This window comes from Gymnoscopelus microlampas, assembly GCF_963454915.1.
Source record: "Gymnoscopelus microlampas genome assembly, chromosome: 24".
Taxonomy (NCBI): Eukaryota; Metazoa; Chordata; class Actinopteri; order Myctophiformes; family Myctophidae; genus Gymnoscopelus; species Gymnoscopelus microlampas.
The window spans coordinates 32,095,449-32,167,537 of NC_139961.1; the positions used below are offsets into that span (position 1 = coordinate 32,095,449).

Genomic DNA, 72,089 nt, shown 5'->3' on the forward strand with positions numbered 1-72,089 from the left:
CTCCTGTATCATGCTCTGTGTCTGTGTATAAAAATGCACATCCCCAGTTGACCTCGATTTTGGATCAAGTTGGCAGGACAAAAATATTTAAGTGTCTATGAAAGAGGGTTCATTATTGGGGCAGAATGGAAGGAGCTTCAGACAAAGACTGGTCAACTAACTTGTGTTTCAATAGAAACAGTGACTTAAGTCAAGTGACATCTGTATTTCGATTTATCGGAAAGACATCAGTAAGTACAGATGGAAAATGTGGTCGAAAGCGAACATTTAATGATCGCGATGCTCGTGCATTAGTGCGATATGCAAGGACAACCATATGAGCAGTCCTCAGGTGACTGGGAATGTCAATGCAGGAGCAAGAACAATCTGTTAACTGCATAGAAGCGAAGTAACAGTAGGGCTGCAGTGCACAAACTCACCATTACAAAGACAAATGGACATTTGAGAGTTCAGTGGTACAAAAACCATTAGGCACTGGTCTACAGAGATGTGCAAACAAGTGATATGGTCAGATGAGTCATCCTTCACCATAATCTCAACAAGTGGGGGAGTGCAGGGCATACACAAAGAGAACAGTACAGGCCTGAATGCTTGACCCCTAAAGTGAGGGTGTCCGGGGGGGCTCTGTTATGCTGTGGGGAGAATTCTCCCGGCATAGATTGGGTCCACTTGCCCCGGCCGTTAGAGGGCCAAATCAATGAGTATAATAAAATATGCGATGGCCTCAAACCAGTTCGAGACCTATGGGAGATTTTGGACCAACACGTTACACAGCGCCCTCCACCACCACCATCATCAAAACACAAAATGAGGGAATATCTTTTGGTAGAATGGTGTCTGGATCCGTCCACTAGGGATCCAGACTTACACGACTTACACAACATAATTAAATCCTTTATCTCAACGTAATTAAATACTGTGTATGATATATGCAAATTACAGTAATTGTTAAGTCAAATACACAGGATAGGTACGATTTCATTCTCACATGTACACACGCACACTGACTCTCACACCTGCTCTTTATCACACAAAACTTCCCTCTAAAATGTTCCACTAAAATACACCCTATGGCGTAGCTACACCAGCAGCTTAGACATTTAACAGAAGTTGAAGTTAGCATTGGGGAGGGGCCCAGTTCCACTTGCCCATTAGATTTGCCAATATTGCTGTGGGTGTCGTTATACCACCACTTGTTTTTTTGTTCACCAAAGTCATGCACTTACTGTATAGAAGGGTTGGGACCATAGCGTAGTGCATGCACTTGGTTAGTGCTGGGTCCCAAGGAGGGGCCATAACCATTGGTAAACATAACTCCTTCTGGATATAACCCCTGAAAAATGGGGGTATCGCCCATGTGCAGTGTAGCTAGAGCTGCTACGGTGGATGGTGATTTCACACGCGTGATTACGTATGTAACAATTTGTCTTTCTGACCTCCATGCTGGGTGCAACCCCGTCCCAGAACGCTACCCTATGCATGACATACGCCTGCTTTTTCGGGAGTCCCATGCCTAAACTTAACCTACTAGATTAATTAAACACCACCAAACACTTTTGGTTGTCACTGTAATTATATACCAGCAGTCTCTGGTTACAAAAGTTGTATAATATTGCAATAATAATGGTTCTCACAAATTCCCAAGGCACACCTGGACCATACCACTGCAGTGACTGCACCACAATACCCAGTGGAGTTTCTAACTTTACATCTTACGATGTTGACAAAGCCAATGGGCAAGCGGATCTGGGCTTAGTAAATTGGATGCCACCAAAAATTATTCCTGCACCCCCAGCCAGGTTCTATTTGCATGACGCCACCGCTCAGGAGATAGGGATGCTGGGACACCACAAGGCTGAGTCTCTGGTTTTGTGAAAGGTCTGACATGAGGGTACTTTGATTTGCTTTCGGAAAAAAACAAAAACAAGAGACAAGCCAAGCGGAGCACGTTTTAAACACAAAGTGTTGCTCTTAAAATAACTGCAGCTACAAGATATGGGGATACACATTCCTTCAAAGGAAAAAAAATAGATTTATTTGCATTTAGAAAACAAATTTGGTTAAGAGCTTAGACAAGGAACATTTATAAATTCATGTAATACATACAGTAATAGCATATTTTCAGTACTCAACTTGAACAAAAAGGGACTTTGCTATCATGCATGTAAGAATTCTTCTGTCCACTGCAAAATCAAACAGGTGTTAAGATTCATAAAATAGGAGTAGTTATCTTTCGCATGAACACGACATATCGGAATAAATACATTTATTGTTGAGTGATCCAACTGCTCATTCAAAATATTCAGTTAAATTTGCCTGTCAACCAATGATAAACATGCCTTTAAGGTACTTTGACTGTATTGGTATCATTGCATCGTCAAAAACAGATCACATGTTGGTAAAAAGTACCAAACCATAACACAGCATTAAGAGTAGTGCGAGTGTTAAACTTCATCAATGACAGTATCTCAAGAAATGGAGAAAATAAGTGGGGGAAACAGACAAAACAGGTCCAGCCAGTTTGCTCTCTTACAATGATCTCATAAATGGTGCACTAAAATGCTTCCACCTTCTAATAGAGGGATTCAGGGCTCGCCAGTGGATCTTGGTGGAGCATCAATGCTTTGTTGACGAGAACAGACATGTACGTATACATTCTAATTACGAGATGTGTATTTTGGTTTGCTGTACAACCTTGCCAGCAGACACTTTAGGTCACCATAATGAGGAGGCACACCTCAGTATTGTTTCGTTTTGGGGGTGTGAAAGTGTAGATGAAATAAGTGGGTAATTATGTGGCAAAAAAATAAATAAATACTGAAAATGGTTGATGCATGATTGTTAAAAACAGGGAATCCAGAAGGAAAAAAATCCTAATTCTCTTCTTCTCAAAACAAGCCTTACAACCTCTGATATCAAACACCTCAATGGTTACATAAGTTAAGAGTAGTAGCTTTCCCATAGTATGGTATCGCAAACAAGTAGGGAAAAATAGCCCTCCCTCCCCAGATTGATGAGCACAATCCACATTAACTGCATATTTCATCAGACAATCTTAAGGCTGTGTAAATAATGTACCTTTATCTGTACAAGAATTATGTCCCATTCGACACTGGAGTTTACAAAAGTGACCCTTAAGTACAAAAGCTTGTACTACCGGAGGCCTACCAGACAAAGTGAACGAGATTTGAGAATACCTGTCATGATGTTCTCTCTCTCCCATCGCACGTTGCCTTTGTTTGCACGTCAGTTGAGGTCATGCTTCATTTCAGGCATCTCAAAACTCTCACCTACATGCGTGCACACATGAGCAAGCACGCGCACACACACACACCCACACAGTCAAACAGACACACACACACACACACACACACACACACATACCAAGAGGGAGATAGTCCTGCATCCACAATAATTTTGTGACTATAGGCGATGAGACTAGGATTTAAACGCAGGGTTTCTCCACAGTGGCTTGTGATACACCCAGCCGTCAGCCTGGAAAATGACAAAAGAAAAGAACACAACAACATGAAAGCGTAATGTATTTTGACCAGGGCAATGAAGTAAGTGGTTAAAAAGAGATGTATCAGCAATATTACGCTTGCCTTTAGAGGGTTAAAGGTCATTACACACCGGCGATTATGCGAATGTACGCAAAATTCGGATGCGGTCCGAATAAATAAAAGACGCTTTTTCGCTCTGCGAAATTGATGTGGAAGCTTCCATTGACTTTATAAGGTTTTTAAAAAAAACATTATTTGCATGAAAAAAAATCGCCCCCGGTGTGTAAGGACCTTTAGACAGGTTTTTATATTTTGCATGGGTTTGGAATGAAGATGCGACTATTATCCCACTTGCTTGTCTACACAATTTAATATAATTACGTTCCAAGATCTGTGGTGTTATTATATATCGTATTCTTCATGCAAAAATAAACATGTACAATTTACAATGGCAGTGATACATTTTTCATTAGTCTTTGAGAGAGCATTTCATGATGTTGATGCATTGGCCAATCTCCCTTTAAAAAAAAAAGAGGTAGAAGAGATTCGTATTGCAATGGGACTTCCTTGAAAAATAAAGGTTAAATAAATAAATAGAAAATTATGTAGCTTGCCACACAGACTGAATAGGGAAGGAGCACAATTTCTGTCACATACCTCACTCTCAAAGTATTTGGTTCTCCATGGTGTGTTCGTCTCCGTGCGGTGTCTCACGTCTGCTCTTTGTCTCTCCTCAAGCATCCTCTTGTGCTCAGTGGCTTTGTCAATATCCTTCTGGCGTAATGACTCGGTCACATACTGCCACAGACGCCTGGAACACAGCACACCCAGCAAGTTATTAAAAGAGAAGTGTTCAATATCTCAGATCAGGAATGTTCAACAATATCTTTGATTAGGAATGTTCTATACTGCTCAAAATAATTAAGGTGACACTTTCCAGTTAATATTAAATTGACTTAATTGATTAGTATTTCACATTTATGACTTGTTCAAAAGTTTGTTAACAATATTCAGGAGCTTCCATGCAGTTATAGCACTAATAGTAGTCACACCGCCAATCCGCCCGATTTGTCTGAGTCATAGTGTCGGGGGCCTTGTTTCATTGTCCCTTTTGTGCCCATATATGGAGATATCTGTATCCGCCTGTCTACCAATTGCAATACAGTTCCTTGTTGCTGCTTACTTAACAGGTGTAATAATAACAATTAGTTCTAGATCTTCTTGGAAGCAGACACCATTTAAAAATGTGACTCATTGTTTCTCTCCATCAATAACTCCACAGTGTGTTGTCACATGTGTTAGCTGTACTGTGAGTTTGAAGGGACAGGGACCAGAAGGACAGAGCAAGAGGGGACAGTCCGCTTCTTAGTCGATCCTGGATACATTTTCTCGGATAGAAAAGAGAAACTTGTTCAAATGGATCTTCAAATATAAGTACAGTAAGTAGGTAAGTAGGTCAGAGAGGCTTATTGTCGGTATCAGCCAAGAAAGCAGGAGTCTATCCCCGATACAAAGCGCTAGATAAACCCCTGGGAGATGGAATGCTGAGGTGGAGCACCACACCTACCATCAGCTCCCAGTACTTACCACACAACTTGCCACACACCCAAGCAGTGCTCATGCGCTGAGTTGGCGGTGCCCGGGATCGAGCCCATCACCTTGTGGTCCAAAGGTGACTGAGCTACCCGGACACGAGGACACATACCTCAGCAGCTATTCATATAACAGAATGGCCAACTCTCAATAAAGCCTGTTTGTTAAACACTGTTAGAATGAATTGACGTTCAAATAAGTCAAATCACAAGTTGGTATAAGCTCTTACCGACCAGGAGGAAGAAAAAGGGAGTGTGTGGGTGTGTGACGCACTTATAAAGTGTCGCCACACCCACAGGTGTGATTAATTTGGTATAATCAGGGGTGCACATAACTGGTGCGCAGGTGCGCATGCGCACCCAAAATAAAAAATGCGCACCACATCAGGCGACGCGAGGCGCTTTTGCGCACCAACAGCTGGGACAGGAATTTTCAAGCTTTTATTTTTTAGCAAAACTAAAAAATAAAAGCCTGGAGATCGAGGCTAGGAATTTACTTCCTGAAGCCACACTCACACAATCACTCTAAAGCACCCGTCGGCCCCATGTACAGCCATTAGGCACAGGGGTAGAGATATGACTCGCGTCGCCTCGCATTGCCTCGGTGCGTGCACGCAGCCAGCAGCGGCTGTTAGAGGCACTCGTCACCGATGATGAACGCGCCGTAATGGTGCAAAATATGCCGTGAACGTCCCAATATGGCGGATAAAATCAGCGCAGCAGCACAGGGCACCAACCTTGGGGGCTTTATGTAACAGCGTGAGAAAAAAAACGGCGAGAATCGGCGGAATTTAGAAGCAGAGCGTCCTTTTTTTCTCGCCCCCCCCCCCCCCCCCCCGTTGACAAAACTGTCCGGTGGGCACCGTGCTGAACCCCCCCCCCCGTTGACAAAACTGTCCGGGCTGCACCCCCCCCCCCCCCCCCGTTGACAAAACGGGGGGGGCGCCATGCGCACCAAGTCACATGTCCAGGTGCTCTTCTGCGTACCAGACCTAAAAAGTTATGTGCACCCCTGGGTATAATGCTCCTGATCTGAGGGTTGTTGTCACATGGTTACAGGTTCACTTGAAATTAAATAAAACTGCAGTGACAAAGCCGTGTTAATTTTGACAGCAAATTTTGATTTTGAGTTTCAGTCATTTATAGTCTTTTGAAAAAAGGATATATTTAGTTTTAGTCATCTGAAAAGTTTTAGTCGAGTAAATATCATACGATTTTAGTCGACTAAATATACAGTTGATTTTGTCGACAAAAATGTATTTTGGCGGGCTTGGCGTAACGGTGCGTTTTAACAGCGGGCGATACCGTCCAAAAAGATAAAGAAAGTCTATGAGACCCGGCGATTGGGCAAAGTGGGCGCCCAGTATCGCCCGCTGTTAAAACGCACCGTAAGACCTGATTTTACACTTGGTTGTAGGCTGAAAATAGCCAATCTACTGTACGGTACATCTGCTATTTTCAGAGCGCAACACCCGAGCGCAACCAAACATAAAATTACTTGTCTTAGTTAGTCAGTGAAAAAAGGTCGACAAACATCTTTCGTCATAGTTTTAGTCGACGAAATTAACACCGCTAACCAGTAGGAGTCGCAACTGCAGCGACAAGGACACGTTCCTCCTGCAGGCTTTCCACTCATACTTGATAAATCCTGATTGAATTCATTTCCTTACCTGGATTCAGTGGGTGCTTGCTTATCGTTGGGTCGAACACGTTTCTTGGTAACTGGCAGCTTTGTGACGTCGATCACCCGCGTCTCTCCACTGGTGTAGGCGAACTCAAGAACACCGTTCCACTCACCCTGCACACGACACACCACCACGTTGGTGGGGTTGTGCTTCACCTCGGCCGTCACCCTACATTTAGGCAGGAAAACGTATGTTTGAGAGCACCATTGGCTGGTATTTTGCAGTGAACATGAACATTTTATTTACTGAAAAGCAGATGTGAGCCATCCGGCTTTTAAAAGTAAAGTGAGCAAGGGATCATTTACTTAAATAGGAGCCACACAGTGGAACAACCTCGAAATTAGTGTGAAAACTGACAACCGATCTGAGGTCTTTTAAGCAGCAGACAAAAGCATGTCCATTAGAAAAGGTTCCCCTATAGAGGGTCATTAGTCTAGGGAAAGACAAGGGAGCACTTGTTTGTATGTATGTACTGCATATGTTAGAGATGCGCGGATGGCCTTTCACGTCACCCGAATCCGCATGTACAAATTAATTATCCGCCCGTTATCCAACCGCAATAATTATATTATCCAATTTAAATATCCGCACCAACCGTTTTTCCCATATGTCAAAATATTATTATTTTCTGGTATAGAGCGTCGCAGTTCCGCCACTTCCTGGTGCCGGAAGTAAATACTCGATGCATTTTTCCCATTGACTTTTCCAAAAATATTTATATCAATCAATTTAAGCCTAGAATCAAGCCATCCAGGATCCTGGTGAATCATGACCATAAAACCTTTTTTTCTGTGATTTTTTAAAATATTATATTTAATGATATGATATACTATATTTAATAAATACCCTTTGTTTTGCCGTTTTCAAAAAAGTTTTTCCACAGAATCAAACGTTTTATGGTCATGATTCACCAGGATCCTGGATAGCTTGATTCTAGGCTTAAATTAATTTATATAAATATCTTTGTAAAAGTCAATGGGAAAAATGGATTGAGTATTTACTTCCTGCACCAGGAAGTGGGCGGGAACTGCGACGCTCTATTCCCCGTTAGTTTTAGTATTAGTTGTGCGATGCGATCACAAAATGCATAGATTTAGCCTATGGAATGTCGGTGCGTCTTTTTTTCTTTTTTTTAAACTGGTGCTGCGCTGAACATACAGAGCGCACTGCTCTGCTGCGATGAACAGAGCGGCATCCAACATACAGGCATCCAACACACATGCGGCATCCAACATACAGAGCGCACTGCTCTGCTGCCAGCACAGCAGAGGTTTAAAAAAAAGAAAAAAGACGCACCAAGCCACCGACATTCCATAGGCTAAATCAATGCATTTTGTGATCGCATCGCACAGATGCTGCTCTACACACTCACACAGACACAAGCACGCAGAGATTTAGCTATTTTATGGATATTAGATGTCATTAATTTATTTAACGCAATATTTCACCCGCGGTTTATCCGATATTAATTAATAATTATATTGGATTGACCCGAATCCACCCAAACCGCTGTTAACTGCGGCAACCGCGGCTAAAACCGCGATCCGTGCATCTCTAGCATATGTTATTGTCATGCGTTTAGTATTGTAATGTATTGTTAACTTATTGAATGTTAAATGTGAGAGGACGTCAAAGGAAATAAGTCTCAGTACTTTCTTGTGTAATCCTCGAACTGCTGTAAGTGTAACGATGTGGTTTTGCTTTTCAAATAAATCAAATCAAATGGACCTTTGGAAAGCTGAGAAGTCATGAAGTGAGATGCAGAGGGCACGGTTAGACAACTCCTTTCCACCACACAGAGGTCAGGCATTTCAATGTGCTGGTCACCCAAGAGTCGTATTGCCCTTTCACCCTTCCATCCATTATCATTTTCCTACCAATGTTACCAATTTCATACCAATGTCACCAATTTCATACCAATGTCACCAATTTCAATGAGATTTCACTAGTACCAAGATAGCTTGGATGAGTTTGTGTTTCAGCAATCTACACCAAAGGTCAGCCACAGAAATCAAAGTCATCTTTACTGTAACGTCCATTTGTTACCTTGTTATTGCTCTACCACCTTCATTTGGGGCCCAATATGAGTTAAACGATATGCAGGGATTCAAGGGAACACATACAGTTCCTTGTGACAGGATGTGCAGGCAGGTTTTTGCGTGTAGTGTGTTCAGATGTGTTACTGAGCAGGGGCTTTCTTTTGTTTTGCAGTCTCCAACATAACAGTTGCATGTTATGTTGTTAAGAAACAGGATAAATGATAACTATTATAAAACCACGCCATCAATAATGCACAAAGTTACACAAGCAGCAGGATATAGAAGTTTTCCCTCAATTCATTACTACTCTGTGCTATTATACACCCATAAGTACACTTGATTTTTGTTTTTTCAGGGAGGAATCGGTATTAACTTTAAAAAGTTTGATTCCCCTAACCATGTTTTGTCAGGGAGGAAGGGGCATTTACGTTTCAAATGTTCCATTCCCATAACCACTCTACAGACATTAAAACATGACTGTAGCGTCACAATTCCACTATTGTGCTAAATACGCTCAATGTAATCTATGGCAAAGAAATCATTTCAGTAATCTGGCATCGGCATTAACCCATTTAGACCTGTTATACGTTGTTATACCTTTCAATCCAGGAGCCACCTCTGTGTCTCATTAGTTGTTGCTATACATATAGCAACACAATTTATTAATTTTTAAATTAAGAATTTGAACGTTTTCAGAAAACTAGGTTTTAGAATCGGCCTCAGGTCTAAATGGGTTGAAGAGTGTGATTTGCATTCATCAGGTTGAACACAGTGAGAAATGCGTGGAGGGACTGACTTGTGCAGCTTGCCACCGTAGAAGGGCTTGGTCAGAAAGTTGATGACAGCAGAGTAGCCAGTCTTAGGGCAGTTGACATTGACCTTTCCACCCAGCTCCACCCAGGGCACAGTGAGGATGGAACGGGCATAGGCACAGGGCAGCGTGAAGGTGTACTCCTCGTCATGCTCCAGCACGTTCAGGCAGCCTGGACGGACGGATAGAAACAAACATGCACAATCAATGAAAAAGCGCACAAAATGATGGTGGGTTCAACATTAAGGAACGTCCTTGGTAGGCTATTCCAGAGTCTGGGAGCCGCCCTTGATGGCAAAGGCCCCGTCTCCTTTGGTCACCTACCCAGACTGAGGAACAACCAGTAGACCCAGACCAGATGACCTCAGGGTACGCACTGGCACATAGGGTGTTAGCATATCAATAGATATAGGTGCCAGACCATAAGAGCTTTAAAAATTAGCAGTAACATCTTAAAATCTCCGCTCATCCAACACCAACCTTCTGCTCACCCCCGACACCAACTTGCGCACAATGGGCGACCGGGCTTTCAGCTACTCAGCCCCAAGTCTGTGGAACGCCCTCCCTGTACACCTGAGAGCGCCCCAGTCCACAGACAGTTTTAAAAACGGACTCAAAACGCACCTTTTTAACAAAGCGTTTTTTTAATCTTACTGTGATCGTTGTACCTTTGTCAGTGCCCTAGTTATAGTTTGTTTTAGACCCATTTTTAGTCTAGAAATGTCTCCTGTACTTGTTTTTTTGTCATTATTATCATTATGTACTTGTATTATTATAATGTAGTTGTTTTTTCATTATTATTATTATCACTTTTTTTTTATTGTTTTTTTTCCGCTATGCCTTGATTTTAATTTTGTAGCACTTTGAGATTTGGAAAAATGTAAAGTGCTTTATAAATAAAGTGCATTATTATTATTATTATTATTATTAAAATCAAACCTAAAGGAGACTGGCCAGTGTGCAGCCATAACAGGTGTTATGTGCTCGAATCTCCTAGTACCAGTGATGAGCCTGGCTGCTGCATATTGAACCAACTGCAGGTTGATACTGTATTAAGCTTTGATTGAGACCAGAGTACAGGGCCTTACAGCAATCTAAGCGACTATTAACATTTTTATGATTTTCTGTAGAAAGAAACTATTTTATCATAAAACTTACCTGGGTCTCAAAACAAAGCTCAGAGACAAATTGGACACCCAGGTTTCTAGCAACAGGAATCACATTGGTTGCCATGGAGACTGTCTAGAATAAGGGTTATTGAACTGAGGGGACCAAAAAGAAGAATCTCTGTTTTGAGACATCCAGGAGTGATTGTCAGCCAAACAAGCTTTGAGAGAATAGGCAACTGGGGTCGGAGGCTTTGAGTGAGAGATAGCTTTAGCTGTGCATGAGGCAAGAAAATTAGTAGTACAAGAAGTTTGACTTTGAGGATCGCTCACACAAGGTCCCTTCTGTAAAGACTCACTTGCAGCACTACGTGGGCTTACCTTCTCCATGCATGGTGACTCCAATGGACATTCCCATAAACTTGCTCTTGGTCCACACATGGGTGTTCACGCATATTCGCCGCTCCTGGCATTCGGCGTAGAAGCCAGACACGGGGGGGTGGTGGGACACCTGCTCGGCGACATAGCGCAAATAGCAGTCCTGGTCCTGAGCGAGCTCTTTGGCCGACCCCGGCTCTTTGGCCGGCCCCGGGTCAGGCCTCCGAGGGACCTTCCACGAGCAACGGAATGTCTCTCCGAGGATGGGGTTGTAGGGCTTCTTGGCGATGGACCCCTTGCGCCCCTCGTGGAAGGAGGTGAGGTAGTACTCGACGAAGCGCACCATGCGGTCCTCCGGGCTAGTGCCGTCGGTGATGGCCACGAAAATGTCCGGGTGGGACATAAAGTCAGCGTACATCTCCAGCAGAGAGCGCTTCTCCAGGATGAATGTAGGCAGGACCACCTGGAAGAAGAGTAGTGGTGATCAATAAATCAATCAAACTCTCTCGATCAATCACATCCAGTACAATGGAAAAATATCAACCACTTGAGCCCTATACATTTAATCGTATGACAAATAGAAAAGATAGCAGATCTACAGAGCTTGTAGATGGTATTTTGAAATAAAAAATAAATAAGAAAACGGATGCATAGTACCTGGCAGTGAATGTGTAAATGGGCATGTAATTACAGCCAACATTAGGGAAACATTTGATATATATAAAAATATATATAAAATGGTAGAGTGAAATGCAACAATGTAATTTAGGGGTGAGATTCTTTCAGTTTCCTTGTTCACTGCTCTTTGGATTTGTGTAAAGGTCAAGTATTTTCATGCATGACGTATCCTTCTATATAAACACTTACATACACACCCCAGTGCAACCAACACAATCACTTGGTTAGCCAATGGTAAATAAAGCAGCTGGCGACAGAGAAATCATGCGAAACGTAACACACTCGCACATGACCCGAGGGTCTCAATGTCCACTTTGTTTCCATCTGAAGATAAGCCATTGATTCCCAAGGCAACTTCGATAAATCAGACGGAAACCTAAGAGCAGGATATCCAAGCACGAGCACAAACTGACACTGCAGGATAGAATGTCTCCACAGAGACTTCAGTCTCGCCTCCGAGCTTGTTTGTGCCCAGGTCTGTTAAATAAAATTCATTGTGAATGGTTGTGTGAATCAGGCAGCCCTGTGCACAATTTAGATAACTAAAACTAGGTACAATTTTTTGAACATTGTAGTTAGCTGAAATTAAAATAAAAGAAACAACACTTTAGAAACCCCCCAAACTAAAACTATAATGTCTATTCGCAAAATGAACTAAAATACCAAAAATATACAGAAACTTTCTTATGTACGTCCTTTGCTATTTACTTTATTTATCTTAATATTGTTGCTATTCTTTCAAATGTCTTTGTTATTATGTTGAGAAACCAAAAACCAAAAGAATGTTCCTCTTGTGTACCCATGTATAATATGTAACAATACAAATATTGCATTTATTGTTTTTTATTTTATTCTTTGTCAATTTGTCAACACAGCAACATCTATTCAAACGTTGATTTAGAATGAGTGCAACATGAAAACAGATGTCCAGAACAAGCACTCTCTCTTGCTGGTCTGCAATACACTTGACCTGCCAAAAAGAAACTCAAAGCTCAATGTGACTCACAGGGTTGGAGAACCCAGTTAGACCTGATCAATTATATATTAATTACCCTTTCCTCACAAATCGATCACAAGTTTGAATGCTGAGGAGGTGTATGTGGGTTTGTTCAGAAATGAATCATGAAGTCATCATCTTTCACTTGAAAATTCCTCCTACTTTAACAACTTAAACCCTTTATCGTCTGTCGGGTGGAAACCTCATACGTCAAACTATTACTTTTCAAGATTCAACACAGGATCTGCAAGCGCAAAACGTGTTGCTTTGCACCAAGCTTGTGGATCTGCACTTTTGATGCTTGTGAGTGACACTGTAGTATGGTCAGTAGGGCATTGATTTACGAAAACAAAACTATGGAATATGGAGATAAGAGGTTTCTGCCCGACAGCAATGATAACATTTAGTTGACCGGAGGGAGTCCCCCAGGGCTCTAGGGTCTGCTCCTTTTTCCCACTACACCAAATCCTGCGAAGAAAATAGCCTATTTTGACATGCCCAGAATGGGCTCCATGCACAGCAGCCATATTGGCAAGAAACTGGGCCACTCACCTAAAAGGGTTCAATTCAATTACATTTATTAATTTGACAATATGCAGGCACACATGTAAATAAAAGAGGTTTTAGAATTATTTAAACTACCTTAGGAGAGAAACCAAATGCAAAAGCTGCCTTGAATAGGACCTGGACTCGGGAACCCTATATATTTCTCCACACCTCAGATGCGTGTGTGTGCTTGTGTGCGTTGTAGGGATCAGTCGGCTGTGTTTTGGATGCTTGGTAGAGTATGTGGAACTCAACCTACCCGCGTGAGGTCCATGCCCAGCTTGAGCTGGGACAACAGGTGTAGGATGACGCTACGCTCCTCCTCAACTGCCCCCAGCTCCTCCTCCTTCTCTGTGAAGGTGTCCTCCACCTCATCCTCCGGGTCGATCTCCTCCCTTTCCAGATCCTGGTAAAGTAGGGTGAAAGGAGGCGCCATGTAATCAGTGAGACAAGCTTTACTTTGCGTACTTTCATTAAGTGAATCGAAACTACAATGAATACAGTTAACATAGCAAAATTGCTGGACTGGCTGTCAATGATCAATAAATAATAATGAAGTGAATAAATAAATAAAATAAATAAAGTGAATGTTTAATAGGTCCAGCACTGGATAGACTCAAGGCAGATGCCTTAAAGGAGGAGTTCACCCCAAAAATTACTTATTTTCTATCAATTACACACCCCATGAAGCCTTGATTTCATGGATTTATTTTTGTTTTTGTGGCATTCCTAAGACAATAATTTGATGACCGTGTGTATTTCCGGTAGGAGACACAAATAATCTACTTTGTGTCTCCTGCCGGATACATTAGCCGGTAGGAGACGGGAATCAAATTATTAGCTTAGGAATGCGACAAAAACAAAAAAGAATCCATGGATTCAAGGCTTCATAGGGTGTGCAATTGATAGAAAATAAGTAATTTTTTGGGTGAACTCCTCCTTTAACTGAATGACTGCCAGAATTATTTCAGATTTTTTGCCGTTTTCTGCCAGAGATTTTTCATTGAAATTAAAAAAGTACTCAGGATGATTTTGCTGCCTACATACTTTTTTTTCATTTGTCTAGGGACTCAATATTACTTCTCCAGACCATCCGATACGTTTAAAATGTGCAAGGATGTCTTGCCTGTGTATTTTTACTTTCACTTTGTAAGCTACAAGTTCCTCTGGCAAACAGGCAAATAGGAACAGACTGGACTTCTGACGTACCAGGACTGTGCATCCCATCACATTGACTTAAAGGGATACTTTGTAGATTTTTAACATAAATCCTATTGCTCTGATGCGAGAGATCACATAATGTGGGAAAAAGTACCCGACGTCTGTGTATTTCTTCCCCAAAATGCAGTGTAAAAGTGTATGCCCATGACATCAAACACGTCGTTTCATGTCATCAAGCGCACACTTCTGCATTTCGCGGGAGAAATGCACAGGAGTACTGAAGTCAAAATCCACGGCCCCTGGGTCACGGCAGTGTTTTTTTCACATTAAAAATCCTAGACTTCTTTTATAACAAAAATAAATAAATTGTCCAGCAATTTCACACATCATTTATGGTTATGAAATCAACTGACGATGAAAAAGTACATATTTATCCAAAGAGTAAGAAAATAAACTGCCGCCAACAAATCGACCACAATTCTCAGGCTTTGAAATGACCTAACGACATCATCTACAGATAACACATGCGGTCGCCACCGGCGCACATGATCAATGTCACGTTCTGTTGCATTGGATTTTTTCTTTCTTTACCAGAGTAGCGTTGTCAGGTCTCAGTTGTTTCATCAAAAAAAACAAAATAACACACACCGATAATAAATGTCACGAAATCTAAGGAATCTCGTGAGTGTGACATGCTTCAGTGGGGACGGTGATTCACATGATTTCCTAATGTAATTTTTTAAGCCACCACAGAATTAATCAGATTTTCTCTTAACACAGATTGTATCAAATACAACTAAATATCATCATCGATTTAGAGCCAACTACCTAACAGAATTGTTGGACTTTTTTTTATTTGATCTTATATTGCATGTAAAAAAACAAATCTCAATGGGAATCATGCTCTCAAAACATAATTGTGTCACACCCAATATGAATGCACCTCAACAACCAGGAAATGTATAGTCAAGAGAATGTGGATGTTCTTGCTACTCTATGTTTGTAAAATATATATTGTCTTGGCTAAAACATTATCTAATGTCTTAGTTAGACCCACATTGTTGTGTGGCAGTCTTTAGTGTTTAGAAAAATATCTCCATTTCCATTTGATAAAGGAGAGAGATGGAGAAAGAAGTGCTCTGGTGTTAAATGAGACTGTCTGAGGGAGGGGGTTGGGGGTAGGGCTGCAAGAAAGTGGGAGGTGACAAAGTTAAAACAAGTATTTTAATGAGCTGCTGTCCACAGAAATAGACCTGTCAAACTATTAGAACCTTCGGGCACCGGCGTACTCAGGGACCACGCAAGTTGGGAACGATGCCAGGTGGGAATGCCATGCTCCCACCCGGTTATGCTTACCCGTTGAACCCATTGCAGATCTCAGTATCTGTCTGTGTCCTCCCTGACAGTATATGCCCATATATGGTTATATCGGTCGTTTCTGGCAAACCGAATCTCCACGTAAGCTTAGACATAGGCATATCGGTTGGATCAATGGTTCTGGACAACTGCCGATCCGACTGACTTCGTGCTGGGCAGTCGGGCACCGCACTCCCTCGGGTTCGCTGCGATATGCATGCCGAGTTTGAAGTTGGTCCATGAGCTTGTGATATCTGCGCACCAGAACAGCCTCATATGGGCATGTTACGTTTGTGACACCCTCCGTACACCATCCACCCAATGTCACAAGGCAATTGTAATATACGATAGTATTAAAATGTACGGTTTTGGGGGGGAGGACGCAATAATAAAGGAAGGGATGTAGTGTATAACAATACCCAATGAGCAAATAGACCTGTGGTACGCCAACGTCAAGTACACCATGCTACCTGACCTATGAACAGGACACCATCTCAACACCCTTCCCAGGAGCAGAGGGTCTTACCCCAGAGAAGCTGCAGGACTCGGGAGTGCTGAGCTCCAGGCGGCTGCCCTCCAGCGCGTCCTCTCCTGTTGCGTAGCTCGTCAGGGAACTGCTGCCGTTCTTCAGGATGTCGGGTATCTTAGGTTCCAGCCACTCGATGGTGGGACCTGTCACAGAGGATGAATGCAACGTGGCAGAGGGTTCAGAAATGCTCATGGTACAGACCCCCCACCGCCAACACCACCACCACACTGCAGCCCCTGGCACTTGCAGCTGCACACATACACACACACCACCACAACCACCATGCACACCTGCACGCAACGCACCATTCGTTGCACGCCACCCCACAACTGCTTTGGCTGCTATCTGGCTGGACAGGTGGCTATCCCCAAGACAACTGCACTAGACCATCACAGCGTAACCCGACCTTTCCCCCCACGATTAAAAGGGAGTATCACGATACCTGGCCTGTGCCGACAGGAAGCATCCTCACCCTCTGATTGGATAAGGCCCCTCCATGCCGCACGAGCATTTTTAAGCATGTTTGGGAGTGGGCAGATCTAATTCTAATTAGCCTCACACGTCACTTGACAACTTAATCTGATTGGCTGTCACCATGTGCCGTCCCGTGTCTGGCCTAATTAAATATGCATTCTGGGTAATTGGATCTTCCACGTCAAACCGCAGGGACCTCAGCTGGCCTTTTTTACCCTGTGTTGCACTATTCTCCATATCGAGAGGGGTTCGAGGTGGAACATTTCAGATGGGGGCATTTAAAATGGGTCCAGTTTGGTCACTCTCTCTCGCATTAGAAATCACACACACAAGTACCAACCAAGTCCACTGCACCCTGTCCCAGCAGCATGCAGCTGGCGGACATGTCTGCCCATCTGAGATCTAATTACCTTCGAGACGGGTGGTAAGAATAGGTGCAGGTTCTCATTCATAATGCAGAATAATTCCACCGTCCAGGCAACACAGACTGCATATGTAGATGGAGCATAGCCCAGCAGTCCTTGTACATGGTCCTTATTTACAAGGTCCCTATTTGTAGGTCATTTCTGCATAGAAAGTAGTGACAGACCAACAAGAGAGGGGACATACAGTCCTCCTTTAACCTTTATTAAAGCTGCAATCCACAACTTATTTTAGTGAATAAAACGTTATTTTGACCAATCTGTATGTTATGTTTATACAATATAACTAGCACGTCTGCAGTGGTTGGAGGAGGTCGGCCTCCCTGCTCTTCTATTGAGAAATATAGACACTGTGTTCGGGTAGGAAAACTACTGCTTGACAAGTAGTACTGCCTGAAGGTCAAAGTGCATTATCTCCCCTGGCCTCAGGGCTAGAAAATGTGTCTCCCACACGGGAGACCTGGGTCTGAATCCTGGGAAGGACATAAATCTTACGGATGGTAGCTTTGATTCAGATCAAGTTTAACACCTGTTAAAGCATGTGAAAATACACCCATAAGTTTGACATAACACATTTGTATGGTTATATTATAGACATGCATTACTTTACACCACTGTACAAAGAAAAGCATTGGCATGAAACACTTTCCTCACCTGCCATGGTGCCTCTTTGCCTGGCAACCTGCTGTAGGTGAAGGATGTGGAGACAGTCGTTCAGACAGTTCATAGTGGCCATGGATGTAGCCTTCAGCATCAGCAGGTCCTGGTCTAGTGGAGAGAAGCCAGGAGCCGGCGGCAGGCTCTCAATACCCTGAATCAGGTCTCTGTGTTGGCCCTGCGCCTGGCTCATCATCTGGAGGGCAAACACGCAGAGGTCCCTGTTCACTCACAAATACTGTATAAGCACCAAAACACGTTACACTTTGTTGTTGTTTTTTTTGTGTATGGATTCGGAATTGGCACCTTTTGTTTTTTCCGTTCCAACTGCAATGACAATAAAAGGAACTGAATTGAAAAGGACAGAAGGTGCTTTATTTTTCTGACTAGAAATCTAACGTTTAGACAAGGATTTTAGGTGGTGACTTAAGGGAAACGTTGCCCATTTGAACCTACATACTATTATTCTGATGTGAGGAAATCATCTATAGATCATCTATATAGCGTCTGGGAAAAATACCATGGGTCTTCTGTGTATCCTTCCAGAAAATGCTAACGTGTACGGCAAATGCGCCATTATACGTCATTAGTAGGGTTGTCCGATATTGGCTTTTTTACCGATAACCGATATACCGATATTGTCCAACTCTTAATTACCGATACCGATATCAACCGATACCGATATATGCGGGGATTACTGTGATTAGGGTAAGCTTAAATTTCATATCACACACACCATATACAGTAAAAACTCCTGTAACTTATTTATAAAGCCAAAAAAAAAAAAAAAAAAAAAAAAAAATTCAAAAACCGATACCGATATTTTCCCGATATCGATTTTTATGCTAATATCGGCCGATAATATCGGGAGGCCGATAATATCGGACATCCCTAGTCATTAGTTGAATGGAATGTACACACGATAACGTGAAATGACACGCCTGATCAGCTACATCTCCATAGTTGGGGCCCTGGAAAACATGTGTGTTAAAAGTGTGCTACAGTTTGCGACAAGTTCCCTCAGTAGATTTCCAATGCTTTTTTTCCATAGGGTTTGTGATGTATTTTGTGTTATTACCTATGCTGCTGCATTGTCTGAAGGAAGCCAAACCAAAAAAAGTGTACATCTTGTGTACCTGTACACAAGATGTAACAATTAAGTACAACCTTGAACTTTGAATAAGGTCTGTTTTTAACATGATTCTACAACAGTTCCTTGCTTTGTTCTGTAACACACAAATACTGCAATCATCAACTTTTAAACAATGGGCTTTTCTAAACTTCTATTAACTCTTTCATTGCCATAGACGGGAATTCCCATCCGATTCTGCAAAGGCTCACACTGCCAATGACGGAAATGGACGAAAATTAAACATTTCACAAAGAACCAGAGATAACGCGATCCGAAGATTTACTGCTCCATTCACTTCCTGGTTAACTTATTACTTAAAAATCCTGTATCTCGGCTCCTGTGTACTTTTTCTTTTTTTACTATGTATTTTTGAGACATGTTATTTTCAAAGGCGTATAAAAGCGAGGGGGAGGTCGCGATGACATTTTTCTTTTTTTTCGGGGAAGCACAGTGAAACCCTCTGTGATTAGCAACCATCGGGGGATCGATCATACTGGAGATAAATATTCTGTGACTACTTGAAAAGGTTAAGAAAATCGAAAAATCGCTGCCAGTGGGTGAGTTTTTTCATGTATACACTCTGGCAGATAAAGAGATAATTGTATGCATGGTTCACTCCAAACAAGTGAGTTGATTTGTGGAGATTACCTTGTTGAATGAAACATGTGAATACCATAATAAGCCATTGTTTGCTACTGAGCTTATTGTGTTAATTTATCAAAAATCCAATGTTGGCCTTCAATAAAAATGTCATCCCTGTAGAACTTAGTAGGGTTAAAACAGGTCTTACCAATGATACTACGTAAGGTTTGGTTCCATTCGGGTCAAACGGAGTCAAGAGTGCTAGATGTTGAGTCACTGGAAAGGCTCAACCTCAATTAGTTAACCCATTAGGACATTTGTAAAATATTTAGTTCCAGGAACCCCCAGAAGCAAAGATTTGAGTTTCAAATGTCCGCCAAAAAAAAGAAAAACATTCAAATATTTGCACAACTTTTCATGATTTTTCAAAAATAGCAGATCTACAAGCTCATAGCGCAGCACTCGGTGCCGCGCTATGAGCTTGTATATCTGCTATATTTGAATAGTCAAAGAAATCTAAAAATGACACACAGATGCGTTCCCGGTCTTAAAGAGTTAACAAACAAACAAACTGTTTACAAACATTGCTGGGTGTGCACGGTTACATGTCCGCTTTCCGACATGTCGCCTTTCCGACGGTTACTAACCCTATACCTAACCGCACGCGGAAGCCACGTAGTCGGAGTGGCGGGATGTCGGAATGGAAGGCAGTTCCCGGTGTGCACACATTCACAGGGCAAACCCGCTTTGACTGACAGCTGATTAGAGTCTAATCAGCGTCTAATCAGCTGAGCGTGATTAGAGTCAGCTAGAGCTACGAGCTGCAGTGTGTGATCACGTGACCTCAAGTACAAGTTTGCCTGAACCTAGAAAGATGCGTTTCAGATATGTTGCAAAGAAGTGGTTCTCAAAGTTGGGTCCACAGACCCCCAGGTGTCCTTGAGGGGGTTCCACGGAGTGCCCAGCTAAAGTATTGATAGTTAGGAAACAAATGGACCCTTATCGCTCGACAACTCTGAGAGTGTAGTACAAATAAAACCAAATAGACCCGTATGAGGGTCCCTGGCATAATGCATACCAAACTGTGGGTCTTTGAAATTATAAAATTTGGGAACCACTGCTGTAAAGAGTGTTTTTTTCTGCCCCCTAGCTGCATCGATTAACCCGAGATGCTGCAACTTTTAAAGAAAAGACCGCAGCACCCTCTTGTGGACACTTCTTGTGCTCAGAAGGACACATTGGGAATTAACTGAAAATAAAATGAAACTCAAAACTGGGTTCGATTGAAATTAAATTACACCACACACTCATCAGAGTAGGTGGGCAAGAGGTAATAGAGAAGCACGTGTTCCTTTTAAATTGTTTTGTGCGCAAAAAATAAATCAGAATCTCTGTGTAAAAACGTACGCCCTATTTTTCACATTTAGTTGTTTTGAATAGCAAAAATAGCCAATCTACAAGCTCACAACACAACGTAACATGTTGTGAGCTTTTAGTTCCGTCATTTTTTTAAATGTTCTCCTATAATGCCATGCTCAAAGTGGTCACGGTGATTAAGGTATAAAGTGATATTCATCTGACGTAAACGTGCAGGCACTCTGTATACAGTACTGTACCTCTTTAGCTTCCTGCAGGTGGTCTGGAAGCAAGGATCTCTTGCTGGAGTACAATGACGAGCCTTTGTGAAGCTGCGACAAATTGAAGAAGGAAGCTGTGTGCTGGCTGGGCCGACGCTGGGACATCGGTGAGCTGCCACTGCCCTGGGATGTCATGGAGTAGCTGCGCGACTTGGTTGGGGGATTGCACTGCCCAGAGTAGAGAAAACTTTTAGTTATCAAAGATTTAAACTTGTCCTGCGCCCGCTCATATCTGGGCCAGATTTTGTATGTTTGTTGTTTACTGTAGAAATCCCCATACACAATAAAAAATAAATGAGGATGAACAGTTTCAATTGTCTGTCTTAAATACAATTAGTGCCATGCCACCATATCTCAAAACGATTTATTGTCCCTACAAAACTCCTTTATTCACTTAACTCATGTTAATTGGACACAGTAAAATCCTCAGTGTTAATTGATCCATTTCAATTGTTATCCATTGTGGGAGGATTTTACTGTGCACCCACACTGTGTTACAGGGACATCTTGGGTATCCCTGCATTTCCAATATGCATGATGTTGTTATCTCATCATGACAAAATAGCTTGTGACAACAAGACAGTAGCTGGATCAATAATAGTAATAACTTTCCATTGAGAACGGCGGAGGCTTTCATTAGCATCAATATTTCATTGCTCAACAGAGATGACACGAATGCTGACTCAGGTCTGCAGCAGCCCCCGCTTCCTGCGTGGAAGGAAGAGCGTAGCCTGTGATACACACGGCTCCACAGTGTTGCAAAGCAATGCCTTCCACATTTCCTTATGGTGCGACACATATATAAAACAGCGCAAGAGAGCAACTGAATCAGAAGCCATCCATTATACCCTGTGATTATGGTTAGAGAAGATGCGACAGAAAGAGACAGAGGGAGAGATAGAGCGAGGTAGAGTTTTGCATCCATGAAATGTGTACCGTTATGATCGTCTATAATGCAGCATGTTGTCTTACCTTGCCCATGGCCTCTGTGTGGTGCTGTGTGCAGATCTGTAGTCTGCTCACCCAGTGCTGCCTCTCCTTGGCATCGGTAGCTAACACACACACACACACACGCACACGCACACGCACAAAGCCCAACAAAATCTCATTAAAGTTCTGCCAAGCGAATCCTGCTCAGCATTGATTATGTGCACTATCTCCTTCCCTGGCTGGAGATAATGGAAAACATCAAGATCAATATGTCCTGATGGACAATGATGCTCAAGCGCTCGAGGTTAAGAAAAGAGCTGACCAGCAACAATAACACCACCAGCTTCATTTACGGACTGTGTGTGTGTGTGTGTGTGTGTGTGTGTGTGTGTGTGTGTGTGTGTGTGTGTGTGTGTGTGTCGTGTGTGTTGGAATACAATGGCACTCTCCGAATGACCAGCAAACACACTGAATTTCAAGAAACAGACCACCGTCATTTCTAAAACACCTTCCTGGAGGTACAAACGCATCGTCTAAATGTGCCAGACTGAAGCAAGTCAAGGATAGTTAAGGATACCCCACTACTACACTGTGCCCTACAACAAAGCATAATTATTCTCTGATCTACAAGCTCACAGCGTGTCACAGCACAACGCACTGTGAGCTTGTGATCTGCTATTTTCAGTGTGCGATAGAAAAGTATAGATCAGGCTTCATGTTTGATGCAATGTTAACAAGGAACAAGCAATGCCAGCCTGACAGCGTGTTGCGGGTTCGAAACCCGATCCCGACGACCTTTGCTGCGTGTCACTCCCCATCTCTCTCCCCATTTCCTGTCAGTCTACTGTCCTATCATTAAAGGCATAAAAGCCCCAAAAAATAATCTTCAAAAAAATAAAAATCTACAAATTCCCTCTGCCTTTCCGAGTGGACCTTAATAACTTTCTGTTTTGTATGGTATGTTCCTATTTGTCTATCTTAAGAAGGTATTTTCAAGAACCCTGAACAAGAGATTTCTCATACAGACATACTACTGGCAACCCGCCACAAAATCAGATCAGCCGAACACAAACAACATTGTCCCAAGCTGATGCAATTGTAACAATAATATCTGCACAGTCCTTCCCATCACTTTACAGGGGAATCCCAAAGCAACTCCAACAAGACAACAACTATAAGTAACTTAAGAACATGTGTAAAACACTGCTTAAGTTCAGTGTATTTCTTATATTTGCCAAACACAAGACCTAACTTGAGCAAATGAAACCATGGGTGCAGAAATTAGACATGAGGAAAGGTTATTATCAGGCGCGTGTGCAGTACTGTGCAGTACTGTGCAGTGTGCATGAATTTGAACAGCAGCAACCAACCCCTTAGCTTGTACTGCTCCCCGCTGATGGCATTGACGGTGAACGTATGCGAGTCCTCGTCACTGGGGGAGATGACGGCCCCGGCCAAGGGCAGTGTCCCACGGGGCTTCTGGGGCCGCGACTGCTCGTTGACAAAGTACTCCAACAGACCCGCCTCATTGTTCAGGACAAAGAATCTGTGCAGGAGTCAGAATGGAAGGGGAGACTGATAAACACATACTTGGACACAAAGCTTTTTCAGCCAATAGCAAGCACTATGCCATAATTTATTTTGACTGTATATAAACAGGGTACTGTATATACTTAGACAAGTCGTTTACATAGCAAACAAACAATTCACCGGCAGATTTCACTGTTCACCATTTCATAACGCTTCACAACAAAGATGCAATCCTTAACTTCTACGTCCCAGGATTCAAACCCTGATAACTAGTTAAATCAGCTGGTGTAGTGTTGGGAATAGGAACATGCATATTTCCAGTCATCAGTGGTACATATATTTAGGCACTACTTTTGTTTTGTAGGCTGTTATCTACAGTACCTAGTACACAGGTGTGGTTACTTGTTACTCACCTATACTGCCACCCTGTGACAAGGTTGGTGTATTTCATTAAGTAGCCGTCAATATTCTCCATGTGGTCACTAGAGTAAAAAGGTAGTAAAAAAAAAAGGTGGTTAAAGTAATTCTCTTGCCACCTAGATTACAGCTTGGTTTCTCTTCTACAAGATAGCTAATTGCATTTCACTAAATTAGTATACTTTAAACGGGCAACCCTAAACATCAAACCTATGAGCGTACATTTAGGTATGAAAGAGGCAAAGGTTATGTCACTGAACTCCACACAGTTAGCACTGGACAGTCCAGTGCGTTGCTCATTTCATTGGACAATTATGGCGGTGAATTATATGATCAGGGTGGAAGCCTTTCACTACTGGTACACCACGTGAGTGAAGTTAACCTGGTAATGTAGAACACTGGTTCTCAAAGTGGGGTCCGGGGACCCCTAGAGGTCCTTGGAGGGGTTCCGGGAGGTCCCTGGTAAAATGTGTTACCTTGGCTATTTAAAAAATAGCAGATGAACAAGCTCACAGCGCGTCACTTCGTGCCACGCTGCGAGCTTGTACATCTGCTATTTTTGAACAGTGTTTAAAAGATTTTACATTTTTGAACACCTGGGGGTCCCTGGTACAAAACATTTTCAGATGGGGTCAGCGGCCAAATATATATCAATTTGGGAGTCCTTTGGAGGCACAGAAAAGTTTGAGAACTACTGATGCAGAACATGGGTCTGGAAATCGCATCAAATGGGTGTCCGTGGATTCATGCTATGCATGTCAAACTGGAGGTCCTTCAAATTAAAATGCTTGCTCAGACAACGAGTCAGCGAGTCATTCAGACCTGGTGGCTCGTGCACCAGGTGAGAGTGCAGTTAACCTAGTAAATGTAGAAAACGAACAGGTCTCATCACGACAGGATTAAGAACTGGTAAATTTACACCTGAGGTTTTTAATAGATCTGGTCCATAGCGTTCCTTCTAACGCTATAGACCAGAACTAGGTTCTTATAATGGTAAACAAACATGTTAGTGACTTCAACAATATGAGCCTGCACTGTTGTCAACAACACACATAGGTGCAGTCTCTGTGTGTGTGTGTGTGTGTGTGTGTGTGTGTGTGTGTGTGTGTGTGTGTGTGTGTGTGTGTGTGTGTGTGTGTGTGTGTGCACTTCACAACAACACATCCATCCATTCAGTCTGCACTCAGTGAGTAAAACTGTCTTCCCAGGCTGAAAACAACAACATCCACCCTACCTGTACTGCCAGGCTTTCCTCCCCGCCGTCGGGGTCCTGCTCTGGGGGAGGACAGCAGCATCCGGCTTGGCGTCACCGCTGCTGCTGTCGGTATTAATGCGTAAAGAAGACGCCGTGGTGGTGGTTTGTTCCCCTTGCATAGTCATGGCATTGATTCAGTCTAGCTAACAGCTAGGATAGTGTTAGCTGGCAATAAACAAACAACCACCACCACCACCAACCACCCCTCTGACTTGAAATGACCTTTTTATTCTTCTATTTCTATTGTTTTCTATTTTCTATTCCAATAAATGAACGAGTCGGTGACAAAACATGACAGTGTGTGGTACCTCCTGTGTTAGCATGTGTGGCTAATACTAGTCTTCTAGCCTGACATGTATTTACTGCTGCTTTGCTTTGCTTTGCTTTGCCCCTTCGCTGCTAGGAGGACAAAGTCACGTGACCAGTGTTGCCAGATTCTGAGAGGGAGAAATAAGCGACCAGCCAGGTCTATGAAAACAAGCCAAAAAGAAGCGACTACGCGCTGCGGCTATTTGAAAATGGAAATGGCATATCTACAAGCTCACAACGCGTCGCATTTGTGTAAAATACGTATTAATGTGGGGGTCTTTGACATGAAAATGTTTAAGAACTGGTTTAAACAACATTAGGAAACACGCCCAACATTTACCAAAGTCACTTATAATAAGAGGACATGGCAACACTGCAGCAGGTGACACCGCTCACAAGGAGAAAAGGCTTCCGCGTTGCCGTAAAATAATGGGCGTGGTAACCGTACGACGGTGTCGCGGGTCGATAATAGCAGATCTACAAGCTTACAGCCCGTTGCGGAAGCGAGGCGCTGTGACCTTGTAGATCGGCTATGTTTGACTTCCGCGTTGTCATACAAAAAAACAAAATGGGCGTGGTTTCCACTCCAGGCCAAGTTGTTTGTAGTGTTGCCATGTCCGCTAATTATAAGCGACTTTGGGCTTATTTTTCTGTGAAGTTGCTTGTAAAAATGAGTTGCGGGTTGCAGTTTTTGGGCTTGTTTCTAAAGTGCAGTTGGTTATTTGGGCTTGTTTCACAATTTTTCAATTATTTTAACCAGTGGTTCTCAAATATTTTCATGTCAAGGGCCCCCATCTGAAAATGTTTTGTGCCAGGGAACCTCTGTACCAGATTTGTTGTTAAAATGTTTTTTAAAAAATGAAAAAATCTTGTGACAACGCGTCGCCAAGTGACACACTCGCACTGTGAGCTTGTAGATTTGCTATTCAATGTATACAGTTAGTTAGGTTTATAATGTTATATTGCTCATAATGGCCTAATCCTAAGTGCCCTAGGCCTTGCTTCTTTTGGGCTTGTTTTCCTAGACCTGGTTGCTTATTTCTCTCAAAATATGTGGCAACACTGGCTGTTTGGGGAAAGTTGACAAGGCTGTCGAGATCCGAAAGTTGAAAGCAAAACTCACTGGAAAACTATTATTATAATTATTCCCCAAGAACACCTGCATCATTTAATTGATGACCCAATCCAACTAATTTAACTAAATATAAATTATGAACACCAATAGAGAGAAATGATTACCTTTTGTTCCAGACCAGTTGTTTGTGGGAGAAAAAGGCAGCCGAACAGGCACCTCCTGGTTGATCCCTGATTGTTCTGACGAGGAGGCGATCAGCAGGGAGGAGGAGGAGGCGTGGACGGTGGTGGAAAGTACATTTACTCAAGTACTGTGTACTTGTACAATTTTGAGGTATTTTTACTTTACTGAGTATTTCCAATTTTCAGAACTTTTACTTTTACTCCACTACATCTTAGAGGCAAATGTTATACTTTTATTACTCCACTACTATTTGAAAACTTTAGTTACTTTGCATATATGAATTATTCTATTTTAAAACATGCATCAACCACTTTAGTCCTATTTTTCATAGCGCGGCACCGAGTGCCGCTATAAGCTTGTAGATCTGCTATTTTTTGAAAAACCTTGAAAAAGTGTGCATATCTTTGAATATTTATATTTCTTAAAGCGAAAATGAACTGATCTTTGCTTCTGGCGGTCCCTGGCACAAAATATTTTCAAGTGGTGGCCCGCAGCCAAATGTATAACAATTTAGGGGTTCTTGGCAATTGGCATGAAACAGGTTGAAAACCACTGCTTTTAAACTAAGTAAAACATCATGAGAGTACTTTTCCCACCACTGGGCGTGGAGAACAGAGGAGCCGAGGAGGGAGGGCAGAATTAAAGAACAGGGGGGCGTATTGTTATTTCGTGAAGGGCGTATGAGGAAGTTCTTAAAACATTAGTCTACTCATCGTTTTGAACCGTTTTTTGGGAGTTGTTGTGTGTAGGATTGACCCGCAAACATCGAATAAATATGCCTGGAAAGAAAGTGTGTATCGTCGGATCTGGCAACTGGTAACTTGAGTTTTGATTTGTTAGTGAACAGGGGATTCATTCATCAAGCATTCATTTGATTTATTATATTAACTTAGCAATAGCCTGCTATTATCGTGTAAGTAACACACAGTGGTGGGAAAAGTACTCAAATGCTTTACTTGGGTAAACGTATCAATACTGCAATGTAGAAATACTCTGTTACAAGTCCGGAATTAAACATTTACTTGAGTAAAACAAGTACAAAAGTATTGCCATCGAAATGTACTTAAAGTACCAAAAGTAAAAGTACTCACAGGTTTTCAAATGTGATTTTTAAACATAGCGGATCTACAAGCTCATATGCTGCTGTGGAGTAAAATGTACAATATTTGCCTCTGAGATGTAGTGGAGTAGAAGTTAAAGTACTGAAGATTGGAAATACTCCAGTATGGTAAAAAACTGTACTTGAGTAAATGTACTTAGTTACTTTCCACCACTGGCAATGTGTAGTCCAAGTCCATGCATGCCGCATGCCCTGTATGCAGGACCATTAAATCCTGTCAATCCAGTTTCATTTTAGAAATTGTGTCTGCTCCAGCCTCCACGCCTTTTTCATGTGTTTAAATACAAATACAGTGTTTTCCCCAAACCAATTAAGGCTGCCAGCCATTCATTTTAAAACGAAAATTCACGTCACCCTTCTTCCACTCTGCTGTAAATGCAGTGGAAAGTATCAATCAACCGCATTAATAATTACATATGTTCACTATCAAAATGTAATATGCATCCTTATAGACATGTTGACAAAGGGCCACTTTGTCAACATGGATTATGGAATTGGCATGTTTGATATTGATTGTACTATAAGCATGGTCAACTAAGATACAGTAACTGTACCATTGATAGTCCTTGATAGTCATTAGGGGTCATCGCCATGCTGGCTTGTGGTGGACATTTTTCCCCCAAAAAAGTTTTGCCATGGACAATGGGCGGACAATAATATTTCCAGAAACGCATAAAGAGCTAGCCCTAAATGACCAGTACAGGTCTTTTACTCTGAGAGTGTACAAATGGAACCAAATGGACCCGTAGGGTCTCTGAGTTTGTACACGCTCAGAGTTATGGGGGTCCTTGAAAATAAAATAAAAAGTTTGAAAACCATTGTACTAGTGGACTCCTAATGTTTCATAGTAAATCAGTGTCATACATATTCTGAAGAAAACCTGGAGACTGACATTCAGTAATTGGGTCTTATGAGCAAAACATTATGATGGTATGTAAAAACAAAATCTAGAATTTGCCACAGACGAGGCCAAGTCTGATAATTCATATATGCAAAGTAACTAGTCCGAATTTAAACTAGTAGCCTAAACTTTGTGTTTCGCATGCGATCATGGTTAGGCCCACATGAGCTTATGTGTGAGAGCATTCATTTCAAATATATATATTCTTTTAAATAACTTATTAATGCCTATGTTAAAGGCAATAGGATACATTTTAATTGTGACAAGTCTCAGGGACAGACTGGCAGTGCATTGTTAAAATACTATACTTTCTTAAAACCTGAGATTGTCAAATGCACACTGGCTGACTCAACAATAGACCTGCTTTAGCATGCCATTCTGTTCCTGAGTGACTAAAAGCATCAGGAAACCCAAAGTCTTTTTCTGATTTGGTCTTGTGTTATATTTACTAGATAGATGCACCTTTGGGGATGTCTTGCTACGTTATCATTCTGACCAACATATTACACTTACCATATCTTACAACTTTTATGCCTCCTAATGTCATTTTATAATTGTGTTTCCTTTGGTTGATGTTCTGTGTAAAGCGCATTGAATTGCTTAGTTGTTGAACTGTGCTATACAAATAAATCTGCCTTGCCTTGTAGGGGTTCAGCAATTGCCAAGATCATTGGGCACAATGTTAAAGGATCCAACCGGTTCGACCCCATAGTAAACATGTGGGTTTACGAAGAAATGGTCAATGGAAAGAAACTCACAGAAATCATAAATACAGAGCATGAAAATGTCAAATACCTACCAGGTCACCAGCTGCCCAAAAATGTGGTAAGTGTCCATATTTGGGCTTTTCTGTTTGATAAGATTTATCACCAAGGCAGACGATTATATATGCTGCTTGTGCAATTAACTTAACTGCAGTCTTGGAACATGGCTTGATTGTATTGTAAGAAATTACACTCTGATAAGATGGATGAACTTTGACCTACATTCTTACAACTCATCTGTCCTGTGAACTACAATATTATTACATACATTTCCAGACGTCTAACTGTGCTCATGCAAAAATGCTTGAACTTCAATAGTTAATCTTAAGATATATTTCCCTTTTATTCTTTGGTATTTCTTAATATTGCTCTAATAACAGACTATCAGTCATTGCTAATGGACAAACTTCTTCTTTGTTGCTGATGATGTCTGAATAGGTTGCAATTCCAGAAATCACAGAGGCTGTAAAGGGAGCCAAGATCCTCGTCTTTGTCATTCCACATCAGTTCATTGGGAAACTCTGTGAACAGATGAAGCCTCACATTACAGAGGGAACCATTGGGATATCACTCATCAAAGTAAGACCCTCTAATCCAGTGGTGCTCAACTCTGGTCCCATCCTGGGGACCAGAGAGATTAGTGATGCAGTCTTGTGATAAGCGAACGCGATGTAGTCTTGTGACTCGAAGGTGTTTAAAGTTTTGGGGCGGCTGGGAAAATCAGATTTCCTGGATAAAAGGATAAGGTTATTAATGGCTCGGGGATCCCAGTCCCTGAATCAGAATACTTTTCCAGGCCTGGAATTTAATAACTTTAGGGGCAAGGCTACTTGGTCTTTGGTGCTGTAATGCCAAATGCCAGGGCAACAAGTCCACCAACTAAATTAACTTAAGGGTTAAGGATGATTTTATGTTAAATACATAGTATCTGTCTATAAATGAATAGAATACATTATTTCTTTATTTTGTATTTACAAATGTGCTCATGTGGTAAATGTTCTGGCTAGATAGCAGCAGATATGCATGGATGAGTAGGTACCACCTATTCAGAAAATAATTAAAATGCAAGAATAATACCTTTTTGATCCACACCAAGACTAAAGGGAAATAACAGTAGTCATCTGACCATTTCTTTGCTTACCTGTTTGTGGTCAGAACAACATGGGACCTCTTGCTTGAGCCATATTGAGGAATCATGACATAGAAACCTACTGTAGCAGCAGTGCATGGCAGCGTATTACAGTTGACCTCTAACTGCACCCGATGAGTAGGTTGGTGCATTGCATGGTGCTGTCGGTGTGTGTGTGGGCGGGCGGGTGTAATGCTCATTGCTCATTGCAAAACACTTTGGATAAGGCAAAGGCACTATGCCAATAAATGCCCCTTTACCATTTACAACTTGAGAATGAGCCAGATTTTCACTGAACTTGGGAGGGAATAATCAGTAGGCCTGAGATAATTTACTTTTTGATCAAAAATGTCAAAGGTTATGGTTACAATCGAGAGACATTGAACGCGGACAAAGAATCTTGTGGCTGATATAGATCGCGTTTATATCCCCAGATTCAGTTGCTTAATTTGATAAATGATGTATTATTGAAATCTGCCATAAATTCAATTTTTTATCTTATAGAAATAGATCTAATCGAATCAAGAAGGTTTTATTTGTATTTCACTCAGACGTAGCAAAATGTTGGTGCGGTATGTTCAATTCAAAAACATATAATACTGGCGTAAAAAGTACAGGAAAGATCCCCACCACACATACAAATGAACAACGGCACTAATTTAAACAACCACATCAGAAATAGATATAATGTGAGTTGAGTTGGAGTTCTAGTTAATAATTTCATATTTTACTTATCATTGTTTCATTCATTTAAGTTTTTCCATAGCAACATACTATTATAGAATAAGCTTCTGTATGCCAACTTTACAATTATTAACCAATTAAACCCTATATGCTTCATTTTACGTCATCTAGATAAAATGGCCAGTCTACCAAGCTCACAACACATATTTCATGTGGTTAAGGAGTACATGATCAAAATTCTGTTCCAGTAATTGAACCGGTTGCCATGGTTTTACTGTAGGGCATCGATGAAGGACCAGAGGGTTTGAAGCTCATCTCCGACATCATCAGAGAGCAGCTGTGCATTGATGTCAGTGTCCTGATGGGAGCCAACATCGCTAACGAGGTGGCAGATGAGAAATTCTGTGAAACCACCATCGGTCAGATTTAAAACAATAATAATTGTATTTATTTTTTTAAATTCATGTCAGTATCTTAATTTGTCAATTAATTACAAATGCTTTATTTTGTATCTATAAATACCTGATGATTGATATGAGTATAAGTTTAGGAAACTTATACTCGAAACGATTTTCAACCTATCAGAATGTGCATTTTGTACTCTATGCCTAATAACGGGAAATTACACTTTTGAAGTCATCGTTCTGTGAGGTCAATTATTGATATCCTCACATCAGAACAATGGGATTTAGGTTCAAAATCAGCAAAGTTTCCGTTTAAGGCAGTTTGTTTGGGGGGGATGGGGCTACCATTTTAACCCCCCTCTTTCTAACATGAATCATAATCTGTTTCTCTTAAACGTAGGCGAAATCCACAATGTTGCATCTTGAAAAATGTCCTGTTTTTGTACATTCATTTAATCCTGTTCAGGTGCAAAGAACGAAGCAAATGGTGTCATCTTCAAAGAGATGCTCCAGACTCCCAACTTCCGCATCACGGTGGTACAGGAGAGCGACACAGTGGAGCTCTGTGGAGCTCTGAAGGTAAGACCATATTCTGAGCTTTAACCCATTCAATCCGGGAACGCATCTGTCATTTTCGATTTCTTTGGCTATTCAAAAATAGCAGATATACAAGCTCATAGCACGGCACAGAGTGCCGTGCTATGAGCTTGTAGATCTGCTATTTTTTAAATTTGGTTCCATTTTATTTGTACAGTCTCAGAGTGAAATTCACATAGAAGATTATTTGTGTCTTTTTTTCCACAACCATCTTGCTAATTCACGTTACACAAGTGTGGAGTAAATTTCAGAACTACTCCACTCTGGTGTCATGTGAGGGCACACACGTAGATCCATGCGTGCCGTGTAGAAACAGGTGCTCATTCCTGTATGCAAAATTCAACCTTTTTAGATGTATTCAGTTTGTGACCTCAGTAGCCTACAAAAGTGCAATTCACATTCACCCTCAAAATGTGTCTCTGTCTCTAGGGCTGTCACGATTACACATTTAAGTTGATTCATTTTCACACTAATAATAATTGCGATTAACGATTTTAATTGCGTTTTTGGCATTAAACGTTGCATTCTGTTTGCCTTTTAGGCTTCGTAATCAAAAATTGCACAGGGAAGATATGTCAAATAACTGAAATATACAAAGACAGTACTGATATTTATTAATTCATACAAAAAAAGGTAAGAAATAGCTGATATACAAACTTACAACGCGCGGTGTAAGCTTATAGATCAGCTATTTCTGCTTTTTCTTTTACAACATGGAAACAATTATGACAAAATAATTGCCATTATCTCAAATAATTGCGATTAGACGATTATGTAATAATTGTGACAGGTCTATCTGTCTCTCTCCCCTCCTGTAGAACATTGTGGCGGTGGGCGCTGGTTTCTGCGATGGCCTTGGGTTCGGGGACAACACTAAAGCTGCAGTGATCAGACTGGGTCTGATGGAGATGGTGGCGTTCGCCAGGATCTTCTGCAAGGACCCGGTGAACTCCGTCACCTTCTTGGAGAGCTGCGGGGTTGCTGACCTCATCACCACCTGCTACGGTGGACGCAACCGCAAGGTGGCTGAGGCCTTCGCCAGAACAGCCAAAGTGAGATGGATGGCTAAATTGTTTTGCATTTTCAGGGTCACAGTGTCAATTTCTTTCTTAACAACTCAAACAACAATCTCGCTGCCTTGAGGAAGGTACTATTTTCTATGTTTAGGGAGCTATATAAGAATAGTTCTCAAAGTGGGGTCCGGGGACCTCCAGGGGTTCCACAGAAAAATGAGTTTATAGCATCAAAATCAGTTCAACCACTTTAACCCTATATACATCAGCTATTTGAAAATAGCTTGTAGATCTGCAATTTTCAAAACATCTTGAGATTTGAAATCTTTTTGGAAACATTTAAAAAACAAAAATGGGGGTTCATATGAAAACGTTTGAGAACCACTGCTCTATAATATGCATTGTGGCGTAAATGTATGGACCTTTTGGATTAAAGGGATAGTTTACCCCCAAAAAGTAATTTATAGTAAATACAATTGTATTTAAACCAAACAGTATGGTAGAATATGTTAATACAATATGACTAACACAACTTTGGTGATGGTAGGTGGTCTCTTCTATTGAGACGTTTAGATCCTGTGGTTGGATAAGACACTCGTAGTCAGTGCATGGAATTCAAAGGGAAATATCTCGCTGTCCCAAACGAGCACTCCGTTATTAGCCTGGTAAACCCCCCTCCCTCCGGAAATCTCATTTACATTAAATAAATTACAAATGAGATTTCCGGAGGAAGGGTTTACCAGGCTACTCCGTTATAGCTCAATAGTAGAAATTTTGGTGCTCGAGCGGCCGACCCAGGTTCAAATCCCAGGTGGGACATGAAAGTTACAGATCGCAGCTTTAAATCACCTTTAAGGATTTGAAACATCTCTAATAACTGTATGAATGTCGATTGAGTTGAAAGCAGCATCATAAATGCAGTGTATGTGTTTTTCCAGTCTATCACTGAGCTTGAAGCAGAGATGCTCAACGGCCAGAAGCTCCAGGGTCCACAAACCTCGGCTGAGGTTTACAAGATCCTAAAGAAGAGGGACATGGCTGACAAGTGAGTCCATTTACCTCCGTCGAACCGTTTAAGCCTGAGTTATACTTGTTTGCACATCATGTCTACTTATGATCTTGTAGATCGGCTATTTTCAGTGTGCACTGCTTAACTAAGGCTTTAGTTGGAGTGTTCACAGTCGCACCAACAATGTTAGCCAGCCAACTTTCCATGTACACCACAGGGTCAGATGGAGCACTCCTACTCCATCTGCTGGAGCTGATGCATAAATGCACTTTGTAACACTGTTGGCTTGACATTTAAGGCAGTGGTGTCCAGTTGTGCAACGTGGAGATTATGCATATTTACTTTCTTTTTTTTTTTGTTATCAATTGTTTTTATTATATCAAAAGTACAATCACATTTTTAAATGAATACATTTTTTATTTTTTTTCAACAACAAAAACAAGATACAACAACAACTTAAAACAGAAACAATAATAATAAAAATAAAAATAAACCCACCCACCCCTCCCCGGACCAACAATGTCTCAAAATGTAAGGATCAAACACTATGCATATACCTGTGCAATGTCATAACACTGTTATACAACATTTAAACCAAGTCTTTAATCTTATCTGCAACGTTAGACCACATATCAATGTTTTTCTCACTTGCTCCATGTAACCTTGCCGTTGACAATTCTAGATAAACAATATCTAAAAAAGTTAAAGCCCATTGGCGAAAAGTTAGAGTATGAGGAGGTTTCCACCTTGTAGCTACCATTTTCTTTGCAGCTGTTAAGCCAGCAAAGAAGATGCGCTTACAGTATGTGTGCAGTTCAGTTGTAGCCGGGACACTGCATATTTACTTTCTAGCTGAACACTACACCAGGCGCTTATTCTATTTAGCTAATTTGTGCACTTTCAACCTGACATGGGAGGACCAGTTGGTGATGTCATCTAGCAAAGAGTTTGGTTATAAGCCCATATACGGTCAGCACTACGTCATACATGATTGGACACCTCAGATTCTTAGCTAGGTGCTGCATTTAACCAACGTACATTGAGTTTCTCTTAGCACTGCGCAACCCAACTACCGCATGATGAACCTAACGTATTATTCATATGATCGATACGCAAAAGGGAATGTGCACTAGACAATGTAAAGTGTGTCACATAAGGCTCAACATATAATTCTCTTACAGCAACAATATAATGAGTAGCACATTGTTGAAGGGAAAATCTATTTGATTTGTATATATTTGAAGCCTTGTTAAGTAATAAGATAACCAAGAAGTGAATGGAGCAGTAAATCTTCGGATTACGTTATCTTGGGTTCTGAACGTTTAAAAAAAAAGAAAAAGACAACATTGGCACTGTGGGCTTACTAAAAACAGCATCAAAAGACGTCATTGGCAGGGAATGAGTTAATTTCATTCATGTGATCACCAGGTTTCAGTAACCTTTTGTTTGTTCAGAGGAAAGGTTCAGAGGTTTGGGAAATCAGTGTCAGGAACAAACATTAAACATTTCCTAAAAATCTGATTGTTCTTGACTGGTTCTGCTTGTATATTTTGTGCTATAGGTTTCCTTTGTTTTCTGCTGTCTACCTTATCTGCTTTGAGGGCAAACCAGTCAAAGACTTCATCACCTGTCTTCAGAACCACCCAGAACACATTTAAACGGACCAGTGTGGAAACAGCACCGTCAGTGTATCACTTACACTACCAGTAGGGTCTGAATGGGATTAATGGACAAAACGCTCAAAAACAAAACTACAGCTAAACAGCACTTTAACTTCACTTGAAGTTCTCCTTTCTAAACTTTGTCAACCTTTCAAAAATATTGTTGTCTTGATTTGTGCATATGTTTGCTACTTTAGTATTCAGGTCTTAGGGTAGCAGTTTTTGCAGTAACTATTTGCTAAGGATGAGGTTGTTTTATGTCAATGTAGTACAATTTATGATATCACTGTAGGCCTAATTGTCTATTCCTTCCATCTGTATAGCCTATTCCTATTCAATTGCAGATCACTCCACTTTAGTTTGACTTGACATAGGATGATATATGATCTGACATGTTAAGGAAACCAGTTTTCCTTGTATCTACATTTTTTACTCCTACTGTGGAATTGTCTAATAAAGTTTAATCACATGAAAACTAAATATTTCTTAATCTTTTTATTTTTTTTATTTTTGAAAGAAAGTTCTGTTGCTTATTGCTGTTTTTATTGACAGCATTGGCCTCTTCTGGCTGGAGGTGAATATGGTGACCCTTTTCTGAAAATAATGATTACGGACATTACCAGGCATGGGCATTTTGTCATTTTAAGGTCAAGGCCACTTGGCTTTCTCTGTTGTGATTTTTTTGGAGGGCACAAATGGCAGGGCAGGAAGACTATCAAATAAGACAATGATTTTCATATTTTATAAATAATACATAGTATAACTATCAGTGTAATAAATGAGCTGTTTGTTTCACAACAATTACCAATACTAGTCCATACCCGGGGATGTGAATACACAAAGCTTATGCAGGACTTAGTTGCGACTGCTAATGGCACTACAGACCCAGGGACCCCATCCGGTTGGACACCAGAGGGTGCCCTTTCCTCAACTATGCTTTCTGGCAACATCATGTGTTATATGCACCAGCCATCAGTTCTCAAACTACCCCCAGACACAAACAATAGGCAATGCAGTGCTCATGTGAGATCAAAGAACAATGTTGTCATATGAATTACTCGTAGGATCCTTAGTAACTGGGTATGAAGAAAAGCTCTACATGATACATGCTGCAACATCATCATAGTTTCAGTTAAACTGAAACTAAAATGTGAACATGAAAATAGGAATATGAATGAAATTCATGGAGAAATCTACTCCCACAATGAAATGTAAGTAAAGCCAGTAAGCCACTCTTCAACTGCAGCAGTTTATAAAGGTTACAGTGGTAAAGTGGTAACTATATTTACAGACTGGATCTTCAATAATCTACAGATGTTGAATACATTTTCTCTCTCTTACACACCCATGTAGTGTACGTATATATATATATAGTGTGTGTGTGTGTGTGTGTGTGTGTGTGTGTGCGTGTGTGTGTGTGTGTGTGTGTGTGTGTGTGTGTGTACACACATGTGTCTATATGTATATAGCAGAAAACATGTCGCTTCATCCCTCCCTCTGCTTAGCCCTCTCTGTCTCTCTATCTGTCTCTCTCTCGCAAGTCCTGATCAAGCTCTGTTTCTGATGTCACACAATACAATACAATACAATACAATACAATACATTAAAACCGGTCATGTAAACTGGCATGTTTGGAATTATAACAGCTGAAATCAATAATATATCAGTATTTGAATATTGACCCGCAGGCCGCATTAAGTGAAGGTGGGGGCCGCATGTGGCCCCCAGTTGCCCATATATGATCTAGCAGTTGTCATGCAGAGCACCAGGAATGAGTAGAAATACAGTGGCTACAGTTTTTTCTGTGTACCATAAAATCCATACCATAAAATGGTATGGATCCATACCATAAAATCACCCTGACTGTCATGGGTTTACGTTTTTTCCCCATTCCATTTATCTATTTGTCTGTAGGAAATCTCCAGTTATTAACGTATGAAACTTTGTCGAATGATTTGTCTTTGGGCCAGGACAAACTAATTAACCTTTCCTACCAATTAGGCAAAAGTGGGCATGCCTGGCATTGGGTGTGGGTTCTCACACAAATGCCCTTATGTTCTGAGCACACAATGGAACATTATGGAAATGTTGATTATCATGGGGCAAGGAAGAACTGATGAACTTTTAACATCAATTGTCCAGAAGGCGGTGTTGTGATGGGTGAGGTTTCCCACAAAACGCATATAACTTATACTTACATTGTGTGCCTTGCCCTTTCAGCAGATATAAGAGCTCAACCCTACATTTCTGGTCCATTCCAACTGAATGGGGTTGGAGAGCTCATTTATGCCCACTGAACATACATATTATGGTTCTGAACTATCTGATGGAAAATGACATCTGCATAGGGCTAGTGGAGGTATTGTATGCAGTCTTGAGTGCAGTTGTTCTATAGTTTGCATGTGTCATGGGGACACAGGTGCAAAAACTCTTTCTCTGACTGTTTGCCTTTCTCTCTCCTTTCAATCTTCCTCTCCCTCCCTTCTTTGGGTAACTCGACGAGGTCCCTCCCTTCAGCATCTGACAGCCCGCCGAGGCAGACTCTGCCCAGATCCCAGGACATCAAAGGTGGTGGGACGAGGGACGTTGGGGAGCCGGGTCACTGATGCACTGATGGCAGAAGAGGCTCAGGCTCAGGGGCCCAAAGAGGCCCACGGCGGGGAATGGGTCAGAGGGCTTCCACACATTCCCATGGGAGACAGGGGGACGAGAGGGGTATCTCGTGGGATGATGTTCTCCCCTGTCAGTGAGCTCCAGTGGCCTGGGACCCCTTCATCCAGCAAAGCGACTGTCATCGGGGTTTTCGTAGTGTGCACTGAGACCCTTGTAGTGGCTTGACACGGCCCGCGGATCCCCTAACACAAAGGGAACGCACCACCTTCGGATGAAACCCCGGGCTTTGAAAGAGAAGCTTAATCACCACGGTAACTCATCTGTCTGTCCCTGACCAGTACCCCACACACACTGTCCTTTTTTTCAAGAGGTCCCTTGGACCGTTGGAGTCTGGAACCAAAACAGCGTTGTTTGAGGTCAACGTCATTTTGGATTTAAATGCTCCTAACCCAGCCATTAGTTTGACGAGGACATTTTGAGGCCATTTTTAATTGAGCCCAATTTTCTCCATGCAGAAGCCATAATTTAAGTTACACATAATAAATCATGTTCCTCCTTCTTTTGTTATGTTATTGTTTGAACAAACTGCTCTACTGTCTACATGTCAGTCCGTATATCTCTGGAAGCTATATAGTCTTTATTGTGTGGACCCCAGCTGCTATATGTTTGCCAATCACTTGACAACATTATAGACAATGAACCCACACCACCAACACCAAAATTATAGACACTCTTTCTGCAATTTGGCTATATGCAGAAATATATACACACAAAACAAACAAACCACTTAACCACTTAACCACATGAACCCTAGCATCCTGAAAATAGGCGAACATTCTGCTAGAATAGCTGATCTACAGAGCTTGCATATTGGTGAGATTTGGTTAGTTGTATGATTAATAACAAAACAAATGCCAATTTACAAGCTCACAGCACATTGCTTGTAGATCTGCTTTTTACAGTTAAAAAACAACCTGCCCATAATAGGGATGCCATGTTAAAAGAGATTAAAAGCACTTTAACTTCACTTCAATTTACAGGGTATTTCTCACTGTCATAATTATAGCTTTGTAGTTTTGTGACTTTTTGCTTACGTAATATATTCAGGTGTCACTACTCGTGTTCTTTTTTTCAGACTGTTGTTTGTTATTTTCAGTAGTGCGCTGATTTGTGATGTGTAATGGATGTAGGGGCTGTTTATCACAGTCGGTTTATCACACCTGTGTCTCTCATGGATGAATGTCTCATGTCGGCTTCCAAATGTCTCCCCAGAGCACCCTGGGCCTTTTTTATTTTTTAATTATTTCTGTATATGGGCCACCCACCCCAAGCCAGACCACCTGGTTCACACGTTTAGATTTATATCTCCATGAGACTACTGTCTCACTGAGAAACCTCACACGTATGCTGATGGATAAATCTTCCCAAAACGGGACCCTACACATTAAAAATCCTGAGTGTTAATTTAACATTAGACCTTCTCAAGAGTTAGATTTATAGGTCCTCCAGGGATATACAGACAAGTCCGGACAGCCCTGCTTTCTGATAATGTGTGCATGTGTTCAGGTGTGCAATATATATTCTATACAGCACATGGTGTGTGTGTGTGTGTGTGTGTGTGTGTGTGTGTGTGTGTGTGTGTGTGTGTGTGTGTGTGTGTGTGTGTGTGTGTGTGTGTGTGTATTTGAGAAATGTTTTTATCTTATGTATTGTGCTTTTGACCCTCTGTGTCAAATCGACATTGTGAGTACCATCTAGGAGTTGGGGTTAGGGATAGGTGTAAGGTTATGGAGTTAGGATTGGGGTTATAGTTTTAGATTTTAAAATGGCAAGAAATGTGTAAAAAATGCATTTATAATGAAAAAAATCACACCCTGTGTGAAGGAAGCGGTGCCTTTGGGGCGGGGCTTAAGTCATTTCAGTTCGTCCCTATTGGTGGTCTGAGTCCACTTACCAAATTTGTACTTGGTAGCATGCTGCAAACTGGAATAATGGCTGTTTAAAGCCCAGCCAATGGGCAGACAGAGGGGGCGGGGCTTAAGTAATTACAGTTTGTCCCTATTGGTGGTTTTAGTCCATGTACAAAATTTGTACTCCGTAGCATGCTGCGAACTTGAGTTATGGCTGTTTAAAGGCCAGCCAATGGGAAGACAGAGGGGGCGGGGCTTCAGCAATTCATGCTTGTCCCTATTGGTGGTCTAAGTCCACATACCAAATTTGGACTTGGTGGCATGCTACAAACTGGAGTTATAGCTGTTTAAAATCCCGTGCTCATCCCGTGCTCATACGGGCGGACGGACATAACATACGCTGGGGGTCCCTGGAACCCTGGGGCGGGGCTTCAGCAATTCATGCTCGTCCCTATTGGTGGTCTAAGTCCACATACCAAATGTGGACTTGGTGGCATGCTGCAAACTGGAGTTATAGCTGTTTAAAATCCCGTGCTCATCCCGTGCTCATACGGGCGGACGGACATAACATACGCTGGGGTTCCCTGGACCCCTCGTTGATAACCAGTGGCACGTGTGGCCAATGAGAGGAGAGATGGCATAGGCAATCTCCAAGTCCGTGTGTGTGTGTGTGTGTGTGTGTGTGTGTGTGCGTGTGTTTGTATGTGTTGCTTCTTTGCCGTGCTCATCCCGGGCTCATACGGACGGACACACAGACACACAGACACGGAGTCAAAGTCAAATGTAGAGCGGTTGGCACCGCTAATAAAAGTATACAAGTACCAACGTGTGTGGGGGAGGGGGGGGGCATGGACCTGTGAAGGCGAGGGGTGAGACTTGCATCCTATGTACACACAGCTAATTACAGGGCCCTGGTCTCCTCAGCTGTCACCTCTCTTTACATGTCAATGACAGCCAAATGGGACCACATCTCTCTCCTCTGCCTGTACAATGCCCTCATTGAAAAGACAAGGAATGGTAAGAGAGGGAGAGAGGGGAGACGGTGCCACTCTTCATCCCAGCTGCCAGTGGGCACAATGGCGAAGGGCACAGAGTCCCGTCCACCCGTGAAATAGCAGCCACTCCTCCGCATCCCTCCTTGTGTCCTTCTGTCCTCCTCCTCCTCATCGGGTCCTCCTCTCGTTCTGCACTCGCGCGTCCTTCACCCTCCTGGTTCCCCCGGTCCAAGCCTTTGAGCTTGAAGGTTGGCTATCTTCACCATTTGTCATACGAAGAAATATATATATAGAGCTTAAAGTCTTTAATCCAGGCACGTTCCAGGACCCGCGTGTGCACGCGTTCCCACTGACTCGCCTCTGCCTCCTTTTTTTGTTTGCCAGTGCTCTGATGAGGTGCAGAAGAGAACGGATTAGTTTAAAAGTGTGTGTGGGTGGGGGGTTGGGGTGGTGGTAGGGGCTCTGTTTCATTTGCCATTTGGAGAGGAGGTGGGGGGGGGGGACTTGGCAGGAGGCCTGTTCGTGGCACTGCATACAAACAGCGGGTGAGAAACACAGGCCCATTTGTTTGACTCTCCGTCTCTCACCCCTTTCCTCTTTCTCTTTCCCCCTCTTCTCTCATCCCCACTCACTCCTCTCTCCCTCTCTACCCCCCCACCCCCTCTCGCTCGTTCCAACTTCCAACAGGAGCGTAGACAATTGGATGAGACAGCCATAAGATGCACTCCCCCTGATCTCCTGGAAGGCTCATCTTTTCTGTGGACGGTCAGAGGGCCGGGCGGTGGGACAGGGGACGTGAGGGAGACGAGACAAAGGGAGTCTAACTGCGGAGAAACCTTGCTGGCCATAATTGAGGGAAAGTAAGTCAATTTTGTGCGGTGAAGACTTGGCAGGGTGCCACGCCTTGTTGCCGCATGCTGTATGCAAATACTTCGGTGTGTAGCCTAAGTCTAAATGACAATCAACATCCAGTATTGAAAATATGTGGAAAAAAGCTAATGGAGAGGGTGATTGCATGGCATATTCCCTACAATCTACTGTATCTACTATAGTGTGGATAAAGCCAGAGCTGGGTAATGTCTCCTCCCTTATTCTATTCTGCATCCCGTGGTTCATCTAAATCTCCCTTCCCTCAGCTCCCTGGGACACCACAGTTGCTGACATCAGCAATAGTACTTCCCACAATCCTTTCTGATTTATAGAACGTGAAATCCATAATGTATTTTTCTTTGACGGCTCTGAGTCCCTACTGTGTTAAGGCCCCCGATGTATGTTTATGTCCTTATAAAGATGCTTTCCCGGGGCAGCCGATGTGAAATGTGCGTTGCCGCGTTCCCAGTGGGGCCGCAAATAACTCGGACGCGGGCATTCCAATGTGTCAGTGTAGCGTGGACAGACCCACTTCCTGCTCCGGTGAGCAAACACTCACCGAAAAGTGACTCAAGTGGTCAGAGAAAGGATGGTCTCCAGGCCAGGTGGGCTCCTTTTTAAAAACACAATTGGGAAATGATACTCAGTCGACACACCTCTCTGCCTGGCCTGAGGTGCAGAATGATCTCACAAAAAATGGTGCTAAGTGTGTGCCAACACCAATGTACCATTTAGCATCAGATCTGGTTCCACGTCCTTTCCAGCAATTATCCGTGTTTTCCATTTTAAATGAGTCCTAAACCACATCATGATTACACTCAAGCCACAGCCTGCATCATGGGGTTGTAACTAGGGTTTCACCAACTAGTCGACAACTGCTAATTTTGTTATTTGTCTTTAATTTGTGTTTTTTTTTTTTATGCAATAATAGACAAACATTAAACATAGAAATATAGACATCTATCGAAATGCACAGATGTGTGTCTCTGTCTGTCTTTCCGTCCGTCCGTCCGTCCGTCCGTCCGTCCGTCCGTCCGTGATGTGCATGTATGGAGATCCCTGATTTCATCAATATGTCAGCTGCCTCACACTACGGAAACAGGAGATAGCTAGGCTCCTGACCTTTGGGCCACATGGCTCGGGAACCGTTGGATCCCAAGGCTACTTACTTACTTACTTATAATTGCCATGCACATTTAGCCTGGAAACTAAGTGTTGCTAAACGTCTAGACGGTTTAGACTCTCAGGAGTTTCATGTACAGATGTTTGTGACGCTAGCGTGCCCCTGAAGACTCACTCTTAAAGTGTGTACAGATAAGGGCCTGAAGGCATACTGGAGTGTTTTCCATGAATCAGGTATGTACTGTATGTCAGAGGAGCTATAAGTATTCCAGTGAGCTGTGGAGCTGACTGCTTTATGATCACTCTGGTCTTAACCACAGATACAGCCAGTAACCCAAAGGGAGACATTGCGGTTGAAGGAGAAAGCAGTTTAACCACTTAAGCCTTACACTGTATACTTCGTTGTAAGACAAATATATTGTGAACATAGCCGATTGCAGCCCGTTGTGAGCTTGTAGATCTGCTATTTTTGCTATTTTTTAACATATTGAAAACGTAATTTTTTATGAAAAATTCCCAAAATAGTGATGCCAGCCGCCAGGTTTAAAGTTGTTAACAACGTATGGGGTGGGAAGATCATTCAGACATCACTGTCCCCTGATTATCTTGAGGGCCTAACTGCAGTTAGTCTACTTTTTAGCACCCATTTCGGATGCTGTTGCGCTGTTGACCAACTTAATCCAACTTCAAGACAATTGGTTCTCTTCATAGACATAGATCTCTATGGTTTTCTCTTAATATTTCTGTTCCAGTGCGATTTGTCCAATAACATAATAGTTGGTTAACCACTTAAACCCTCTATACTTAGTAATCTAATAATTGACCAGGGTTGGCTCTGTACTTGGCCCATTCTTTTTTTGCCTTTATTTATAGTTGTATAGTATGTAGTAGAGATGGACAGGAAACAGGAGATGGGGAGAGAAATGCGGCAAAGACCGTCGGGATGGGGACTCGAACCCGCGGTGCGCTGTCAGGCTACTTATGAGCCTAGGTGACCGGACCGCAATTTTTTTGGGTCCTCTACAAAGCCCTCTATATTTTACAATAAACAGCCAATCCACAAGCTCACAAAAGCTTGTAGATCTGTTATTTTTGACGAATGCTCCCCCCAGAATAGGGAATGCTATTAAGGTTCAAGTGGTTAGTTAGCAAGGGAAAGTGCAAAGCTTCTTCCAGCCACGCCACAGGTCGCACGAATGCATCTGCCGCCCCCTTGCATCGTTTCTGACTTGCAGGAGGATATATGGCTTCCTCTTCTCCACAAGAAGTCGTTTCCTTTACGGCCCCATGGCGGTTCTGACCTGTGACATCATGAAACAGTTGGAGTCACTCTCCTAGAATGCACCCGTATGTGCCACAGGTCAAGACATGCATTCTGGGATCATTACCGTACCACTGCACTCAGTGCATGCATGCATGCATGCGGTGACACACACACACACACACACACACACACACACACACGCATACGCACACAAACAAGCGCGCGTGCATACAGACCCACAATTGCACATGTGCTGATTGCAGTGAGTGCATGTGTTATGCACATGGAGTAGCTTGTCATGCAATGAGATATTTATTTGACACTTGAATTTCCTAAATTTCCCCTGGGGATCAATAAAGGTTTATCTCATGTTTTCTTACGTAAATGTTACACATGCTAGCAGAAGCAGATGAGACATGTATCATAGAGTGTAATATTCTTTTCACGTTGAAAGAATCAACTATTATAGGCCTAGTGGACCTGGCATTATCGTCATCATTATTATTATTATTAAGTTTTTGAAGTTCTTATAAACACAGTTTATAAAACCAGTAGCCTACTTCTTCATCCCTGAAATGGCCCAAGCTTGGCTGTCCCTATAGTCAAACGATCCTATTGGAAATATAACCCTATTGGATTATGAAATTCCTATAAGAATCAATGTTCCAATAGAATTCCTATAGGATTTTGAAGTCCCTTAAGAATCCGGCCAGAGTTCCAATAGGATCTTATAGGATTCTGAATATTGCTATAGGTCTAATGATTTCTGTCACCTATCATATAATCTTATTGAAATCCTATTGAAACATGTTCCCTGCTGGAAATGTTACTGGATGTGGGCTAGAACTAAAAAGCACTAAAAAATAATATGTACTGTGGCTGTGGACCCCATCTGAAAATATGTTGGAACCATATATCTTAAAAAAATACTATTTTCACAAAGATTAGACCCACTGGGGGTCCCCGCGGACCCCACATTGAGAACCACTGCTTTAAACCATTGCGTGAAACATGGACATACACATGTGTGTGTGTGTGTGTGTGTGTGTGTGTGTGTGTGTGTGTGTGTGTGTGTGTGTGTGTGTGTGTGTGTGTGTGTGTGTGTGTGCGTGCGTGCGTGCGTGCGTGCGTGCGTGCTTGTGTGTGTGTGAGAACAGCATGTGTTGAGATGTCATCATCATCAGCCTCCTCAAGATCATTCGTCTCCTCACTCCTCTTCTTCTAGCGAACAGCATTGCGAAGCAATGAGCTTAGATGAGAAGAATGCAACAACAGGCTGGAATTTCGAGAGAAACGATCCTTGCATTTTGTGGCCATGAAGAATGCATGAAGGAGGGAGACGAGCTGGAGGGAGCAGAGCAGCTTGTTCACACTGACTGACTGACTGAATGACTGACTGAATGACTGACTGACTGACTGAATGACTGACTGGCTGGGCTCTGCTCTCTCTCTAGGTGACGTGGCTGATGGCCTCTCTGTCACACACACTCTTTTATGCGTTTCTGCCCACAGGGCCAGCAGTGGAACACAAACATCAAATCATGTGGAGACTAATTGCAGACACAGGCTTTCACCTTTTGGCGGATGTTTAAGTTTGACGCAAAGCAGCAGCAGTGACACTCAATTTGGCATTTTTCACTAGAGATTGTTGTCTGTGTCAGTGGTTCTCAACCTGTGGGTCGGGTCCACCAGGGGGGTCCCCACATGATTTTTCTTTGGGGGGGGGGGGGGGGGGAAGAAAAAGACCATTACTGCATCAAAAGTAATCAACCAACTATGCTATAAAAACTGGTCAAACATTGACCAAATTGTCAAATAATATAAGAAAGAGGAAAAATGTTGAAAATAGCCGATCTACAAGCTCACAACGCCTCCGCCGCTGCGAGGCATTGTGGGCTTGTAGATAGGCTATTTTCACAACATTTATCTGTGGAACCGAGTCAAACTAAATTGAATGCCCCAACTCCTACATTCCAAGTGTTTGTCAGAGTGTGGGGGGGGGGGGAGTCCCCAGTTCACTTCAAATATAATCATTTTGGGGGGTCACGGCCTGAAAAGGTTGAGAACCACTGGTCTATGTAGCCTAGAGAGAAACTTGATCCCGACCGCGTTGAGAATTCATTGTCAAGATGTTGAAATATTACTTTTGGGAGAGAATGTTGATTCAACGTCATTTTGCCCTGTGGGCTGTTTGTTTAGGATGGGTGGCGACGAGGAATGCGTCGTTAAATAAGGAGAGACCTTTAATAGAGGCCAATGAAAGGCTCCTGTCCTGCAGAGGAAGACAGGCATGGTATAAAGAAGTGCATGTGCCTCCCTTTTAAATGAGAGGGCGAGAAAAGAGTGAAAGAAAAAGTTATAAGTAATAAAGAAAAAATAGGAGAAATAGAGGCTGAGCTAAGAGGGAGTGGGGAGACTGCCAAACCGAGACACTTGAGGAATGCATCAGCAGTGGTGTAAAGCAACTAAGTACATTTACTCAAGTACTGTACTTAAGTACAATTTTGAGGTATTTTTTTTACTTTAGTGGAGTATTTCCAATTTTCAATACTTTTACTACTCCACTACATCTCAGAGGCAAATAGGCCCATTGTACTTTTACTCCGCTACAATACTTGAAAACTTTAGTTAATAGTTATTTACTACTTTACATATATATATTATTATATTATAAAACATACATGAACCACTTTAGCCCTATTTTATACATAGGCTATTTGAACATAGCCGATCTACAAGCTCAGTGAGCTTGTAGATCTGCTGTTTTCAAACAGTTTAGTACCTTTACTGTTGATGCCAATACTTTTGTACTTTTACTCAAGTAACATTTTGAACACAGGCCTTTCACTTGTAACAGGGTATTTTATATTGTGGTACTGCTACTTTGCTACTTTTACTTAAGTAAAATATCTGAGTACTTCCACCAGTGGAGGAATACATCAGCCAGAAGCTCCCTCTACTGTAATGCCATTATGGTTTAGAACAGTGGTTCCCAAACTTTTTAGCTCAAGACCCAAAAGAGAAATTAGATATTTGCCAGGGACCCAAACTTGTGAAAATAGCAGATCTACAAGCGCAGATTCACTGCTTGGGAAATAGTGGTTTAGAGCAGGGGTTTTCAACCCTTTTCATATCAAGGTCCATTATTTATTCGGCATTGGAGCCACACACGGACCACCGTTTAATGAGATTTAGACTCTCAGACCCCACATTTATAGAATATTTTGTTATCGTTGGATAAGATTTTGTCCACAATTCCATGCTGTATTGATGTGGTACCAATAGGAGAGACAACAGGCAAACGTTGATCAAAATAACTATTCTTTAATTAAGTAATGCAGATGTTTAACAATAATCTAATGACCCTTACGGGTCCATTTGGTTTCATTTTACACTCTCAAGAGTTAAAGATCTAATATGGGTCCATTTGGTTATACCAACTCTCCATCATTTAGCTGGGGACCACCTGGAACCCCCTGAAGGACCACTGGTGGTCCCCCGGGCCCCGACCACTGGTTGAATACCCCTGGTTTAGAGCTCTAGAGCAGTGGTTCTTAACCTTTTCAGACCGCGACCCCCAAAAAGAATCATATTTGATGGGGACCCCCCAAAATAATCATATTAGAACTGGGGACCCCCCACCCAGACAAGCACTTGGACTTGTAGGAGTTGAGGCTTTACATTTCGTCTGACATGGTTCCACAGATATATATTGTGAAAATGGCTTGTAGACCTGCTATTTTCACAATATTTGCCTCTTTCTGGTCTTTTTTCATTTATTTATTTTCTTTACTTTTATCTTTTTTAAGTACACTCCCCCCCCCCCCCTTTTTTTCCACTGTCATGGGGACCCCCCCCCCCCCCCCCAAAAAAAAAAGAAATCATGTGGCAACCCCCCTGGGGGTCCCGCACCACAGGTTGAGAACCACTGCTCTAGAGTCGTGAGTGAAACCAAACAGTTGCATTCACACGCTGTGTAAACACACAGGTAAACACAGGAGTCCAGGCTAAAGAAAGGATATTGGGTGGTTTCCTGACCACCGCTGGCATCGTGAGATTCCACGCATGATAGCGTCGTGTTATTGGGTGCGTGGTGGTGTGTATTTATTTATTTTGCGTGTTAAAACAATGAATACATATGATACTAATGGAGCACGTGTGTGAATGAATGCCTGGAGCGTCGCCGAACGCTCCCGTTCGCTGTCCAGTATCTCCAATTCTCTGTACTTTTACGGCGTCTACTTCACTACATCTCGGCAAATATTGTATTTTTACTCCACTACAATTATATTTGAAAACTTTAGTTACTTTGTAGATTTTGATTATTATTACAAAACATACAGTAACCACTTCAATAGCCGATCTACAAGCTCACAATGCGCGTAGCATTGGTGAGCGGTACTTTTTGTGTGCGTGTGCTTTTTGTCTGTAGCCTACATCATTGGTTCTCAAAGTGGGGTCCGGGGACCCCCAGGGGTACTTGAGGGGATACCAGGGGGTCCCCAGCTAAATGATTTATAGGAACCAAATGGACCCTTATGGGTCTGTAACTCTGAGAGTGTACAAATGGAACCAAATGAACCCTAACGGGTTCATTTGGTTCCATTTGTACACTCTCAGAGTTAAATTAACATTGATTTTACAATATGAATTGGGGCCCCATCTTCTCTTATGGGGGTCCCTGGCTTATCTTTTCAAATGGGGGTCTGCAGGCTAATAAGTGTCAAGTTGGGGGTCCTTGACATGAAAAAGTGTGAGAACCACTGGCCTACATGACTGTGTGTGTGTGTGTGTGTGTGTGTGTGTGTGTGTGTGTGTGTGTGTGTGTGTGTGTGTTTGCGGGCACTCTGAGTCTGTCTTGTGACTGTGCGCGTGCATCTCTGTGCACATGGCCCATGACTCCTCCTGCAGCCAAGTCTGGCAGATAGTTAATAAACACAGGCCTGTCAACAGCTGCTTGTGATGTAATGTGGAATTCTTCTCCCTCCCTGTAGCCCCCTCCACCAGTGGTGGAAAAAGTACTCTCATTTTGTACTTAAAAGTATCAATACGGCAATGTAGAAATACTCTGTTACAAGTAAAAGTCCTTGAGTAAAAGTACAAAAGTATTGGTATCAAAATGTACTTAAACTACCAAAAGTATTAAATACTCATTATGCAGAATGTCCCATTTCACAAGTTTTCAAATGTATAAAAAATAGCAGATCTACAAGCTTGTAGCGTGTGAGCTTGTGAGCTTGTAGATCGGCTATTTTCAAATGGCCGAAATTGATATAGGGCTGAAGTGGTTAATGTATGTTTTGTAATAATAATCAAAATTATTAGTAACTAGTAACTAGTAACTAACATTTTCAAATAATTGTAGTTGAGTAAAAGTACAATATTTGCTTTTGAGATGTAGTGGAGTAGAAGTAGAAATACAGACATTTGGAAATACTCCAGTAAAGTAAAAAATACCTCAAAATGTTACTTAAGTACAGTACTTGAGTAAATGTACTGAGTTACTTTACACCACTGCACTCCACCCCCCCCCCCCCCCCCCCCTCTATTTACAAGTCTCACTGGGTGTTGCTGCAGACTTCCAGCACAGACAGCTCACAGAGTGTTTGTGTGTGTGTGCACTGTGTACTATACTGCATGGGATAGTGAGTGAGTGCTTGTGTGTGTGTATGTGTGTGTGTGTTTTGTGTGTTTGGGCGTGTGTCAAACCCGAGTGGCTTCCCTTTCAAAGTTTCCTGACATGTTCCTCTCTATGCCCATCGAAGGACGTCCCACGCCATCGGGCCGCGGCAAGCGCCTCCACCTCTGAGGAGCCGGCAGAAAGAAGACGTGGCGACAGACGACCTGCCGAGCGCCGTGGCAGAGGATCTGGCGCAAGTATGGAGTAAGTATGGAGCTGTCATGCTTGTTTGTTTGCTTGCTCTTGATAGAGGATGGTTTGTTTAAACTCGGCTGACAGATTAGTGAGGATTGCCGTCAGTGTCAGTCAGTCAGCAGAAACATCAATGTAGTGATTAAGATGTTTTGGCATGCGTGCATGCATTAACAACCACTTAATCCCTCTATGCTGTATACTATTTTCCCTGAATGTTCGCCCCAGAATAGGGACGCCAGGGTTCAAGTGGTTAAGAGCACATGCAGCGAAGCTGATACACATGCGCCACACGCACGCACGCACACACACACACACACACACACACACACACACACACACACACACACACACACACACACACACACACACACACACACACACACACACACACACACACACACACACACACACACACACACACACACACACTCACTCAGTTTCTCGTGCTATCGGCAGCTCAGCGATGATGTGTGTGTGAGCACTGAACGCTCGTGGCACGCCACTCACATACATTCCAACTATGTTCGTGGGGGGAGTGTGGGGGGGGGGGGTAGAAGTGGTCTCATGGGGTCACAGTTGTGTATTTTGATAAGGCTCGGAAAATTCTTCTGCCCGCCACACCCCACCGCCCTGTGCCCCCACTTTAAGGTATATTTTTCTGACTTATTGTTCCCGTGAACCAATGAGCATGAGAGGGTTCAGTGCAAAGCCACACTGCCGGCTGCCATGGCGAGGGAGTCCCTGGACAGGAAACGCATATGTATGACTTGTTCCAGCAGGATGCAATAAGGCTTCCTACGCGCCAGTGTTGTGGGGTGGGACAAGCGTGCAGGGAAACTCAGGGACTCCCTAATGAACAGGATGACGACATTGTGCTCGTTGTTGTATTTTTATTTTAACCCTCTTTTCCCCTCTTTAACAAAAAAGAAGAAAAACCCACATCAAATTGTGTGCTGAGTACTGCTGACTCAACAGGACCTAAAGCCACCCAGACAAGCTCTGACACAAACGTCCCTGTGTAACACTCACTCTCTATCCCTGTGTTTGTTTGACACGACTTTGGTTAGGAAGTAATTAGGGTATTTACACAGTCTGGGGTATTTACTCTGTGTTTCATCTGAGAACCAGTCTTTTCTGTTGTCCCACAACCTGATTGGGTGGAATATCTGTCATGTTTGACAAGCTTCATGGGTCATGGAAATATGTCAAACATGGGCAAAAAAAGTACCTTTAATGATCTCTGTTTCTCAGCTAGTGAGTTGAGACCCAAAAATGGGTCATGAGATGTCCCATGTTGGAAAACATAGGGACTAGCTATTTAGCCTATGACTTGGTCCATTCATTTTTTGTTCATTTTAAAACATCATCGTGCCAGCATTGTTTATAGACAAATTCCCAGGATATTAAATATCATGGTGTGTAATCTGGAGGACACTTAACAAAGATGGAGTTGGATATATCTGGAGATAAAATAGAACCACAGCTGATGAAAAATGCCAAAGATAATGGCCCAATTATCTGCGTGCTTGTTGCCAATGAGCATACATCACAACACTATACTGTGTGTCTCATACTCATCGTGCATCTTTCACAGTGTCGTGACCATAAAAAGGGCACTGGCGTCTGACTATGTTCTGAAAATAATGGGGCCATCTTTCCTCTGGTGTTCATCCCCCTTCAGTCTGTCACAGTGTGTGGCAAAGCCAGAGGTGTTTAGTTTACAACCTGTTGGTAATCACACTAATCTCTGAGCAGCCTGCAACAGCTGCGTTTCTTCCTATTTGTCTTTCCAGACAGCTTTGGCCTGGCCTTGGCTTTTTGCAGTCACAAAACATGTCGGGTAATCACAAGTATAAGCAACGTGTGGCAGACTTTTGCACACCCATGCAAGTGTGTAACACAAACACTCATTAGCACCATTATCGTTAATTTGAGATAAGCTGTTAAACTGACCCGTGTTAAACCTTGATGGCAGTCTACTCTTGCACCGTAGTGAGAAATAATAAGCAGCCAACCATAAACTTGTTGCCTTCACTGGTGTGTAGTACCAGGGGCTCACCATGGCGACGACCCTAAGCTCCTAACAACTCATAAGAGAAGAGTGTTGTGTTTAATTACTGGTTTGCTGAAACAAAGACGTTCCATAAACCAACATTATTTAAGAGTTATTGTTTTAGCTGGTCAAACAACAATACCACATCAAGTACGGTCAAGCTGTTTAGGGACTAACCAGTCCAGTAGTGGCCCAGTTAGTCGCTCTACCAAAAGCTGCTTCACAGTTCCTTTGAAAATGAACGCACGCTTTCGCAGTCCAAGTGACGCAGCTGCGGCCAAGAGGACCAGAGTTGTTGGCTGCACATGAGGGTCACGCCTCGGTTCGTGCACCACCATAAATCTGAAATAGTGTGGACGGTGCTGCAGTCATGTAAAAACTCCCAACGCCTCCTTCAAGGCGGTGTTTTTTTATTGTTTTGTTTGCTGGATAGCTTAGCCACATGAACCCCAGCATCCCTATTCTGCATGCAAACATTCAGCAAAAATAGCAGTTCTACAAGTTCTCAATGCTTCACAACATGAGATGTTGTGAGCTTGTAGATTCGCTATTTTCAGCAAAGATATGTACTGTAGACTGTAGAGGGAAACAAGGAGGGGGCAAGTCAGTACAGTATACAGGGTTCAAGTGCTTAGATAGGTGCATATCTGTGGGAGCTTGCGCACGTCAAGCCAAAGAAAGTGTGAACTAGCTATAAGTGGCATGGTGAGGACGTTTTTGGAGCTCAAACGTGTCCATCGTGGCGGCTGAATGAAGAGCGAGCTCATTCATCTTTTGGCAGATGTCTGCTGCTCTGTCGGTTTCTGCGGGACTTGGCCGTCCATTTAGTCTTTCTTTGTTTTTGGAGTCAACTTCCTCCGGCCACAATTTGCATTGAGCTCTGTTAGTGCCAATGGTTCTATTCCACATACACGCATGCACGCGCGCGCACGCACGCACGCAGTCGCACCCACACACACACACACACACACACACACACACACACACACACACACACACACACACACACACACACACACACACACACAGATCAGAGATGTTCACCAGTAGAGGGACTCAGAACTGTGCACCATCTGTGCTGCTGTAATACAGATGGACTCTTTCTCTCTCTCTCTCTCTGAACATGCTAAATCCCACATCAGACACTTGCATGCTTCAATTTGCCCCTCAATGAATGAAAAGTAATAGCCCACGCCCCTCCCCCCATCCTCCATGCTTCCCTCCCTCCATCTCTGTCTCCGTTGCCCTCCCATTTCCTCCCCATGTTGCAGCTGAATTAAAAGCTACACCTAAATGTATAATCAGCATCTTGGCCATCATCATCGTCGTTCCGCTTCCACAGCAATGTAGATGAATCATTCAGGAAAAAATACGGGTGAAGTGGAGGGTGGTGGGTTGGGCTGGGCAGGGGGGGGATGGGGGGGGTCTGTTTCTTACCCCCTCCCTCCAAACCCCACCCCTTCCAGTGTCCTCCCATTCAAGGCAGGCACACGGCACAAAATGAATTGGGTCCCGGTGGGGCATGGAGGGGTCATGCACCAATCGATGACCTCTACCCCGGTCATCCATTTCTCCAGGATGCCTGGCTGGCATGTCCTGGCATTGCTGGGACGCAGGGCAGTGGGGTATTGATCCACAGAGGTCCAAATCACCCACTGTTCGGCCAAGGAGGCGTTTTATGCCTTTTGAAGTCTGTGTTCAATGTGTGTTCATTGCTTTGAAAGGGTTTCATAATAGATGGGAGAGGTCATTGAAAACTCATGCAAAACACACTTATGGACTCCCCCCCTTCTCTCGCTCTCTCGCTCCGAGTCCAGATGGTCGTTCCGATATTTGCTTAAATATGTTTGCACCGCCATTTATTGTATGTCGTGATGTATAGGCCGTGATTGAATCAGCTCACAGAGTGAAATGGCAAATGTAGGTCATTCAAACACAAAGAGCGGAGAAAATTGTCCTTGCAAATTCTTCTTAAATAAAAGGCTTTGTTTAAGTTCAGCCTACTTGATATCTGTGTTTGAACTTGCCTCAATTAAGACCGCTTATTTGCACCGTCACTCCTTGCCTGGCAGGAAATGTCTGCCTGGGTGGGTGAACACAATTGGCTATTATTATTTTTTTATTCCAATCTACAATCTCAATGCATTGCGAGCATGTGACTATTTTTGGGGCGGTGTAGCCGCCCCCTATAAGTGAGTTTTGGACACCGACCAAAAGATTTGTATACCCCCTAACCCTTCCATTGTTAATGCAAATCGATACTTTTGCAAAGTCAGCCAATCACATTACAGCTAGTGTCATCACCACTAACTGTAATGTGATTGGCTGACTTTGCAAATTCAGGACTGTGATTGGCTAGCGAAACACATGACACATGTGCAGCCCTATGAATAGCAGTATGGACTTTAAAAAAAGTCATTTATCCTTTTTTTTAAGTGAGTCATGTTGTGATGACCACACACCGCCCACTTCACACTGGGTGTGATTTTTTAAACATTTTTGAAAATTCTCACCTATAATGACATAGGGATGCCAAGGTTAAAGTTGTTAACAGTATTGGTACAAAAGGCAGTGTTGTCAGTTGTGGCCTCACTAACTCATATTCACAAGTTGAGCCAATGCAATTTCTTCAACACCCAGCAGATTGTATTGAATCATATTGGCTTCAACTGTAGAATACATTTAGGCCTCTCAGTGGCATCATGTCAATCAAAGTTTATTGCATATGCAGCATGAAAAAAAAATGAAAAAAAAAGATTATCCTACCAAACCACGAGAGTCCATTTTCATGGAAAGTACCAGGCTCATTATGGCCATTTATCCATGACTGTGTCACCGGATGATGAGCTGTGTTCTCTGAACGAGGGATCCCTCAATGGGTCTAAGTGTTATCATTAAGCTATTATGGCCTCACATTATCCAGGGCCTAGTGTGGAGCTGTCTGGGGCTGCATCTACTCAGCTGGGTTCTGCCTCACTCCTGGAGCAGCAGATGTTCAAAAAGAGAGTTTGCCCCCCCTTCCTCGCCTCCCCAACACACACCCGCACATGCACGTGCACGCACACACACATATTTTATTACTATACTTGTGAGGACATCATCATTTTAGGATGGTAAATGTTATAAATGCCATTTTTACTATTTTAAACCCTAATTGTACGACCTGACTTAGTTGCGCAACTAAATAACTCCAACCCTAACCCTAAATCTAACCTCTAAATGCCTAATCCTAACCCTAACTTGAATATTTTCCTAATTGTAAGCCTAACTCCCTAAACGCACGCACGCACGCACGCACGCACGCACGCACGCACGCACGCACGCACGCACGCACGCACGCACGCACGCACGCACGCACGCACACACACACACACACACACACACACACACACACACACACACACACACACACACACACACACACACACACACACACACACACACACACACACACACACACACACACACACACACACACACACACACACACACACACTACACACACACACACACACTCATAATGCGCACTCACCATCCCTCCCTGCCTCCCTCCTCTTGTCTACACTCTGGTATCTAATTAGGCCTGTAGCACAAAGACTCCCAGATGTCAGCGTCTTCCAGGCCTCCTTTGATTGTATCCTGTCCACTCCTGCTGACTGTCTGACTGGGGGAAGTGTAGAATATAAGCATTGGGCGCGTGTCTCTCTGTGTAGGTCAACACCAGACCAGTTTAACATAGCTATAATTGGCTTAGGTGTAAATCATTCAGAGGGCATTGAGAGGGAGGTCTGAGCAAAAGAAAGAGAGAGGCAAATACTGGAGAGACATTGTGTGGTTTTGTCACACGTTGACCCATTTCTCCATGTCTGTTAAGTGTCCTTGAGCAAGAAGCTGCACCCTTACTAGCATTTGACAGTCAGTGGATGTATTAGTAAATTCAGTCATTCAAAGGTTTCAGCGTAATATTGTGCTTTCTTGTTGTTCGCCATTTCTGAGCTTTGACTACAGTAAGTGTTGGAAGAGCACATTAGAGCAGTACTCTGATGTGATGGTTGTAAAAATGTCACTGCATCAGCTTCTTAGCTGGTTAACAAGAGCATGTGTGTCATTCTGTGATGCAATACCATCCGCTTGGGCCAGCCTAACAATTACACATTATCTTACAAAAATATAACAATGCTATTCCAATGTTACACTGAGTCTATTGAGTTTATTGGGTAAATAACATTGTTTGCTTACGCATTAGTCCTTGTTGCTGTAAATCTAAAATTGTAGAAATGTCATGGCAGCATTGTTGCTCTTTGCCCTCTTGACACTGGCTAACCAATTCTCCTTTGTAAATGATCAAATATTACTACCACACTGCTACGCTGTGAGGAGCACTATGATTCCACAGCAGTGTCAGAGTGGATTTAAGCACATACTCTTTGTAAGTCGCTCTGGATGAGAATACCACTTGCCTAAAATTACAAGGTGTCTGAGTGGCCCAGTGGTTAGTGAGAACGCCCTGAAGAGCCACGGTTTTGAGCCACGCGACAGCCACTGATTCTCACACTGATCCCCCAATCTGCACATGCATCACTCTGGATAAGAGCATGGTCTGAAATGTAAAGGCATCATCTTCTCTGTATGATAAGGTGTTTGTTGTCTTGTAGCTAACCTACATAGTATCAGATGATGGTCTTTGGTCTCGGAAAAGCTATCCATCGGACTGCGAACCAGTCTGCCGCAAGTGTGCCAGTTAATGTCACATACTGTAAGAAAGGTTAGTCATCAAACGGGTAGGCACTGAAGCAAGGGTTTCAGTGCGCACGCAGGGCCCACGATGGCACCCAAGGTAAATGTCATTCTGAGATACGAAGATTAGCACAGTAGATATTGTCATATGGCCTTTAAAATGACATCGAGCCGCTCTACATCAACTGCACATTTTGCTTTGAACACAAAGTCACCCAAAATAAAACCTGATAATGATATTCCTCTGGTTAAGATGTCCTTTGTCTGTCAACCAACTACAATATCTCATGGTGACCCGATTTTGGGTCCGCAAGGTTGAGTGGAGTGGAATGTGACATTCGCTCTTGCATCCGTTACACAAGCCTTTCCCTCAAAGTCAATCATTTGTGTTGTATTGTGTATTGATGTTGTACTGTATATACGTATATTCGTTTATATATTGACAGTACACAAACACTTGGTTATTCTCAGTGAATAAACGTCATTCTTACTCTGAAAGGATTTTGATATGACTGTTGGCATGGCAAACTCTGAGCCGGCAGTTCTTATGATAAACTCTTAGTTTGCTGAAGGTTCAGCATGTTTATTTCAGTATGCTTTCAACTGGCAAGCGATTCATTCTTGTTGTGTTCTGCACTAACTGTCAGGGACCGCCAGACTTTTGTTGTGGGTTAATGTTCTATCGCCTGCCGTTATCTCGTCTCCCCTGATTATGGCAATTAATGTGTTTGTTTAATCTTTTATCACTTCCGCGATCTACGGTCCACTGTTTCATCTTCTCGTCTCTTGTGCACTGCGCGTGCACCCCAAGGAACATGCTGTCGGTGCCTTCTGTCTCTAGTCGGAGCAATCAAGTGCTGCGCCATAATCCATTTTAATAATTTGCTCTCGGTTTCCTGCAGCCCCCCACCCCTCTATCACCGCATCCCAAAGGAAGCCATTGGCTGTACTTCCTCTGCTAATCTGTAGTGGAAAGGGACGAGCGACTGACACACAACACACACATCGTCATTCCGGAGATGCAACTCTATGAGAGAATCTGTATTCTGATGCTTCTGTGTCATTAAAAGACAGCATCTTTGATATCCTGTAGAGTGATTAAGCCGCTTCCTTCTACTCTACATAGCCTGTGGGCTTTCAGAAATGGGGGCAAGACATGACAGTGGCCTGTTTAACAATACATTGTTGTCGTTATTCAATGAATAAAAAAAAGAGAAGAAAATACACCATTGTTTGATGTAGGGTACAATTCGGTATTCGGTATAACACGTCATTTCCCGATGAGCCGGGATGTTTGATGGATGATGTCACTAAGTGTGGTGTGACAGAAATAGACTGTGGCAGATGCTGAAGGCGTTTTAGGGACCTTGTTTGGGAAATGCGCTGCTTGCATAAGTAGGGTTGTAATAGGGGTGTCACGATTCACTTACCTCACGATTCGATTCAAAATCGATTCCTAGGGTGCCGATTCGATTAAAATTGCGATTCTGCGATTAATTGATATTCGATTCGATTCTGCGATTTATTGCGATTTTCTAGGGTGCCGATTCAATTAAAATTGCGATTCTGCGATTAATTGATATTCGATTCTGCGATTTATTGCGATTTTCTACCCCAAATCACTTTGCTTTAATTATACTAGAACATTTTAATATAATATAAACCATGAAAAGTTGAATCATACACTTCAATGCAGCCAGATCATGTCAGTCAGTCTTTCTGACATTGATTTCAGACAAAGTGCCAGTGAAAAAGGTACTAACTTAAAAAAAAAAAAAAAAAAAATTTAATAAAAAAATCGATTTTAATATTTTGATTCGATTTTTAAAATCGTGGCATTAAGAATCGCGATTTATTCATGAATCGATTTTTTTTGACAGGCCTAGGTTGTAAGGCAAGTAAACATTGAGTTACTGAGTTTCTTTTAAAAGACAAAGAAATGCTTATCCGGCACAGGTCATAATAACCAATTTTGGACAAAGCCTTAAATTCTGATGGTGCACAGAGACAGACCCAGATTAAACACTCAAGGAGTAGTGTTACATAAGTGCAGTGAATATAACCTTCCTGTTGGCCTATGTGTCAGTCAGCACCTTTGTCTCAGTGTCAATACATTCTTGCACCAAACCCGCCAAGATAAATCCACTATGTGTACTGCAGAATACAGAGGTTCGACAAAGAGCTTACCACGTCATATCTCGCCAGTGACATGTGCTGAAGTCATACATGCGTGCATGCACAATGGCAACATTGCCCGGTCAGACAGAGCGGAGGTCTCTGACCCCTGGTCCATCGGCTGACCTCTGACCCCACCTTCAGCAACAAGGAAGTGGTGAGCTTAGACTGCAGGCGGTAAGCTCCCCACTCTGCAGGCGGTAAGCTCCCCACTCTTTGTGGAGGAGTAGTATGCGTGAAGAGTTTATCTTCGTCCGTGGCCTCAGTCCGGCCAGGTCCAACTGGTTCCCAGCGCTGTTTAGAGAGGGCTAGAACAACACAGGCCTGGAGGCTCTAGAGGACTGGGGGGTTGGGTGGGGTTGAGGGTGGTTTGCGCGCCGGCGGCAGGGTTAGTTGGTTGGTCGGTCGGTACAGCAAATGGCAACATCCAGCCACTGGGACCAATCTGCTCTCCCTTTTGGAATACATTTCCCGCTCACAAGCCATACTGGCGTAGCTTGGGGAACAGGAGCGAGAGGAAAGGAGAAGAAGAACAGGAGCGAGAGGAAAGGAATGAAACGGAGAAAGTTGTGGAAAATGACAAACGAAGGAGAAGCGTAGTGGAAGCAAATGACGGGGGCCTTTACACAGAGTTGGTGGATTCATGTAGCTCCTTTGTTGGTATGACGCTCAACAACATGGACTTTGATCTCATTTACACTGAGGTGAATGACCTCCTAACCGTTTCTCTACTACATTTCTTTCCGCAGCAGGAAGTGAAGGATACGAGGTGTCCATTACGTAAAATGTAACTCTCGACTCTCCCCTCCCCCCCCTTTACCTCTCCCTCCCTCCAGTGATTCCCAGGTGTGTGGTGCACTGCCAGGAAGAGTGGGCATGAACAGACACCTGGAGAGGAGAGAGCAGTTGAAGAGACTGTCTCTGGACAGCGGTCTTGTGGTAAGTCAATCAGCGACATTGAAACTCCTAGTCTACTACTGCTAGTTCTTCTGTTTTTTTTCCCCGAGTTGATGATATCCACCTGAGGTGGCGAGTTGAAATAACTCCCAGATTAAAAGTGTCTGCCAAGGTTCCACAATGCTGCAGTTGAGAAACAACTGTGGTAGATTGCATTCAAGAGATGACTTATTGCACGCTGAGCGAGCAGCTGTGTGGTTAATGCTCAATGACGCATTAACACGTGTGGCGTTGGATGCACTGACTGTTGTGGGGATCGAACTTGTGACGGACCCTCAGGCCAGTCCGCTGCTAAGCTGCCTATGTTGTACATTGTTTGTTCTGGATGGACTTTTAGGATTAGCTGGTCAGGTGAAAGTCTTCAGAATGTAAACTTCTCAGCCTTACGCTGACGGTATTGACTGAGTAATTTTGAAAACACTATTTAAAAAAAAAACATGGACATGGCGAAAATCGAGCAAGGAGGTTCTTTCCCCTATATATCTGCTCCAGCACTTAAGATAAATAAGGATTTAAACAGTGTAATGACCACATGCATTGTGAAGATAACTGTAACCGCACTAAGCATCCCTATTCTGGTCATGTAATAGGCAAACATTTTCAGAAAATAGCAGATCTATATAAACTCACAACGTGTAGTAGAGATTTGATGTAGAGGGGGAGGGGGGGAATGGAAGGGACCAAGTGTAAACCCCCTGGGGACACCTTTCAATGAAGTATAGGGTTTAAGTGGTTAATTATTACTCCGCAATATATCATGCAGTTCAAACACGCATGGACGCAAGTGTGCTCACACACACACACACACACACACACACACACACACACACACACACACACACACACACACACACACACACACACACACGCGCGCGCGCACATACGCAGAGGCATTTCCATGTGTCAGGAGGCCGAGAGAAAGCAGTGTTTGGGGAAACTGCAGGCGATGGCTGCTTGATTGACAGGTTTATCTGTATCACCAAGCTGCTGGCGGGGCTCACAGCAGTGGAAACTTGTTTTGGCTCAGGGTCAACTGAAGGTGAATCTGTTGGGAAGAGAGTGTCTCTTTGGAATGCCAAGTGCAGGCTAGCAGAGCTACTGGCTGGGCTTCTGTGTTTCACGTGTTGTTTGAATCTGCTGTGCAATGGAGCTTACCCTCTGCTGAAGCACTACTGTGGTTCACTTTGGAATTTGTCTAAGTTTATATGAGTTCCTCACTCAGTGTTAAAGCTGCAATCTGTAAACATTTTTTTTCCTACCATTCAAACAATTCCTACCACTCAGTCAAGAGGGAATCCCTGCTTGGCCAGGGGGGAGATGTGTTGTGCCCATGAGCTTCAGACACTGACAGACATTACTATCTGTCAACTAGTAGGCATCCTACCTGACACCTGAGTCTAAATGTCTCAATGAAAGAGTTAGGAGACAACCTCCAACCACGGCAGATGTGCAAGTTTTGTTGTATTAATAATGAGCTTGTAGATCTGCTATTTTTGAAACATCATGACAATTTGTGCAACTCTTTGAATACAGTATATATATTTGTTTTTACAGCTAAAATGTTTAACGCAATTTTTTGCTTCTAATGGTCCTTGGAACAAAATCTTTTGAGATGAGGGTTCGTGGCCAAATAGTTTTGGCATTGACATTAAAACGTTTGAGAACCACTGATGTAGCAACATAAGTTTTTTCAGAAAACTGTCATTTTTTGAATCAGCCTCAGGTCTTAATCGGTTAACATACTCTACCATTACAGATTGGTTAAACTGTAAAGGTTAAACTGTAAACTGTAATTGGTTAAACTGTACTTACTTTAAATCTCTCTGGATTTAGAGCGTCTGTTAAATGCCTGAATTGTAAATTGTTAAAATAACGTTTTAATAATTAAAAGAATAAGTCCTGGATTGGAGCTTTAACTCTCTGAGTGTACAAAGGAACGTTCAAATGAAACAAACGCGTCCATTTGGGTTCATTTGTACATTCTCTGAGTTACAGATGAACACTGAGAGTTTTAGTGGTGGCTGTTTCATTTCAGAAGTGGTCTTGGTCAAATTGTGCAATGTCACGTTTGCACAATTTCTAATGAAGCAATTCCAAAAGTTCACTTTGTTCATCACTGATAGGATTGTCCACTGTTTATTAAATAACAACAATGTACAAGAGTATCCACACAATGCATCTTTTATTCTGTTTGTATGACCTCGTGTGACTGCAGCAGACAGGCGTGGGCTCATAGGTCATTATTTATAGCTCTTGATAAACACACTGCAATGTGTCACAAGCTAGCAGTTTAATCTAGTTGTTTACAGTTACAGTAGGCCAACACATTTTCCTGTAATGTCAATATGTCTTGACATGTCTTGAGGTCAGGTGAATTTGAAGCGTTCTTCCTTTTGACCCGGCGAAGAGTCTGTGATGCGCCGTGTGTTTTGTTCGGTGCTCTTGCGCTCTTTGCCGAATTGTCTCTCGATGCGTGAAGAATTTTGGTGAATGACGGAGTGATAAACCCCCGATTATCAACCTCACCGACAATCACTATCTGGGATCAGACACGCTGCAGTTTTAATTGCTTTAATTGCAAACTAGGCGACCTGATTTTACTTGCGGAAGTGAATCTGGGTCACATTTGCGATATGGTTTATGATTCAACATGCTCCTATTTGTCCACTCTACTAGTCATGCATGCATGTGTTCTCTCTCTCCATTTCTCTTGTGCCCTCATTCAACTCTCTATCACTTTCTCTATTTCTTTCATCTTGGGTTTCAATTCAACACTCTCTCTTTCTCTCTCTCTCTCTCTCTTCTCTCACTCCCTCTCTCTGGCTCTCCGTTTCTCCTCCTCCGTTCCTCATTCTCCATCTCTTTCCTCTTTCTCTCTCCCATATTGTTCTCTCTCCCTCTCTACTCTCTCCCTCTCTACTCTCTCCCTCTCTATTTCATTTCAGTCACTAATTCAATCATTTCCCTCCCCGTCTGTCTCTCCCTCTCCCTCTCCTCTCTCTCTCTCTCTCTCTCTCTCTCTCTCTCTCTCTCTCTCTCTCTCTCTCTCTCTCTCTCTCTCTCTCTCTATTTCTTGTCTCTTCTAATGGTTTCTTCTTTGTCAGTGGAAGCTGGAACATAAGGCCACTGATTTGCTTCAGTAGTGGGACACGAGGGAGCCTGAAGCGGTGGCGCGGTGCCAGACTAGATTTGATTTCTCACCATGAAAATATGGAGCTGGTTCGATGGGTATAGCAGATTCTGTGTTATAGGAATGTGAGGCACACCCTAATGAATTTTCAAATAATTGCGAACTTTGGTGCCAGCACAGTGGGATGCTGAGGTTAAATGCAGAGAACCTCTAACCCCGACCCAAAGAATTAAGGGATCCACTGCATGCCTTTTCATTAATCCTGTTGAAAGTTGAAAAATTAAGTTGGAAAATTACTCTCTACACAAACGGAATGGGAAATATATTAACCTCCATAAGTCTTTATTGAGAGAGAGACAGCAGGAAAGCTGAGAAGGTGACATGGCTCGGGAGGAAAGCTTGTTTTGGGATGGAATACTGGGCCGTCAGGGTTATGTGTGGTTCTGATGGACACAAAAAGGTATAATCTCATTGACAGCATTGTATGGACCAATGTACACGTTATATTATAGCGCTAAGAGTAAAGAGGAGCAATTGGTGAGACAACATCTGTAGAAGTGTACTCACAAAAAATATGTCTAATCCCTGTACGTTACTACCCGTTTATTTGCCTCTCTTATTTTGACTTTTTTTTGGTTTTCTGTATCTGTCCTGTTTCTAACTGGGGTACTTCCATGACAACTGAATTCCCCTCCTGGGATCAATAAAGGTCTACGTATCTATCTATCTAAAGGTGAAATTAACATTATTTCAGATAATAACATTGATTGAAATGGGAGTCCCCCAGGGCTCTATCCTTGGCCCCCTCCTTTGTTTCCCTCTACACCAAATCTCTTAACGGAAATGTGCCAATCTACAAGCTCTACAAGCTAGTGAGCTTGTAGATCTGCTATTTTTGCAGAATGTTCGCCTATTTTTGCCAAAATGTTTGCCTATTACAGTTTTTCACAATTGTTAACACACAAAAAGCCCAAATTCGGCACAATTTTCACAACCTTAACTTCATGTACTAATCGCTCCACCTAATTTGGCACTACTTCACACTCCCTTATCTGCATTAGACTCTGACTTTCCTTCTTTACACTCTGATGTCAATTACATTATCACCTTGTTGTCCAAACACTACACACAATGTTCAGTTGTTGCACACACTTCTCACATAAAATCTCAAAGCATCAATCTACAACACACCTTGTTGTCCAAACACTACACAATGTTCAGTTGTTGCACACACTTCTCACATAAAATCTCAAAGCATCAATCTGCAACATACAAATAGTCAAATCTCTAAACATTCAGGTCTGGAGAGCAATTTGCACCACCGGGCTGCTCCAGTGCGTGAGTGGTTCCAGGACCACCCCAGGTATTTCTGTACCTTGGACCTTATTCTCCTTTCCTGAATCCCATTGAGGAGTTCTTTTGAGCTTGGAGGTGGAAGGTATATGAACGGAACCCACAGAGCCGGGTCCTACTGCTCCAGGCCATGGAGGAGGCTTGTGGCGACGTCACTGTTAGGGCTGTGAATCTTCTGCTATCTCACGATTCGATTTGATTCCGATTCTTGGGGTCACGATTCCGATTATTTTCAGATTTTTTCAAAACAAACGATTCTCGATTGAAACATGTTTTTTTTCCAATTCAAAATTGAAAAATGTCATTATACAAAAATCGTGAAAATCGATTGCAGCCCTAGTCACTGTTGAGGCCTGTCAGGGCTTCATACGCCACTCGAGGCGAGAAATAAAACTTTTTTGGCTGCATATTTGTGTTTTGTTTTATGTTTGACTATGAAAAAAGTAGGCCTACACTGAGTCATTTTACAAAAGGAGAAATGTCTCATCCTCCAGAGTCATTGTCATTCATATGGTGTGTTCTATTTATATGATTGTGTTTTCAATTTTGCCCTGCAGTGTGCTGTAAATGTTTGGTAGTGTGCAGCAAATGCTTAGTTGTGTGTACTCAATGAATGGTATGTGTGTGTCATTTGAAAATATGGCTTTGTGGACCAAATGAAAACACGAGTTCCATTTTGTGAACAGTTAAAAGATTTGATGGCAAAGTGTCATTTTGCAAAGGTGAGATTTGCAGTTTTGGTGTGTAGTTTTGAGAAAGCCGTTATTGTTTTGAGAAACGTGTGTTAACAATTGTGAAAAACTGTAAGCCATGCCCAGGATAGGGATGCTAGGGTTCCTGTAGTTAGAATGTGACCTGTATCCGGATTGTATTTCATCTGGATAAGGAAAATGCAAGTTATAAACACACGCAGCACACATTGAAATCAGGATGTGATCTGGAGGTGGTCTGGCTCACATTGTGATCTGAACTCAGTCAAAAGTCAGCCTGGTGTAAATGCAAGAGAAACTGTCCCGCAATTGAGCAAAGCCAAATCCTTTGTTCGTGACATAATGCTGCCTATCTTAACCAACCACGTGGAGTAGTGACTGAAAGAGAGAGGAAGGTGGAGCCTGGTCTTTATCCCTACTCTGCTGACGAGGGACCCGTCTCCAGGCCTGATGGCCCTGTTGGCCCTGGCACAGATAAACCCACTAAAGTCCTGTAAACATTTCCTTTCCTGGGAGGATATGAGCCTGTGATACATTTATTTGTACAGGCATTGAGAAAACACAAGGGGATGTTTTGGTCATTTTGTCAGGCGACAGGCACGGCGCTTTCATGTTCTGGCTTTCCTGTTCGCATGTACCTGTGACTCTGAGCCAGTGTGAGATGGGCCCGTGTGTTTGGAATTGTGTAAGCATGTCAGTTTATCACTGGGCTCTTAATGTATGACACTTTTCTGATGCCAGAGAATGCAAAGAATGTCGATACTGTTGAATGAGTGTTGTTCAGTCATGTTTGTCTTTTGTGCAGGAATGCATAGGGAATCATTAGTATTTCTCTTTTTTCTATTATCAACGGTTTATTTTGAGGGCTTGTTTGTTGATCTGACACAACTTAAACATTCCACAGGCTTCATGATCCACTTAGATGATGAACGATTTCTACTGGGAGCCTCCCCATTACATTTTCAGTTCACATCAGAAGCATGTAAAGTTAACCCCCCTTTAGCCACGACATTTCTGAAACGGCCGCTAGAGACAAAAATACCATATGCCATCTGAGGACCAGGTAAAATATTTATGTCTCCTCTTGGGGATGGATTACAGAGCCTGGCTTCACACAAAAGACTCTATCAATCGTCTATGGGTAATTTGTAGAACATAGGGGCTTATATGTCAGTCTGGACCACCACACACGTACTGTATAATGCATTAGGCCAACATATGGTTTCCTCAATGTACGCCAGCTTGGTTTAAGGGAATTTTACTGGGCCAAGTAGTGCAATCCAAAGCTTCTCACTGCTTTGGGTATTTTATTTATTTTAACATTCAAATGAATTGATGGGTACCTTGATGAGATGACTTCCTGTCTTTGTGTGTGTCTGTTTACGCATAAAAATCGGGACCGTTAATTTGACATAACCCTCTGGACTGTGTAAAATGGTCAGAAATAGCACCTTAGTGTGTATACTTCTGTCTGCTGGTAGGTCTTACAATTTTCACACGAGCTGGACAGTGATCTGAATTCTCTTATTGGTGTGTTTCCTTCCACTCTTCTTGATGTGACTTGGAGCAGATTGTTTATGGACTCTGTTCTAGATCAGAGGCTATCTACTGTAGCCCAAGGATGGCGCCAGCAGAAGAGTCATAGTAGCAGCAGCAGCAGCAGCAGCAGCAGCAGCAGCAGCAGTGGTAGAAACTGGGGCACTGTTCCACGTTATGTAATTCCCGTGTTGCTGGGCTGAGCTGGCACCTCTATTTATTTTTATCGTTTGATGATGTGTGCCAGCCTCCAGATGAGACTATCTTCGTCATGCAGGGATGCACGCGACGCAGTGTGGCGAGGCGAGCCCCCGTGGCTGTGGATGCTCTGCGAGCCACATGTCGCTATATAGCTGCTGCTCGCAAACTTAGCTTTTATCTAGGTCACCACCAGAGAAATGATCTATGTTTCTGGTCACTTCTTCAACCCACACCGGTCTCTTGATTGATGCGTAGCACCGGCACAATTTCGATGTTTTTAACCTATTTTTTAAGATCATGCTGGTTTGAAATACAGGAACGATTCAAACTCAACCCACTTCTGACTTCGGTTTTGCTTAATCTCCATTTGTAAAAGAAAAAAATGCCTTGATCCACGTAGAAATGAATATTTGCCTTATTTGACACGCAAACCGAGAAAGTCTCACCACCCTTCTTCCTGCCAACATTTTGTAACGCGTGCAGCAATGCAATCACACTCCCTGTTAATTGGTAACAAAAGACTAAAATTGAAAACACTCAGCATGGGTTAGGGGGGTGGTGCTGGGGGGCGGGGGGGGGCTGGGTTAACAATCAAGCAGTCCACATCACTGATTAAACGCTCTGCTGAGTATTCACGAATCCCGTTGGATAAACAGCATGTGGTAGCGCTTTCCTGTTTATCTCCCATGTATTTGGGTGCAACCCCAACCCCTACTGGCTTTTGACAAACCTCTTTACTTGTTGAAAGTCTTTTACAAGTCTTTTACATGCTGATTTGGTGCCATGGTCGTTATGCTGGGATACAACCTCTTGTTTTGTCGGCCTATCCCAGCCATTGGCGGGAGTTCGGCAATAAAATTACCGTGGAAACAGGAACGGCTCCCAAAACAGACAAATTAGTTGGGTTTATGCTAAATTTAAGTGCAAATGAATTGGATGATAAGCCAGCATGGCGTCCACTTGGCAGGGCTCTCTCTCTCTCTCTCTCTATTCCTCTCTCTCTCTCTGTCTCGTCTCTCTTTCTCTTTCAGCACATCACCGATAGTAACCAGTTGTTACAATGCAGAATAGAGGCATAAAAGTCGGGGAGAAAACTCCTCTAGCTGGATGGTAAGAAGTGCTCTGTCTCATCTGATTGGCTCCCACATCGTCAAGACAGACAAATGTATTGGTTTGATATTATTACTGAGCAGCTCAAACTAACTGAGCGTAATTATACATTAGAAACCTACCGACAATACAGTTCTCGCTGAGGGCCCTGTTCTCACGCCATGTCTACTACATGACACCAAGCGAGTGTGTGCTCACTCAGTGTGTCAGCTCGATTCTCCAGGAACTGGTGTTAAGTGTCGGATCCCAACGCCCAGACTGACTGGGCAACCGGGGAGAGAGCCAATGACATAAACCGATTTAGACTCTCTCTCCTTGGATCTGACACCTCCCCTCTCTCTCTTTCTCTTTCCTTCCTCTCTCCGTTCTTCCCACCACCACTGCGTGGGTCTCTGGCACTTAATCTCTGGGGTTTTTAAATGAAGTCTCTCAATAGGGGGTGTTGCAGCCGCTGGCTCGGGCCCTGAGAAAGCCCTCACAGTGGGCAGGTGACATACCACACATACCTGGGCACACTGCGTGGAGAGCTGTGGAGCCACGGGGTGTGGGAACCTAGCAAACCCTGGGTCGCTCACCGACAGAGAGGGAGCCCAGGGAGAAATGTTCCCCTCATTTGGTCTCATGGGAACTCTCTCCTCTGACATGAGCCGAGGCGAGCAATTACAACCTTGTTTTTTTTTCCTCCCCCTCGAGACTCCAGTTTAGAAAACCCCAGCGGCTTCCCCTCACATCCAACCACAAGCTGTGGATAAGGCCCCGGCAGTGACTAGCCTCCGTCTTCTCGTGAAATCGGTTTAATAATTATTGAGGCTGTTTTGATATCGTCTATTTTTCCAACCTCCGGGTAACGAGATTTGTCAGACCCCAGAGGCTTAATAACGCTGCCTTTGTTTTTATTGGGCCCAATTACGTGTTTTATGGACCCTGCCCTCACGTGTGGCTAAGTTAAATAACACTTCTATTTTCCTTATCACAGGATTTTGCGGGGGAAAATGACAAAGGGCATGGTCACATAATATGAGACATGATTTCTCTCACGTGATGTTTGTTGAATATGGGTAATTGGATTACCTGTATTTCCCTATATTCCACTTGAGTAGAGAGTGTTGTGAAATTACTTCTGGCTTTCACTCTGGCTGAGTTGGAGCCAAGAATTTCTGTCTGACATGGTTATCGTCTGCTCATCACGGGAACTGCAATTTACAATTTAAGCATTTAGCTGACCATCTTATTCAGAGCGACAAAGTGCAAGATCGGCATAAACAGTATGAACTCTCTTCAACTAAAAGGGTAAGCATTTGAGTAAACAGAGTGTCTTATAGTAACTGATAGCAGGTAGACATCAAACATCAGACATCAAATACTTGTGGACAAGCAAACAGCATGCATCATCTAGCTCAGTGGTTCTCAACCAGTGGTCCTTGATGGGGTTCCAGGTGGTCCCCAGCTAAATGGAGAGTTGGTATAACCAAAATGGACCCTTATTAGATCTGTAACTCTTGAGAGTGTAAAATGAAAGGTTTCATTTTACGCTCTCAAGAGTTAAATTATTGTTAATCATCTGCATTACTTAATTTACAAGAAGTCTACACAATTAGAGAATGTAGTAGAAGTGTTATTTTTGTTACGTTACGTTTGCCTGTTATCTCCTATGGTACCACATCAATACAGCATGGAATTGTGGACAAAATCTTATCCAACAATAACAAAATATTCTAAGTCTTGGGTATGAGAGTCTAAATCTCATCAAACGGTGGTCCGTGGCTCAAATGCTGAATACATAATGGACCTTGATTTGAAAAGGGTTGAAAACCACTGATCTATCTCAATAACACATGCATAGGATACTGTATATGAACAAGTAACATACATATGGATAACACAACTGGCATCTATCTGCAACACGTGCTTGTACAAAGGAATAAGGAGTGCAAGGGGATGAGTGTGGAAAGATGGGGAGTCCTGACTGGGGGGGTGGGGGGTGGGGTCTGGGTCACTTGGATTGTTGGCCAGGGTGGGGCGGTAGTGGCTCAGGAGGTAGAGCAGCCGCTTGGGAATCTGAAGGTTCCTTGTTCGATCCCTATAGCTCCCCTGGGTTAGTGTCGAAGTGTCCTTGAGCAAGAAAGACACTTAACCCCAAACTGCTCCCGATGAGCAGCTTGGTGCCTTGCATTGTTTTCCTCTGTCATCGGTTTGTGTGTGAATGTAATGCACATTGGAAAAATGCAACATTTACAATTTTTTTTACAATTTTGTGTTGTTGTGGGCCAGCGGGGGAGTGTTGAAACTTCTGACCTGTGTTACAAGTTGCATGTACATTACATGCCTTTGTAAATACACCTGAGAAAGAACATTTTGAATTAGAACTAGAACTTGCATTCCTCTCAGTTAGAGATGAATGACAGCTGTTATATTGTCGTGTTTGTTTGAGCGTTGTTTGTTTATCAACTCACAGTACAAAAAAAGAACTCACCGTACAAAAAAAGTATTTGCACAATTTGTCGAGATAAAAATGGTACCACCTGCCAGCCTCAGAGAAAAGGGCTTGTGCCAGACTGCAGAAGAAGAGCCCTGCTTTGTCGGGTGGAGGTCACTGTTTCTTTTATCTACTGTTTTGTAGTCGCCCAGGGACCTTGTTCCAGCTTGTGTAATTGGGACGTCCATTCCCCCCCCCCCCCCGTCCAATAAGGCTGCCTTTGTGGCCTCAGTCGAGGAGCCAATTAGAGACTTTCTCTTCCTCCAATCACAACAGAGATCAAAGCTGTTACCGGGCTGCATGCGGTCGTTGTCACAACCCCCCTCCCGTTGAACGTTACCGTGTGCAGGCCTTCCTCTGTTCTACCCCGTGGTCATCATCTCTGCCAGGAACACAGAGGGTCTTTCATATAGGCCTCAGCGCTGCAGGGATAAGAAGAGACCACACACTGCAAAATCCGCAGTGTCAGTTTAACTCGACGAGTAACTCTGAGAATAGCTCAGGGTTTTACTGTGTACTCTCTCTGTGAGCTTTGACCTAGCCACAGGATGAAATGCTTTGAGCCGCTCACCGTGACCTCAGACTCACTCCTGTCTCGAGTTAAATGAGATAATGATAATAATATTAAAGTTTATTTGCATGCATGGCTGCTTTCATACAGCTCAATGTGCTCTGCCAGCAGCAAGAGATAAGTGGCACCACCCTTGCCCAGAAGACAAGAATAGACATAATTTAT

At 42.8% G+C, this 72,089-nt stretch overlaps 3 protein-coding genes across 4 annotated transcripts in view; 2 read left to right on the top strand and 1 right to left on the bottom strand.

The window, feature by feature from the left end:
• Positions 1–1,996: 1,996 nt before the first annotated feature.
• Positions 1,997–27,071, bottom strand: osbpl11 (oxysterol binding protein-like 11). 2 transcript variants are annotated; one of them, XM_084051373.1, is made up of 13 exons: positions 26,966–27,071; positions 24,159–24,227; positions 23,586–23,761; positions 22,258–22,337; positions 21,265–21,453; positions 17,932–18,130; positions 16,379–16,524; positions 13,595–13,741; positions 11,118–11,577; positions 9,616–9,802; positions 6,766–6,948; positions 4,161–4,314; positions 1,997–3,495 (listed from the first exon to the last, which is right to left on the bottom strand). In XM_084051373.1, exons 2-13 carry the CDS (start codon positions 24,218–24,220, stop codon positions 3,439–3,441), a joined length of 2,040 nt encoding a protein of 679 aa, XP_083907499.1. In that variant the 5' UTR covers positions 24,221–24,227; positions 26,966–27,071; the 3' UTR covers positions 1,997–3,438. The 2 variants fall into 2 exon arrangements, with proteins under 2 accessions (XP_083907499.1, XP_083907498.1); XM_084051372.1 differs by lacking the exon at positions 26,966–27,071 and adding an exon at positions 25,397–25,796.
• A 593-nt stretch (positions 27,072–27,664) lies between these two features.
• On the top strand, positions 27,665–36,740 carry LOC311041121 (glycerol-3-phosphate dehydrogenase 1-like protein). The gene is made up of 8 exons (XM_084051623.1): positions 27,665–27,800; positions 29,653–29,830; positions 30,208–30,348; positions 31,863–32,001; positions 32,453–32,565; positions 33,402–33,635; positions 34,535–34,641; positions 36,167–36,740. The coding sequence occupies exons 1-8, from the start codon at positions 27,760–27,762 to the stop codon at positions 36,261–36,263; spliced, it is 1,050 nt and encodes a 349-aa protein (XP_083907749.1). The 5' UTR covers positions 27,665–27,759; the 3' UTR covers positions 36,264–36,740.
• Positions 36,741–50,822: 14,082 nt separating this feature from the next.
• The window catches only part of LOC311041177 (nck-associated protein 5-like), a 146,321-nt gene continuing 125,054 nt past the window's right edge, over positions 50,823–72,089 (top strand). The window contains exons 1-2 of the mRNA XM_084051699.1: positions 50,823–50,924; positions 60,717–60,819. Of these exons, the coding sequence (XP_083907825.1) occupies positions 50,920–50,924; positions 60,717–60,819 (108 nt within the window). The 5' untranslated portion in view covers positions 50,823–50,919. The remainder of the gene's footprint in view (positions 50,925–60,716; positions 60,820–72,089) is intronic.

What these genes read in the sequence shown, in the direction of transcription:
- osbpl11 (XM_084051372.1), bottom strand. Translation starts at nt 25,542, where the DNA reads ATGACTATGCAAGGGGAACAAACCACCACCACGGCGTCTTCTTTACGC. An exon ending in GTCACAGGGTGGCAGTATAG is followed by an intron (nt 23,762 to 24,158) that starts GTGAGTAACAAG and finishes ACTCCTGCACAG; the next exon opens with ATTCTTTGTCCTGAACAATG. An exon ending in CCAAATACTTTGAGAGTGAG is followed by an intron (nt 3,496 to 4,160) that starts GTATGTGACAGA and finishes GTCATTTTCCAG; the next exon opens with GCTGACGGCTGGGTGTATCA.
- LOC311041121 (XM_084051623.1), top strand. Translation starts at nt 27,760, where the DNA reads ATGCCTGGAAAGAAAGTGTGTATCGTCGGATCTGGCAACTG. An exon ending in ATCGTCGGATCTGGCAACTG is followed by an intron (nt 27,801 to 29,652) that starts GTAACTTGAGTT and finishes CTTGCCTTGTAG; the next exon opens with GGGTTCAGCAATTGCCAAGA. An exon ending in ATTCTGTGAAACCACCATCG is followed by an intron (nt 32,002 to 32,452) that starts GTCAGATTTAAA and finishes AATCCTGTTCAG; the next exon opens with GTGCAAAGAACGAAGCAAAT.